General features: G+C 37.4%; 7 protein-coding genes across 7 annotated transcripts; 4 read left to right on the forward strand and 3 right to left on the reverse strand.

Annotated features, from left to right (window-relative positions):
• Nucleotides 1-11,596: 11,596 nt before the first annotated feature.
• Nucleotides 11,597-13,835, forward strand: LOC140807468 (putative SNAP25 homologous protein SNAP30). The gene is made up of 5 exons (XM_073164317.1): nucleotides 11,597-11,842; nucleotides 12,413-12,877; nucleotides 12,953-13,046; nucleotides 13,179-13,306; nucleotides 13,464-13,835. Exons 2-5 carry the CDS (start codon nucleotides 12,461-12,463, stop codon nucleotides 13,659-13,661), a joined length of 837 nt encoding a protein of 278 aa, XP_073020418.1. The 5' UTR covers nucleotides 11,597-11,842; nucleotides 12,413-12,460; the 3' UTR covers nucleotides 13,662-13,835.
• Nucleotides 13,836-14,912: 1,077 nt separating this feature from the next.
• LOC140808273 (probable inactive purple acid phosphatase 2) lies at nucleotides 14,913-17,188 on the forward strand. The gene is made up of 2 exons (XM_073165348.1): nucleotides 14,913-15,636; nucleotides 15,847-17,188. The coding sequence occupies exons 1-2, from the start codon at nucleotides 14,944-14,946 to the stop codon at nucleotides 17,122-17,124; spliced, it is 1,971 nt and encodes a 656-aa protein (XP_073021449.1). The 5' UTR covers nucleotides 14,913-14,943; the 3' UTR covers nucleotides 17,125-17,188.
• A 3,988-nt stretch (nucleotides 17,189-21,176) lies between these two features.
• On the forward strand, nucleotides 21,177-24,829 carry LOC140807307 (uncharacterized). Its single transcript, XM_073164105.1, has 11 exons — nucleotides 21,177-21,407; nucleotides 22,081-22,234; nucleotides 22,372-22,443; nucleotides 22,677-22,748; nucleotides 23,199-23,270; nucleotides 23,378-23,521; nucleotides 23,607-23,687; nucleotides 23,794-23,865; nucleotides 23,967-24,038; nucleotides 24,397-24,468; nucleotides 24,554-24,829. The coding sequence occupies exons 1-11, from the start codon at nucleotides 21,305-21,307 to the stop codon at nucleotides 24,642-24,644; spliced, it is 1,005 nt and encodes a 334-aa protein (XP_073020206.1). The 5' UTR covers nucleotides 21,177-21,304; the 3' UTR covers nucleotides 24,645-24,829.
• Nucleotides 24,830-24,890: 61 nt separating this feature from the next.
• On the reverse strand, nucleotides 24,891-26,928 carry LOC140807306 (pentatricopeptide repeat-containing protein At2g20540-like). The gene has a single exon (XM_073164104.1). It carries the CDS (start codon nucleotides 26,624-26,626, stop codon nucleotides 25,031-25,033), a length of 1,596 nt encoding a protein of 531 aa, XP_073020205.1. The 5' UTR covers nucleotides 26,627-26,928; the 3' UTR covers nucleotides 24,891-25,030.
• Nucleotides 26,929-27,483: 555 nt separating this feature from the next.
• On the forward strand, nucleotides 27,484-30,344 carry LOC140808132 (heparanase-like protein 2). Its single transcript, XM_073165160.1, has 9 exons — nucleotides 27,484-27,944; nucleotides 28,046-28,082; nucleotides 28,412-28,595; nucleotides 28,697-28,845; nucleotides 28,931-29,164; nucleotides 29,242-29,431; nucleotides 29,569-29,694; nucleotides 29,778-29,877; nucleotides 29,987-30,344. Exons 1-9 carry the CDS (start codon nucleotides 27,738-27,740, stop codon nucleotides 30,290-30,292), a joined length of 1,533 nt encoding a protein of 510 aa, XP_073021261.1. The 5' UTR covers nucleotides 27,484-27,737; the 3' UTR covers nucleotides 30,293-30,344.
• A 2,957-nt stretch (nucleotides 30,345-33,301) lies between these two features.
• LOC140806777 (uncharacterized) lies at nucleotides 33,302-45,359 on the reverse strand. Its single transcript, XM_073163312.1, has 14 exons — nucleotides 45,156-45,359; nucleotides 44,879-45,088; nucleotides 44,711-44,803; nucleotides 44,511-44,633; nucleotides 44,401-44,422; nucleotides 38,923-40,137; nucleotides 36,250-36,614; nucleotides 35,909-36,166; nucleotides 35,539-35,804; nucleotides 35,248-35,424; nucleotides 35,074-35,181; nucleotides 34,929-34,992; nucleotides 34,739-34,837; nucleotides 33,302-33,539 (listed from the first exon to the last, which is right to left on the reverse strand). The coding sequence occupies exons 1-14, from the start codon at nucleotides 45,357-45,359 to the stop codon at nucleotides 33,441-33,443; spliced, it is 3,303 nt and encodes a 1,100-aa protein (XP_073019413.1). The 3' UTR covers nucleotides 33,302-33,440.
• LOC140806778 (uncharacterized) lies at nucleotides 45,359-60,536 on the reverse strand. The gene is made up of 5 exons (XM_073163313.1): nucleotides 60,290-60,536; nucleotides 46,698-49,263; nucleotides 46,501-46,606; nucleotides 46,048-46,410; nucleotides 45,359-45,499 (listed from the first exon to the last, which is right to left on the reverse strand). The coding sequence occupies exons 1-5, from the start codon at nucleotides 60,534-60,536 to the stop codon at nucleotides 45,359-45,361; spliced, it is 3,423 nt and encodes a 1,140-aa protein (XP_073019414.1).
• Nucleotides 60,537-60,948: the final 412 nt, after the last annotated feature.

Here is a 60,948-nt window from a genome sequence, read left to right on the forward strand (position 1 = left end):
CTGGTGGTGTGATTGCAGGTATTTGCACGCTTTGCGATTATCCTGCACGTGTTTTATTTGATACAGGAGCATCTCATTCATTCATATCTCATGCATTTGTTGCATCTCACGATATTGAGTGTACCTCGTTGTATGATACTTTGTCGATAGCCACGCCAGCAGGGAAGATTATTTTGTCTGAGAAAATTTTGCATAATTGTGTATTGATATACGAGGATAATGTGGTATTTCTGAATTTGATTGTCCTCCCTATGTACGACTTTGATTGTATTGTTGGCATGGATATCTTGAGGACGAATCGAGCTACTGTTGATTGTTGTCATGGAGTGGTTCGATTTCGACCGATTGATGGACCCAAGTGGAATTTTTATGGCAAGGGTTCCCAAGCCAAAATTCCATTGGTATCTTTCTTGGAAATGTCCCGATTGTTGACTAGCGGAGACGAGGGTTATCTTATCTACGCTATTGATATTTCGAAGAAGGAATCTTCCTTATCTGAGATTCCTGTTGCAAAAGAATTCCCGGATGTATTTCCCGATGAGATTCCTGATTTTCCTCCTCATCGAGAAGTTGAGTTTAGTATTGATCTGGTGCCGGGGACTGCTCCCATATATAAAGCTCCCTATCGCATGGCACCATTGGAACTGAAAGAATTGAAAGAACAATTACAGGATCTTCTCGATAAGGGATATATTCGACCGAGTGTATCACCTTGGGGAGCTCCAGTTTTATTTGTTCGAAAGAAAGATGGTACTATGCGAATGTGTATCGATTATAGGCAGCTGAATCGGGCTACTGTGAAGAACAAGTACCCACTTCCTCGTATTGATGACTTATTTGATCAGCTTCAAGGTACTTCTGTATACTCGAAGATTGATCTTCGTTCTGGGTATCATCAAGTACGAGGTCGAGACGAAGATGTACCCAAAACTGCTTTTCGTACGAGGTATGGCCATTATGAATTCCTGGTTATGCCTTTTGGTCTTACGACTGCTCCTGCTATCTTTATGGATTTAATGAATCGTGTCTTCCGTGATTATCTAGACCGATTCGTTATTGTTTTCATTAATGATATTCTTGTGTATTCGAAATCGAGAAAGGAGCATGCTGAACATCTGAGACTGGTACTTCAAACTCTTCGTACTAGTCATTTGTATGCCAAGTTGTTCAAATGTGAATTCTGGATGGACAAAGTGGTATTTCTAGGCCACGTCATTTCGAGACATGGCATATCTGTTGATCCTTCGAAGTTCGAAGCTGTATTGAATTGGCCAAGACCTACGAATGTTCCTGAGATCCGTAGCTTCATGGGTTTAGCTGGATATTATCGCCGTTTTATTGAAGGATTTTCGAAAATAGCTAAACCTATTACTCAACTGACACAGAAGAATCAGAGATTCATTTGGTCAGATGAATGTGAAGCTAGTTTTCTTGAATTGAAGACGAGATTGACCACAACACCTGTGCTTACTATTCCCTCAGGTACCGGAGGATTTGTGGTATATACAGATGCATCTGGTAAAGGTTTGGGCTGTGTTCTGATGCAACATGGCAAGGTGGTTGCTTATGCGTCTCGTCAATTGAAATCTCATGAAACTCGTTATCCTGTTCATGATCTTGAATTGGCTGCCATTGTGTTTGCTTTGAAGATTTGGCGCCATTACTTGTATGGAGAAAAGTTTGTTATCTATTCGGACCATAAAAGTCTGAAATATCTCTTTTCTCAATCTGATTTGAATATGAGGCAACGCAGGTGGATGGATCTCCTGAAGGATTTTTATTGTGAGATTCAATATCACCCTGGATCGGTGAATGTTACTGCGGATGCCCTGAGCCGTAAAGTTCATGATTCTGTTCTAGCTTCTGTCAATGTCGCCAAGGTACATGAGGATATTTGTACTTCTGGTTGGAATTTTCACTCGAATTGGAATTCTGTCACTGTCTCAGCATTGCAAATTGAGCCAAATTTGATATCGAAAATACGAAAGGCCCAACAAAGCGATGCTCAGATTCAAAAGTCGAAAGAACTTGTATCTGCTGGACATCAGTCTGGATTCCAGATTTCTTCTGATGGTTCTTTACGACTTAATGGTCGGTTGGTAGTTCCTGCTGATTCTGATTTGAGATATGCCCTTCTTCGAGAAGCACATTGTAGCAAATACAGTATTCACCGTGGAGGTCGAAAGATGTATTTGACATTGAGACCTCAATTCTGGTGGAAACGTATGAAGAAGGACATTGCTGAATTTATTTCTAAATGTCTTGTCTGTCAGCAAGTGAAAGCCGAGAGAATGAAACCTGGAGGATTACTCCATAGTCTTGAAATCCCGAAATGGAATTGGGAACATATTGCTATGGATTTCGTGACTCATTTGCCTCGTTCGCCCAAGGGCTGTGACGCTATTTGGGTGATTATTGATCGGCTTTCGAAATCTGCTCATTTTATTCCGTATGAACGGACTTATCCTTATAAGAGAATGGCCCGTTTATACATTGAGAATGTTGTGAGACTACACGGTGTGCCAGTCTCAATTGTATCTGATCGTGATCCCAGATTTGCTTCTAAATTCTGGGGCAGTTTTCAAGAAGCGATGGGTACGCGTTTGGCTATGAGTACTGCTTATCATCCCCAAACTGATGGCCAGACTGAGCGTACGATTCAAACGTTAGAAGATATGTTGCGTGCTATGGTGATGGACTTCCGAATGGGATGGCAAGATGCCTTACCATTGGTTGAATTTTCTTATAATAATAGCTTTCAGATGAGTATCGGTATGACACCGTTTGAAGCTATATATGGGAGACGATGTAGATCACCGTTATTCTGGGATGAGATTGGTGAGAAACAATTGACTGGACCTGAAATGATACAGGAAATGAACGATAAGGTTCAGTTAATTCGACAGCGGATGAAAGCTGCTCAGGATCGTCAAACGAGTTATGCGAATAAACGAAGACGACCCTTAGAATTCCAGAAAGGTGACAAAGTGTTTTTGAAAATATCTCCCTTTAGAGGCACTGTTCGATTTGGCATGCAAGGGAAATTATCTCCTCGATATGTTGGTCCATACGAGATTTTGGATCGAGTTGGTGATCTTGCGTATCGATTGGCATTGCCACCAGCTCTATCTGCTATTCATGATGTGTTTCATGTTTCTATGTTGAGGAAATATGAACCAGATCCATCACATGTACTTGCACCTGATGAGATTGAACTTGATCCTTCTCTTTCCTATGTTGAACAACATGTTCGCATTATGGATCGAAAGGAGAAGATATTGAAAAATAAGTCGATTCCTCTGGTACGAGTGCAATGGACACGACATGGTGTTGAAGAATCAACGTGGGAATTGGAGAGCAAGATGCGAGATTCATATCCGCATTTGTTTGATTCTATGACATCTGTTCCATTGTATTCGATGTATTATGATCCTTTTTCTAATTTTAACTTTGATATGTACTATAACTGGTGACATGTATATGTTTGCCAATGTTATGTATATAGTGATGTTTGAGATTTCGAGGACGAAATCTTTTAAGAGGGGGAGAAATGTAAGGACCGTGTATCGTATTATCGTAAATCTTATGTTGATTATCGATAATTAATGAATTTGTCATGTGCTTAGGTATTTGATGTATATCGTGACAATGGAATTGATAATGAATATTGGATATGAATTGACGTTGTAAGAGCTCGATTGGAGGCCGGACGCCAAAAATAGTACAAAAATAAAACATTTGTACAGTACGAGTGGCGCCCGGGCGGTAGAAAATTACCGCCCGAGCGCCAGGGCTTATGAAGCGTGTTCTTGGGCAGAACATGCCGCGCCCGAGCGGTAGTTTTTGACCGCTCGAGCGCGGTGCAAATGTTTCTCGGGGGCAGAATGTCTCGCGCTCGGGCGCGAGAATTCTACCGCCCGAGCGCGAGAGCGGTGGAATGATAAGAACGAGCTTTCTCTCTCTTTCTTCTTTATTTCTTCGCCACTCTTCGAGGGACTTCGAGAGAATTCGATTTTTCTTTCTTCTGAATCAACTTCGAGACGCTGTCTAAACGTGAAACAAATTATATATTTGTGATCGTCGCGTCGAGGGCTTCTGACTGAGGTAATTTTCTTCGAGTTCCAGCAGCTTTAAATATCATAGTGCTGGAATAGCATGTATTTGAAGTTGAATTTCTGATATGTAGTAGAATAACCGACAAGAAACTTATATTCCAAGTCGGAATTGAATTATGATATGATTTTGATTTGATATGAATTTATGAAGTTTCAAATGATATTTGAAACTCATATTAATGATTTTAGAGTATGTTATTGATTGGAATGATTATGTTATTGATGTAGATAAAGTGTTATATCAATATCTTCAGGCTACATCAACTGGAAGCGAAGAAATTGAGGTATGTTGCGACCGGGTAACATACAACAGGTATCTGTATTATATGATATATGTCGGATTGATTGGATTGATTGGATTGAGATTATGTGTCTATATGCCCTATTTGTTGATTTATGTGGCATACATGACATTGAGATTGGAATATCGATGTATAAAATAAATGTTTTGTTAACACACATCATTTTATGCATACATCGATACATGACATGCACGTTGAGCTATGATCCTTGGATACCTTGATTTGATTGGATTGGATTCCGGGGTTTGTGAACACAATCGCTATGCCGGTATTATATGACCCGTAAAGCATAGACAATTGTGGCCCCATATGATTGGATATGAGATTTGGGATTTGATGGCGCTTAGCCGACGCTATCATACATGTATCCCATATTGGCCGGTGTGCCAGCTCGAGCATTTATTTGATAGCGATTCGATTGATTCTGACATGTGCTCAGTGGATGGGCATTTGACCCTATACCTCCACGAAATACATGCATTGCATACCATATATCATTGTTTAGATATCTGTGGTATATATGATTGGTTGTTCCATACGGAGCTTTGCTCACCCCCAAGGAGGGCTGTTGTTGTCTTTGTGTGTAGACAATGGCAGGTACTCCAGGACATCAGGAGACCAGAGAGGGTACTTCTGGAGGGAGCCACAGCTTGGGCTGAGGTTTTATGTATATGTCTTGTTCCCAGTATATATGTATATGTATCTATATACCGGGGCATGTCCCGAGGATATGAGTTGTTTGTATATGATTGGTTTTGATTTCGTGTGGGCATGTTTTATGATTTGAGATTAAATACTATTTTTAGTATTATAAATCTAGAAGAGATGTTTTGGGCTCGTCGTAAAACAAATTTTAAACCTGTTTTCCGCTGTGATTACTTAATCCTAATCAAATTGTGTTATAATAACGATTAGGAGTTAAGGGCCCCATACCAGGCTGCTGAGTCGTCTGGATCAGCGGCTCAGACAGGTAGACGATCTTCTGCCGTTCATTCCTTTCAGCCAGCACCGTCTACTCAGTCACAGCAGAGGCCAGGAGGGAGCCAGACAGCGAGCCAGCCTCCTCGACAGCAAGCCCGACTATTCGCTTTGACTGAGGAACAAGCACATGATGCACCTGATGATGTCGTGGCAGGTAACTGTTTTATTTCTGGTTATCCTGCATATGTGTTGATTGACACTGGTGCATCACATACTTTTATTTCTGAGAGGTTTGCATTGAATCATGCGTTACCTATTAAGTCATTGTCTGCGGTAGTGTCTGTCTCTTCTCCGTTAGGGACAGGGTTGATGTCAGTGAAAACTGTTAAATCTAGTATACTGCAGTACGATGGGCATAAGATTGAATTGGACTGTATTGTGCTTGGAATATCTGATTTTGATTGTATTATCGGTATCGATACGTTAACCAAGTACAGGGCTACAGTCGATTGTTTCCACAAGATTGTTCGATTCAGACCCGAAATGGCTGAGGAGTGGAAATTTTATGGTAAGGGTTCTCGTGCTAGAATCCCTTTGATATCTACAATGAATATGACTCGATTATTGCAGAAGGGAGCGGATGGATTCCTGGTATATTCAGTTGATTTACTGAAATCGAGCCCATCATTGGCGGATTTGTCAGTGGTGTATGAATTTGCTGATGTCTTTCCAGACGAGATTCCTGGATTACCTCCGATTCGAGAGATAGTTTTCAGCATTGAATTGAAGCCAGGAACAGTTCCGATTTCGAGGGCCCCATACCGGATGGCACCGATCGAGTTAAAAGAGTTGAAAGAACAGTTGGAGGATTTATTGGCCAAGGGATATATCAGACCGAGTGTATCTCCTTGGGGTGCTCCAGTACTGTTCGTGAGGAAGAAAGATGGGTCGATGAGACTTTGTATCGACTACCGGCAACTGAACAAGGCAACGGTAAAGAATAAATATCCATTTCCTCGTATTGATGATTTATTTGATCAGTTGCAGGGTTCATCAGTGTATTCCAAGATCGATTTGAGATCTGGATACCATCAACTGAGAGTCAGGGATTCTGATATCTCTAAGACTGCATTCAGAACCAGGTATGGACACTATGAATTTATTGTCATGCCATTTGGTTTGACGAATGCACCGGCGGTATTTATGGGATTGATGAACCGCGTCTTTTAGAAATATTTGGATGATTTTGTTATCATATTCATTGACGATATATTGATTTATTCAAAGAATGTGATTGAACATGCTAATCATCTGAGGACTGTGTTGAGAATTTTGAGGGCAGAGAAACTGTATGCTAAATTGTCGAAATGCGAGTTCTGGTTGAAACATGTGGTATTTCTGGGTCATATTATATCCGAATATGGTATATCCATTGATCCCAGTAAGGTTGAGGCAATGATTTCTTGGCCAAGACCAACATCTGTACCAGAGATACGCAGTTTTATGGGTTTGGCAGGATATTATCGCAGATTCATTAAAGATTTTTCGAGTATTGCCAAACCGATTACACAGTTGACTCAGAAGAATGTTCCATTTGTGTGGACAGAAGACTGTGAATCCAGTTTTCTTGAGTTGAAAAAGAGATTGACCAGTGCGCCTGTGTTGACGATTCCTTCAGGCACTGGTGGATTTGTCGTTTATTGTGATGCATCTCACCGAGGATTGGGTTGTGTATTGATGCAGCGGGGGCATGTGATTGCGTATGCCTCAAGACAGCTGAAACCCCATGAAACTCGTTACCCAATTCATGATCTTGAATTGGCAGCCATAGTCTTTGCACTGAAGATATGGCGACATTATTTGTACGGTGAGAAATTCGAGATTTATTCTGATCACAAAAGCTTGAAATATCTGTTTTCACAATCAGAGTTGAATATGAGACAGCGGAGGTGGTTGGATTTATTGAAAGACTTTGATTGTGAGATTAAATACTATCCAGGGAAGTCCAATGCAGCAGCTGATGCACTAAGTTGAAAGGTATGTTCTTTATCCTTATCGACTATGGGTGTTTCGAATTTAATAGAAGACTGCTGTTTGTCTGGATTAGTTTTTGAAACAGATTGTCAGGCTCTGAGATTATGTGCGATTCGAGCTGAATCGGCATTGATATTGAAAATCAAAGAGGCACAGAAGGTTGATCAGAATATACAGAATTCGATTGCAATGGTCAGAGCTGGTCATCAATCGGAGTATCGAGTTTGTGACGGTATTTTGTATGTGAATAATCGTCTGGTTGTGCCGAATGTCTCGGATTTAAGACAGAGAATACTGACAGAAGCGCACAACAGTCGTTTTAGCATTCATCCTGGTGGCAGGAAAATGTATAACGATCTGAAGACGCAATATTGGTGGAAAAATCAGATGTCACTGAATTTGTAGCCAAGTGTCTGAATTGCCAACAAGTGAAAGCTGAGAGGAAGAAACCAGGAGGTTTGTTGCAGAGTTTGTCCATTCCTGAATGGAAATGGGATCACATTTCCATGGATTTTGTGACACAGTTACCGCGATCCTCCCGAGGTTACGATGCCATTTGGGTCGTGATTGATCGATTGACCAAATCAGCATGCTTTACTCCATACAAAATGACGTACAGATATGACCAGATGGCGGATATTTACGTCAAGGAAGTGGTAAGACTGCACGGAGTGCCAAAGTCGATTGTTTCAGACTGTGATCCTCGGTTTACTTCGCACTTCTGGCAGAGTTTGTAGCAAGCTCTAGGTACAAAGCTACATCTAAGTACCGCATATCATCCACAGACTGACGGACAGTCAGAACGAACGATTCAGACATTGAAAGATATGTTGAGAGCTGTAGTGCTTGATTTCAGCACTAATTGGCAAGATGCATTGCCACTTTGCGAGTTTTCGTACAACAACAGCTATCAAACGAGTATTGAGATGACCCCATTTGAAGCGTTGTACGGAAAGAAATGTAGATCTCCTCTTACTGGGATGATATCTCTGAAGTCCCTGAGACTGGACCTGATATGATCAGAGATATGACCGAGAAAGTAAAATTAATTCAGAAGAAGATGAAGGCAGCTCAGGACCGACAAGCCAAATATGCCAGCCTTCGACGTAGACCGTTGGTATTCGAGGTAGGAGACCAAGTATTCCTGAAAATTTCGCCTTTCAGAGGAATTGTCAGATTTGGCAAGAAAGGGAAACTGTCTCCACGATACGTTGGTCCGTATGAGATTCTTGAAAAGATAGTAGATCGTGCTTATCGACTTGCCTTGCCGCCTTCATTATCAGGGATACATGATGTTTTTCATGTATCGATGCTGCGGAAATATCTCCCTGATGATTCACATGTTATTCAACCAGACGAGACTGAGTTGGACAAGACATTGAGTTATGTCGAGAGACCGATCCGGATTATTGATCGTAAAGAAAAGCAGCTCAGAACGAAGATGATTCCGTTGGTGAAAGTACAATGGACTCGTCATGGTGTTGAAGAAGCTACTTGGGAGACTGAATCTGACATGAGACAAGAATTCCCAGCATTGTTTCACTGATGTAAAAATTTTATTACATTTCTTATACAGTTTCTGTATATACTCCTTAGTGATATGATTAATTGCCTGTGATTTCGAGGACGAAATCGTATCTTAGGGGGGGAGAAATGTGATGCCCGAGAAATTAATTATCGTAATCTGAGATGATTATTGATTATGACTAGATATAATTATAACCGGGCTATTACGAGACCAGAGTGGCCAAATCATATGAAGGGTGCATTTTTGGACAGAACAATTGGCGCCCGAGCGGTAGAAAATGACCGCCCGAGCGCCAATGTTCAGCAAGGTAGGCATTTGGGCAGAAAGTATGGCGCCCGAGCGGTAATATTTAACCGCCCGAGCGCCAAAGTGCATTCGGAGAATTCTTGGACAGAGAGTGCCGCGCTCGAGCGGTATTTTCTTACCGCCCGAGCGCCGACCGAAAGTCAAGAAAAACAAGCCACATCGCTTTACATGCAAACTTGATATATATAATATATATATATATATATATATATATATATATATATATATATATATATATATATATATGTATACAAGCAACTTAATCCTTCAGAAACGAGAGAAAAGGGTCGAGGGAGGTTTAAGAAAAATCCTTACGCCTTTTGTGAGAAATCCGTCCATCTGATTTTGAATCCGACTTTGGTACCGAATTCCTATCGACGTAGGCTACAACTGGACGTAAGTTTTACTACGTTTTGACGTGCTTTGAAATTATGCTATTGTCAGAATTGAATGGAATTCATATATGATGTTCTTGACATGCTAGACATCATAGAATCGAAGTCAGATTAGGAAACGGACTGATTATGGAATTGTTATGAATTTTTAGGGTATATTGATTTATACCAGACAGATTTGAATTATGATTGAATTACGAACTGTATTGGATATTGGTTATGGATTGTAATTAATATCTGGTGATATGGTATTGACGGGAATACTGAGATTGTACCGTTATGCCGTTGATTTTGAATTAAATCAAGATTAATCAGATTGTTATTGATTTAAACGGTATAGTGACATGAGATTATTTATATTGTCATTGCCAGACAGATTGTGAATTCAGGACTTCGACTGAGCCAGAAACCGACGAAAGAAAGGTATAAGTCAATGTGGTATTGGGAGATCGACTTGAGTCAGTTAGACTTGAGTTTCCCTAAATCACATACTTTACTTTATTGCATTGATATTGCATTGATTTGATTGATATACTTGTTTTCTTGATTATAGATAGCAGGTATTAGACGAGTAGTCTAATGACAGAAGTGCCTGATAGTGATGGGATCACCACGGGCACATTGCACAATGTCATGAGATATTGTATTGGCGGAAGTGCCATAGTCTGCTACTGGATAATTGGCTATCGATGTGGATATAATTATAGCTCATTCTATTACTGGTGATCAGTATTGTATCGATGTGGATAGAATTATAACTTCTTCTATTACTGTTGATCGAGGTTATATCGATGTGGATAGAATCGGAGTTCTTCTATTACTGGTGATTGATACTATACTGATGTGGATAGAAACAGAGCTTCTTCTATTACTGGTGATCGATGCTATATCGACGTGGATAGAACTGGAGTCTTTTCTATTACTTTTGGTCGATATGGAATGCCAATGTCTGGAAACCGGGATCCCTAGACTAGGATTGAGTCTAGTCTGAGTCGTGGAGTCACGAGCATTGTCGACAATTTGATATTGATTATGTTTCAGATATTGATACATATCTTTGTTACCTGATTACATGCTTTATATTTGTTTATATGATTGCATGTTTCGTTGATTTATACTGGGATTATATTCTCACCGGAATTATCCGGCTGTTGTCTTGTCTGTATGTGTACATGACAACAGGTGGGACAGGTTCAGGGTTGAGGAGATGAAGAAAGGTCGTGATTAGAGTGGAGATTCCGGACTTTGATTTTGATGTATAATAGGGTTGGAACACTTGACATGAGTTGTTAAACCTTAGTTTAGTTTGAATGCAGCCAGTACAGGACTTGTATTGTATTTTATATACTGAGATGTATATATGTTGTACGTCACTACGTTCCGCATTTTAAGAAAAAAAAAATTTAGACCCTGTTTTATAATTGATTAATTAGTCCTAATGATGAGTAAGAACTTGATTAGCGTCCGGGTCCCCACACTTGTAAACCTAATTCTCTTTCTTCACAAGAAGCGTAGAGAGGAACCGTTGATGAATCGCGACTTCCAAATTCAAAGTGGCCAACCATAAATCCTCATTTTTTGGATAAACCTGAATAATTCTGAAGCTTATTGGGAGGTAAAACGTAAAAAATTACAGCTTGGGGAAAAATAAACAATAAATAGAAATGAAATATAATATCAATGATATTTTGGTCATAAATATGTTTATCACGATGTTATCTCTTTTATTCAATTCGCACCTCACGTAATATTATCTATCCATCAAATTACATATCTTATCATATTAAACATTTATCAATCAAATTATTAATCATTTAATTAACAGATGCTACGAACAAAAAGCGAACTCTAAAAAAAATATAATATTCATATGCTTCAAAACAAAAAAAAAAAAAATAATAATAATAATAATAATAATAATAATAATAATAATAATAAATATCACAATTTAAAAAGGGTAGTGAAGCTCAAACGGTCAAAAAATGACCCCGCCTCGTTATCCGCTGGGCCTCTGAAATTTTCTATGCCTTTTTCCACCAACAGATCCGAACCAATTTCACCATCTTTTTTCCTCGATTTTCTGGAAACCAGATTTTCCTACTTCGTTTTCTTTATTTCCCTCTCCTGCATTTCTAGATTTTTTTTTTCGTTTATGCAGTTGATAAAAAGCAAGATTCCTTCTTCCCAGAAAAATGTTATTTGAATTCATCAAGACCCTTTTGTTGTGAATTAATCAATCAGGTGATTTTCGGCAGATTTCTGCGTTATCTTGCTTAAATTTTTTGATTTGTTTCCCTGTTTTGTCTTGTCATTTCTGGGAGCAGAGACGCATTTCTTTTAATACAGTGACGATCAGGTTCTGTTAAGATTTTCTTGAAATTCGATTCTTACTCAGGGATTAATTGCTTGAGGATCTTTAGATCGTGTGCCATTAGTTGAGACATCATTTTTGTAAGGGGAGAATTTAACGCTACCAATATCTTTTGCAAAAGATTGGTTTTTTCATATCTCATACTTTTGTGTGTGTTTCCTTTCATTTTTTTCGAAATTCGTTTGCAGTTGTTAATCTTATCTCGATTTCATGTTTCATTTAGTTAATTATTAATGATTGAATCAACAAAAATCATGCCTTAAATTTGGAGCGTGGGCTCCGTGTTTATGATCAATTAAGTATGTTTAAAGGGGTCACAAATTGTTACTTTTTTCTTCGAGCAATGGTGACTACTGACTTTAGTATAATGGGCTATTTTTCTGTATGAATTTCAAGAAATTTCTGAAATAGCTTTGGTCTTGAAAATATTCTGTCCGCAGGAGCCAAGTTTTGAATTTGTCGGCGGGGTTGTTAAATAGTTCGCAAGAATGTTTGGCTTCAGAAAATCGCCGGCCAACAACAAACCCCCAACTCAGAAATCAGTAGATCCTACCAATCCTTTTGATTCGGATACCGAATCAGATAAGAAAAACACAATCACACCATCTAGAAGAACATCTTCCGAGCCCATAATTGTGACACCGGATGATGATGATGATTTTTTCGGGAGGCGGCCGCCTTCTGCAAGCAAGCAAAAGGACTTAGATAAAATGTCAGTTCAAGAATTAGAGGATTATGCTATGAACAAGGCTGGGGAGACCACTAACTCGGTGAACAATTGCTTAAAGATTGCAGAGGATATGAGACAAGATGCTACTAGGACACTGGACATGTTGAACCAGCAGGGCGAGCAAATTCACAGGACACACGTGATGGCTGTGGATATGGACCGAGATTTGAGCCGGGTATGGGTAACTTTGATCTTATCATATCTTTGTGTTAAGGTTTTGTTAAGCAAATGAAAATGTGTTTGTCTCCAGGGGGAGAAATTGTTGAATAATCTCGGTGGCATGTTTTCGAAGCCGTGGATGCCAAAGAAGACAAGGGCGATCAATGGTCCTTTAACTTCAAAAGGTTTCTTCCATCTCCCCTGATAGTTACTTATGGATCCATTAATTAATGTGATTGTTACCTGAGAAACATAAACGGTAGAGTAGCCACAATCAATTGTTTCAAAAAATGATGACGAGTTTGCGCTTTCGACAGATGATAATGATACAGGAAAAAGAAGTACTCCGGAGCAAAGAGAAAAGTTGGGCTTAGATCAGGCACCCAAAAAACGTGGCTCGCGCACACCTCCTCCGGAGCCAACTAATGCCCTGCAGAAAGTTGAGGTACATACTTGTGCACATCATCCATACCATATACGATCTGAAGTGACGGGCGATATCCAAGTCTTAAGATCACGCTCAGCGACTTGGTGTCAAGTTAGTTTCGGCAACCCACCTCTCCTTTTCTCCAAGTAAATAGTTTGTATTGTCTTGTTTTCAGTTGGAGAAAGGAAAGCAGGATGATGCACTTTCAGACCTTAGCAATATATTGGGTGAACTAAAAGGCATGGCTGTCGATATGGGAAGCGAACTGAACAGGCAAAACAAGGCCCTGGATCACCTTGGACAAGATGTTGATGAACTCAATTCTAGAGTGAAAGGTGCCAATCAACGTGCACGGCGTTTGATTGGCAAGTGATGAAATAAACTCACTTATACACTTACCTTTAGATTTTGGTACTTGGTCAATTATCTTTCGATGGGGGATATCTTTGAAGCTGTCCGTTTCATTGCTTTATTTCTTTTATTAATTGTAAAAATGTTTTCTAAGAGCTATATCATCAATAAATAATGGCATTATTCATATATATATATATATATATATATATATATGTGTGTGTGTGTGTGTGTGTGTGTGTGTGTGTGTAAATCTTGCATGCAGGCTAGTGTATGCCCAAGTATGTAGTCCCATGCTAAATTATATCCTTAGTATGTAGTCCCATGCCGGCAAAGACCTGTCACAAACATGACATACTGAGTTTATCTTAACTTTCAATGCAAAATGTATTATAAAATATATACATCAGAAAATTTTTTTACAAAAAAATAATATTTAAGAGAAGATTATAATTTATCGAGTATTAATTTTAAGACAAAAACTTGTGTGAAACGGTCTCGCGAGTCATATTTTGTGAGACAGATATCTTATTTGGATCATCAATGAAAAAATATTATTTTTTATGCTAAAAGTATTGCTTTTTAAGCAAAAATTTGTGTGAGACGGTCTCACGGGTCAATTTGTGAGACGGATATCTATTTGGATCATCCATGAAAAAGTATTACTTTCTATGCTTGGTTGAGTGGATTAAATAAGGATAGATTAATAGTCAAATATTTATTGTTACAATTTTAAGTTGTTTTAATAATCATTTTGACACGGTTTAATATCTAATTTTATTCATCAAATAGTTATCAATAAAATTGGATCTTAAACCGGGTCAAAATGATTATTAAAACAACTTAAAATTTTAACGATAAATATTTGACTATTAATCTATCATTATTTAATCCAATCAACCAAACACAATTGTGAATATCCGTAGAGTTGACTCGTCTCACGAATTAAGATCCGTTAGACGGTCTTACATGAGACCCACTTTGCTTTTTATTTTTAATATCGGTAAGATTGACCCGTCTTACAAATAAAGATTCGTGAGACCGTCTATCAAAAAACTTACTCTAATTTTCAATTTTTTTTACTATATAGGACGATACCATGTAAGCTTTACCCAATTCAGTTACTCCATATGTATGTATCACATCATATAATTAACAAATTTTTTAACCTTCATTTAGCAAATGACTTCAAAATTATAATTTATATTTTCGTATTTATCCAAAAGTGTTCGAAAACCTTATCTTAAATTCAGAGCTTTCCATATAAAAGCAAGTCCTATGTTACTACAACGGAAACCCAAGCCATGATCACTCCAACTCCCTTCCTCTACGTATATTTTTTCTGCCTTCTCTTTTACGTAAGCCACGGTTCGGTTTCAATCTCCGTCAGTCATAAGCTGTTGTCAAAGTCGGGTGATCCGATAACGATCCGTTGGTCCGGTGTCGACTCACCTTCCAAGCTTGATTGGCTCGGGATCTACTCCCCTTCAAATTCCTCCCATGAAAACTTCATTGGTTATATTTTTCTATCCACCTCCATAGGATGGAGATCCGGGTCAGGTTCGCTTACTTTTCCCGTTGTCAACCTCCGATCCAAGTACCAATTCCGGATCTTCCACTGGACCAAGTCGGAAGTCGACGTCACCCGATTGGACAACGATCACAACCCATTGCCAGGGACTAAGAAGCTGCTAGCAGAGTCGGAGGAGATCGAGTTCGAGCCGGGTTGTGGCCCTGAGCAGGTGCATTTGGCCTTGACGGGTAAGGATGGGGAAATGCGGGTGATGTTCGTGACCCATGATGGGGAAGAGAGTTTTGTGAGATATGGGTTGACCCGGAGAGAGATGGGCCGGGTGGTGGGTACCCGTGTTTCGAGGTATGAGAGGGAAGATATGTGTGATTCTCCAGCGAATGAAAGTGTTGGATGGAGGGATCCCGGATTTATTCATGATGGTGTCATGATCAATTTGGAGATAGGGAAAAGATACTATTATCAGGTTAATTACTACTTTATTATAATGTTTGCTGCATTTCTTTGCTGCCCAAAAAGTAACTGCTGATTCATCTTGTTGCGAATCTTTTATTTTATCATGATAATGGATGATATTGCTTGATTAAATTGTCAGATGAACTTCTGAGTATGCTTGTTGATTATACCTTACGAGTAAATTCTTGGTGGACATGTTCATTTGTGTTCTAAAACGCAGGTTGGAAGTGATCCCGGCGGATGGAGCGTCAAGTTCAGCTTCATTTCGCAGAATCTTGATTCGGATGAAACAGTAGCCTTCATGTTAGGCGATATGGGAACAGCGGCACCATACAAAACTTTTGATCGAACACAAGGAGAGAGCTTGTCCACGATCAGATGGATAAAACGTGACATTGAATCCTTTGGTAATAAGCCCATGATGATCTCGCACATTGGAGATATCAGCTATGCCAGAGGCTATTCCTGGTTATGGGACACTTTCTTCACTCAAATCGAGCCTATTGCCTCTAGAGTCCCGTACCACGTTTGCATTGGCAATCACGAATACAACTGGCCTCTGCAGCCGTGGAAACCAAAATGGGCTAGTTCGGTATACAAGAAAGACAGTGGAGGGGAATGTGGAGTGCCTTACAGTCTTCGCTTTAACATGCCTGGAAATGATTCAGAACTAACCGGAATGAAGGCCCCTGAGACCCGAAATCTGTATTATTCATTCGACATGGGAGTGGTCCATTTCGTGTATCTATCTACTGAGACAAACTTCTTACCAGGGAGTAAGCAGTATGAGTTCTTGAAGCGTGATTTGGGGACGACTGATAGGAGAAAAACTCCTTTTGTGGTGGTACAAGGGCATAGGCCAATGTACACAACAGCTAATAAAAACAGAGAAGCGGGTTTGAGGGCGAGGATGATCGAGCATTTGGAGCCACTTTTGGTGAAGAATAAGGTCAGTCTCGTGTTATGGGGTCATGTTCACAGATATGAAAGGTTCTGTCCTCTAAATAACTTTTCTTGTGGGGAGCTGGACAAAAATAGGGACGCTGAATGGCTTGCGTTTCCGGTGCATGTTGTGATTGGGATGGCAGGGCAGGACTCGCAGCCATTGTGGGAAACAAGGGTGGGACATCCCGATGACCCCATTTTTCCACAACCCGTACGATCTTTGTATCGAAGTGGTGAGTTTGGGTACACTAGGCTCGTGGCTACGAGGGAGAAACTCGGGCTTTATTATGTGGGGAATCACGATGGAGAGGTGCACGACGCGGTGGAGATAGCTGCACCACCAGGTGAAGTAGTTAGGAGTGGCGGCGGAGAGACGGTGATGGGGCGGTGGTCAGAGTTCATTAGTTTATCATGGCATGCTGATTTAAGTTCAAGGATTCTATTTTTGGTGCTAATTGGTTTAATTGGTTATGTGATCGGGAAAATGTCATATGGTGGAAGACATGGTTTTGTGGATAAAAATTGGAGTCCTTTGAAGAATGAAGTAGTATGAAAGAATGGCACTTTTTCTTTAAAAAAGCAAAAGAAAAATGAATGGATTTTTTATTACTTGATTTTATTGCATATATAACATGCATGGTTTGTCAATCAAAACAAGGAAACAAAACTCTTGGAATATAATGCCATTTGTGGGGATTTATAAATTTTTATCTGTAATTTTAACTTATCTTGGGTTTACTACACTTTAAAAATAAGAATTTTCCCAATATATATATATGCACAATTGGTTGAATATTCCTCGAAAAAACTTCATATCAGAGAAAGGCAAGGGTCAACCAAAAATAGCTTTCATCTGGAAATAAATCCAATAATTTGATTATAATTAAGGGATAGGAAAAAAGGAGCAAAATAAGATAAGTAATTTGGACAAATGGGCTAATTTTGTTTTGGATCTTTGTGATCTTACTTGTGCCTTTGATCATATTCTTGAATTTTTTAGTTTAGTCGGATAAGACAATCAGCCTCCCTGCATGTGTATATAAAACAAGTTTGTGTGTATGATATGTTTTTTTTTGTTTTTTTAATAATTTAATTAAAATAAGTATTTTAAGTAGAATAATATTTCGGTATTATTAAAATATATAATTTTTTATGTTTAAAATTAAAGAGCGAGAAATATTTATGATGCCTTGGCCCTATAATTAAGGTTGAGAACCGAGAGACTTATTGATTTCATATTTCAGTCTTAATGATTACGGGGTAGTTTTCTTAATTTATTGAGATAGATTTAGTTTTTTGTACTTTATTTGCACAAGATAAACAAGTCTCAACTCTCATTAACAATACATATAATTACAAAATTACATTATATATTTATAATATGAACAATATCATACTTATATTCTAAAAAAATAACAGCTAACACATGCACATGTAGTCATTCTCATATATCCACCTACTCGAACAATTACATTATATCTTTATAGTCTGAACAATACCATATACTCTTAAAAAATATAACAGCAAACACATATATATGTAGTCATTCTCATAGACCCTCTAACCATTGACAAGTGAAATACTGTTTAGCTTAAAATATTGCCTCTCTATCTTAATCACAAGTCAATTCTAAATCATAATAATCTCCACCCAACCACCCCTAGCCCACTATATATCCAAACAAATTTGAAATTTTCATTCTTATTTTTCAAAAAATACAATAATTTAGACTACATTTAGATCGAAATATTTGACTTGATTTGATTTCATTTTTGGCAAAAACTTGTGTGATACGTTCTCGCGAGTCGTATTTTGTGAGACAGATCTCTTATTTGGGTCATATATAAAAAAATATTACTTTTTATACTAAGAGTATTACTTTTTATTGTGAATATCGATAGAGTTGACCCATTTCACAGAAAAAAATTTATGAGACCATCTCATAAGATACATGTTCTAAATTTTTACTTATCAAAAGAATGATATCCCCTTTGAGTCTTCTATCCATGCGACCAAACTATAATAAAAAATTTGAAATATATATATATATATATATATATATATATATATATATATATATATATATATATATATATATATATATATATATATATATATATGAACACCAACATAAAATCCTCCCCCTCCTAAAAAATTCACCTTCACAATAATGAAGAGCGCTCTTGCTTGTAGTAGCTTCCCACGCGGCAGCAGAATTCTTGTATCATTCATCGTAGTTCTTTCCCTCCTTCTGATCGTCACATCAGCCACTCAATCCTCAAATCCCCAATCCCATAATCACAAAACACGTGAGCTGCAAGCACGGCGGCGTCACCATTCTTGCCACCCTGTTTCCACCGGCCATCAGGTTCCTACCGTCTGTTTTCAGCTTCAAAAACTATTGATCTGTCACTGCCCACCATTTCCGCCGCCGCCTCGGCTGCCCGGTGGTGGCCATGAGATTGATCCAAGATACGGTGTGGAGAAAAGATTAGTCCCTTCTGGACCAAACCCTCTTCATAACTGAATCTCAGCCCTCCGATGATCATAATTCCCCGGTTCTTTTCTTTAAACTTTTTCCCATACTTTTCAAGAATTTCAATCGACTCTTCCTTTTTTGGCATTATTTCTTGAACTTTTTTTTTTGGCATGCAACAGACGTACACCTAAAGCAGTTCTTTCTTTTTTTTTTTTTCTATTTTGTTTGTTGTTTCATTTATAACTTGCAGAAAGATGAGAAACTAAACAGAGATTTCCAAGCTCGTATCTTGCGTACACGAAGAAGTTGAAAGATATCTGATTCCTTTGCTGTGGAGAATTGGAGGGGCCTGCGGTGTGGAAGCAGAAAAAAGTAACAACCATGGAAATTGTAAAACGTTTTTCTGTTCTTCGCTGTGTGTAATTAATTCTTTGGAGAAAATGTACAGTTCTGCAAAGGTTCAAATTTAGAAACGAGAGGAAAGATTCAAGAAAATCCCATGAATCTCATGATTTTTGATGCTAAATTTAATGTGGGCATAAAGGTCTTTTCATGTGCTTTTTCAGTGTATTAATTAATGTGATCACACCTTTTGTCAATTTATTATTAATATACTTGAAATAATAATTACTGCTCTCATTCATTGATATTCATGTTCAAATTATTTTTTTAGGTTACGAATCGTATTATCTTGTTCGATTCAGCCTACTACACTATTATTTATGTGTAAAATTTATTCACAAAATTTAAATATATGTCAAACATCAAGAAGTATATCAATTTTTTTATATATATGTAAAACATATATTTCTGAAATATCCTACTCAAATTATCCATATATAGTCGATTAAATTAATCTTATTTCATCGTTGTTTGAGTTATTCTATCACAAGATGAAAAATATTTTTGTAACATAATATAATATTTTGAAACTATGATGTATCATGCACGCACGATATAGTTATGGTAAAAGTATTGTTGGATGGTATATACATATATAATCTATAATTGGAATGTCTTAGTTAACAAAGTTTCCGATTTATATATGGTTTTAAGTAATCTGCTGATAAAGTTCATGTACTAATTCAGTTCGACGACGTTTTGTGTTACTGTTGTTACATGTGCCTGTTGTATTTTGAAAAACAGTCGTTCATTTTGATCCTCAAAACACATATCGGAGAAGACAAATCTATTTTAACGAAACTGTACTTATTACATACATCAGTTTGATTTACTTTTTCTTCTTGTTTTTATATACATGATATTTATACCTCAAACATTATACTTCTTTTGTCTCGTGCTTTGTCTTTATATGCACGAAACTGCTGTCGTCGTTCACTATTATTTACCTGTGATGTATGGCTAACAAGTATAGATATTATATCTTATGTGCATGATAAATCATAGTTTTTATTTAAAATAAATTGACATCTATTGTGGTTGACAAAGGATTATCAACATTATTAATTTTCGCGGAGACCACAAATTAATTTTATACTTGTTTCTGTTAGATTGCTGCATTATTCAAAATATTTTAATTGTACTGTTATCATCAATTATAAAACGTACTATCGTATAAACTATTATTATGCTATATATTCACAAAATGAATTCATGACGAGATTTTATATTAAACGTGATTTTCAATTTAAATTATACAGTGATTTTTTTTTTGTTATATATAAATTTAGTACCCATAATTGCGTGAACTATCCGTATTTAATTTGGTGTATTTTTCACCAACTTATGAAATATGAGATGTAATACAAAATGAATTTTTGATAGCATGTTGTATTATAATTACAAAATTTCTGGAGTATAATTATATTTAAAACAGAAGTATACTGCATATGAAATCATAGTTTTTTAATTAAATTAATAGTTTACGTGTAAAATGTTATTTTAATTCAACAGATGTTAAATTAATTTAAGAACGAATCTTTATCTGTGAGACGGACCAACCATATCGATATTCACAATAAAAAGTAATATTTTCAGCATAAAAAATAATACTTTTTCATGGATGATCCAAATAAGAGATCCGTTTCACAATATAAGATTCGTCTCATACAAGTTTTTGTCTTAATTTAAATACTTATTTACCATATAAATATTTATTTGGAATGGATCCAAAAATATCGAACGCGTCTCCACACGTGAATCTGGGATGTCAACCCATTCTAATCGTCTGTCTCACACAGCTCTGTAATGTATTGTCGGTAACTTGGACCGCTGCAGCAAAAGCTTGCCAAAAATGGCGATTCATTTCCGTTTTCTCTGTACAGTGTGGCATCTAGTTATCGTGATAACTATGCTCCTGAACGGCATCGTTCACAGCAAAACCCTCAAACGAGATGGTAAAGCTCCAGATCCGGTGTTTTCTCACTTTCAATTCTGTTGAACCATGTTCACTTTATGCAAGAAATGGAGCTGATTGGTGATGAAATGAATGTTGATTGTGATTGGGTTTTTAGTTATTTTGATGGGATGGATCATTTGAAGTAGGTTTTAACTTGTTACTGTCTGAGTAATTACTAATATTAATTACTAATATTATTGATATTTGTGCTGTTAAAGATGTTATTTTGATCCAGGGAGTGTCTTGGGTTTGATTCGTTAATTGATTGGAATACATGAAAATTCGATTGATTGGGTTTGGAGCAGTTTCAGACTTTCGTTACATCCAATTCTAGAAGTGTAGGACCGTAGGTGTTGTGGTTGTTACGTGATGGCCTTTCCTGAGTTCAAATCTTGAAGCAGGGCTTACTGGATCGTTTTAGGACAATTCAATTCGATATTTTCTCTTCCCGTGTAAGGAGAACATATTTGAGGCCTCCTAGCAACTGTGTGTCATACTGTCGGTTAATTTTTCAGTTTCATCGTCTTCACGAATATTTAATTCTCTGCATAACGTGCTCTGTGTTTTCTCAATGAAATTGAAGAAGAACGAGTGGTTTGTGAGGTGTGATTGAATGTGTATTCTGATCAATGTGTGTCTAAATTTTCCGATCTAATGTTAATCAATTGCAGTGAAGGCGTTGAACGAAATAAAAGCATCACTTGGATGGAGGGTAGTTTACGCTTGGGTCGGTGATGACCCTTGTGGAGATGGCGATTTGCCTCCATGGTCTGGTGTCACATGTTCCGTTGTTAGTGGGAGTGACTATAGAGTTGTTACTGAATTGTGAGTTTATGGTCCTTGTACAGTTTGCTGAAGAACATGTTATTTCACAGTAGCTTTTTCAAATAGTAACATTATTTCGCTTATTGTTTAATTTTACTACCTCATGTGGAATTCTTTCAATTTCTGTTTGCTGGCAGAGAAGTTTATGCTGTTTCCCTGGTTGGTCCATTTCCAATTGCAGTTACGAATCTCGTGGATCTTACGAGGCTGTATGATACTCCATCTTCTTCCTCTAATTAATTGAAACTGAGATTTCGAGTTTAATTCTTCTTGGCTTTGAATGAATTGTATTTGAGTTAGGAAAACCATTCTCAATGACTTCATTGAAAACTGATCTACCTCATCATAAACTAACTAATAATGCACTTCTAAAGAATAATGACATTACAGGAAATATAGAGTTGCATATGCTAATTTTCACCCCTTAGCATTCTGATGGCAGGGATCTACATAATAACAAACTGAATGGGCCAATTCCATCACAAATCGGGCGTTTGAAGCATCTCAAGATTCTGTAAATTCTTTTACTTTCTAATTCAATAAGCTCTATGTTTTCAGTTGCTTACCCGTGTGGCATCATTTAATTGTTTGGTGTATATAGATTTAAAATATGCAACTGTGTATGCATGTGATATTTAAGTATATGTGCAAGAGAATCTCTGATTGAGATGTACATGTCAGGCAACTGTCTCTTTAAGTGATATAAGTCACGCTTGATTTTACTTGATGATATGGATTTTGGCTTTGCTCACTTTTTTAAACACCATTGCTTCTTTCCTTTCATAAAGGTTTATAAAAAATGCCTGTCTAAATTAGTTCTATGAAAGATGACCTAGTTAAGCACAAAGAGAGTCCAATTGGGTTTCTTCTCTTCATTTTCTTTTCTTTCTTTTTTTATGAGTAAAATATTTATCACTTTTCTGACTTGTTCTTTTTCTTTTGTGGTTTATCCTATTTTCATTAGGAATTTGAGGTGGAATAAATTTCAAGACGCTATTCCTTCTGAAATTGGTGAACTACAGCAGCTAACACATCTGTAAGTGATATTATATTTTGACAGATCAAATATGTGGGGACTACCTTTGCATAAAGCTTTTTTGTGCGTGTGCGTGTTTAAAAGATTAATGTATGAATTGTGTGCAGCTATTTGAGTTTTAATAATTTCAAAGGTGAAATACCGAAGGAACTTGCAAATCTTCCTGAGCTCCGTTATCTTCTACTACATGAGAATCGTTTGATTGGGAGAATTCCACCTGAATTGGGAACTTTGCCGAAACTACGCCACCTGTAATATTACCTACTATGACTTAGAGTGTGCATTTTTCACGTCTTCTCTGTTTACCTAATATCTTTATATGATTATTATTTCTAGGGATGTTGGTAACAACCATTTGATTGGGACTATAAGGGAACTTATTCGCATAGAAGGATGCTTCCCAGCACTTCGTAATCTGTATGCTTTGCTAACTTAGCACTATTTTGTTTGACTATTACATTTATTTTCTAATTTCAACTATCTAGGCTGTCTTTGATGGGACCAATATGTTTTGATGGTATAGTTATCTTAATAACAATTACCTTACTGGGGGCATTCCATCACAGCTTGCAAATTTGACGAACTTGGAGATTCTGTAAGTTTATTCATCTGTCGATGGAATTTTTATGAGTTTTTTAATTTATTTTTCATCTACCGCTGTCTCAATTTCTGAAGTTAACTCTCTTGTCGACACAGTTATCTATCACATAACAAAATGTCCGGTGTTATTCCATTTGGGCCAGCTCATATTCCTCGTTTGACTTACTTGTAAGTGTGCTTTGTCATCATCTTTGCATCAATTGATCTCTAGATACCATATTTGGCTTGAAAGGGGGCTCGTCTCTTGTTTGCTTTTAATCTGACTTTTTTTGATAAAAAAATCAGTTGTTCTTCAGAGATTATTACCCCCACTTGGATGGATGGTCTAGTTTGGTAATATGTTTATAACAGGACAGGCCGACCCGACTTTGTGCATTTTGTGCTTGTTATGTTGCTTCTAGTCACCTTCTCTCTCATGTATATTAGTGTTTTCCCTGCACTGAAACTAAGCCGAACTTGAAATGTATCATGACTAGCTGAAATTTTTTTGAATTTTTCCCTATCTGAAGCTGTTTCTTGGATTCAGGTACTTGGATCACAATCAATTTTCTGGGAGGATTCCTGATGCCTTCTACAAGCACCCATTTTTAAAGGAGATGTTAGTTCCGCACGTCAAAATATGCTTGATAAAGAAGCTTATTTGCAGATTTATATCTCGATCATGATGTTTGATTTATGTTCAGGTATATTGAAGGAAATTCATTCCGACCTGGTGTGAAACCTATTGGCGACCACAAAGTCTTGGAACTTTCTGATTCAGAGTTCCTATTCTAGGCAAATGAATCAATTGTTGCTGTCTTCCAGTTTTCTTTTCATTGATTATTTGTCATTTTAGATTTATGTAAAATGTAGCTTATAGTGAAAAAAAAGATCGAAGTTTTTTGGGTTCTGCTATGTTGCTGAAAGTGTACATATAGCATTTGATTCAGTTAATTTTCAGTTTTCTGAAGTTTTTTCTTCAGACTTCTGAGGTTTTGTCCCTCTTGGAAATTTAAACATAACAAACCCCAAATTGTTTTATCTTGAATCGATAACTTTTAAATGAATAAATACGGATTTCCCGCTAGAGCTGACTCACTATTAGAATCATGTACATGTTTGAAAGAAAAACCCTAAAAAAATTGAGTTCCTTCCAAGAATGAAACACCAATTTGCTGAAATCATGTGAAGTCATACTGTACATGAAATGTACCTGGATTGCACTGCAAGAAATCAAACTCCCCTTTAATCACCTCTAGAATACTGTGTACCCCATCCATTTTTGAATGCGTCCACTCTCCCGCGACAAATTCGTGAACGATACCGTTAATCTCAACTGAGCTGCAACCTGGCGTCTTCTCCACCCCTTGCCTTGTCATCATTGTCCTAATCCTCCGTGCTTCGTCGTGTCTCCCTGCAGCTGAGTACACATTTGACAGTAACACGTAGGCTCCGCTGTGACGTTCTAATTTCACAAGTCTCTCAGCGGCAGCCTCTGCCAACTCGATCTGCCTGTGATTACGGCAAGCACTGAGTAATGCCCTCCAAGCTATAGCTTCTTCAGTTGCAGAACCTGAAATGGGCACCCTTTGAACTATTTTATAAGCTTCTTCTATATGCTCCAAACGACATAAAAAATCAACTAAACATCCGTAGTGCTCACTCTTGGGCTCAATATTGTACACATTACACATGATATTCAACAAATTTAGACCTTCTTCTGCCATTTCTGAGTAGCTACACGCAGTGAACAAAGAAATGAATGTGACTTCATCTGGCCTAACGCCCAATTTCCGCATTTCATCGAACAACTCAAGTGCACTTTCTCCATCACCATTCATTGCATACCCTGAAATCATAGTGTTCCAGCAAATAAGATCTCTTTTAGGCATTTTATCAAACATAATCCCCGCCAAAACCAAGCTCCCGCATTTTGCATACATATCAATGATTGCAGTACCTAATTTCACACTAAATAACAATTTTGTGTGTTTTTCTACATATCTGTGGATCCATAATCCAATTTCTAGACAGCCCAAATGAGCACAAGCACAAAGAATGCTAACCAAAACTGCCTCATCTGGATCAATGCCATGAATCTGCATCAACCTAAACAATTTCAAACCTTCTTTCAAACAATTGTTTTGTACATACCCTGATATCATAGCACCCCAAATTCCAATATCCCTCACACGGGCTTCATCAAACATCAATCTTGCTGAATAAACATCCCCATTTTTACAATACCCAGAAATCAAAACGGTCCAAGACACAACACATTGGCAAGAAATCTCATCAAACACGCATTTTGCAGCTTCCATATCATCAAAAGCAGAATACATAACAATCATACTGTTGCCCACAAAATTATTGAACAATAGACCCAGCTTAATAACATGCCCATGCATCGACCCTCCAAGATTACAATTTTTCGTGTTTGCACAAGCTTTCAATAAATAAGGAAATGTGTAATTATCAGGGAACATCCCATATCTCAAAATGACTCTGTATATCTCCAAAGCCTCGACGTTTTGATCTTTGAGCAGAAAAGCTTTAATAATTGTGTTACATATGCAGATTGTGGGGTTTTCAATTCGCTCAAAGATTTTTCGGCCATAAAATAAGCTGCCATGAAAAGGGTCCGAGCAAAATGCCAAGATCCTGCTCAGAGCAAAGGAATTGCTGCCAAGCCCGCATGTGATTACAAGTGCATAAGCTTGCGTTAATTGTTTTATGCTCCGACATTTTTCCAACAGATTAAGGCATCTGTTTGTCATCTGCTTCTATTACCAAGTTCTCCCACGTTTACACATCAGAAGAAGAGATTCGAAACGGCCGAAAATGTAAGTCAGAAAACAATAAACATGCTGTGGGACAGAAGCGCATGTGTTGAGGTTATGGCGTTACAGCCTGTGTGTAATTGCGTTCATTTGGTTATATAATTATTGTATGATATAAAAATTATTAAATATATCTAGATCTAGAAAGCTCAAATCTTTGAAAGTTAGCTAAAAATCTACTGAAAAGAATAAATATATACAAAAAATTACATGTGAATTTTCAAAAATATTGCTCTAAATCTCTACAGTCAAAAATATTATTGCTAGTAGCTGGGTTCTATCGGGATTTGGATCATCTGCTGTGGCTGAACCTGTATTGTGCTTTTTTTTTTTACACGAAATGAGACAATTTTTCAAATTTATCTGCACTATAAGAGATCCATCAGATGATCAATTGATCATCTCCTGTAAAAAGTGGTGCTGTGTTTTTAGCCACAACAGAAGATCTAAATCCGCTCTAGCGTTCCTTAATTATTTTTTGACACTTTTATTGACCCCTACGACTCACCATGCGAATCAAGCAATCACAACCGATGTTTGCCCATATTTTCTTTCTCATGGATGCTAATTAACGAACATGAAGAAATAAACAATCATATTTAATGTGAAAAAGAGATGTATTCAAGTCATCTTAATTGAGTAAAAGATTACAATATCATAAATGGACATGAAAAATAAATATACAGAGATATCATTGAATAATAATAGAGGGTTTTAAATCATATGAAGAAAAGTCTTGTGGTCTTGTGGATTTGGGACCATTGGGGCATATAGAGAGTGGATACACTACTTTATTTATTTCATATCCAACCATTATCTTTTTCAATCTTCAATTTTTTTTATACTAACTGCCAAGTTGTATTTGACAATTGTGTTTGTTTTATTCTTTTTTCAAAAGGGTTCTCTGCTTTATTCTAGTTACTTTAGGAAACAATACCAATGTTAAGTATTGAACACAGAATAAGAGGGATGGACTAAAAGATTTGGATCACTTGAATACATCAATGTTATCTTCACGGATTGGCCCAGAGATTGAAACTTTCTGAAAATGGAATTAAAGGGTGTTATTGTTTGCTGTCTTTTTTCATTATTGTTGTGTGTTTCATGTGAGGAAAAAGTGGAGTTAACAGTGAAGGGAGTAAACTCCATAGCCGAGACAGATGATAACTTCATATGTGCCACACTGGATTGGTGGCCGGAAACTAAATGTAACTATAACCAATGCCCATGGGGAAACGTGGGCATTCTCAGTTTGGTACTGTTTTCTTGAAAGTTTTAGATTTCCATTTATTGTGAAATACAGAAAAAATTTGTGGTCATGTTTTTGTTCTTTTGTCTTCCTTTTTTTTCTTTCAGGATTTGAATAACAAGATTCTGGCAAATGCCATCAAAGGTCAGTGTTTGGAACGTGGTATACTGTTAATTTGTTGTTCAAATCATCATTGAGATACACTCTGTTGCATATATCTATATATATTTATAGATATATATCATTTATAATACGAGAGTCTCAGTTACTTTCAAATGTGGTGTGAAATGTAAATTATGACGAACAAACGCATGAATTTTGAACTTGTTCTAGCCTGCTGATCCATCCCTGTTACTTTTGGTCATCAGTAACTGGGTATTTTTGAACTTTTATGGATTGTTTTCATTCGGAGGACCAAGTATATTTCATGAGTTTACATAACTGAAATTCGATTTGCTATTCCTGGGAATCAGCATTCAACCCTCTTCGGATCAGAATTGGAGGTTCACTGCAAGATCAGGTTCTGTACAAAATCGGAACTTTCGCCCAAAAATGCCCGCATTTCAGAAGAAGTGACTATGGATTGTTTGGATTTTCAATAGGTTGTCTTCAATTGGATAGATGGGATCTCATGAACAAATTATTCGGCGAGACCAGGTATATTTCCATACATTGAAATGTCAATATCATGGTTTTACTCCTCTCATTTTCTAAGAATGAATCACCGTACTTGAGAGGAAACAATGGTATTCTTGCAGGGCTAAGATTACATTTGGCTTGAATGCCCTCATTGGAAGGAAGAAGACCAATGGTTCTCTGTACAGCGGTGGCTGGAACTGGAGAAACGCCTACTCTTTCATGAAGTACTCTGCCTATAAAGGATACGAGATTGATTCATATGAACTTGGTAAAACTATTGAAAAGTTCATAAGTTTCTTGCAAATAGAGGCATCCCCTCATAGATTTTTTCTACTATATCTATATATATGTAGGAAATGAGCTAAGTGGAAGTGGGATAGGCGGACGAATAGAAGCAGAACAATATGGCAAAGATATGAATGCACTAAAAAAACTAATCAAGAATTTGTACCCGAATCCAACTAAAGAACCTAAAGTTTTAGGCCCTGGTGGATTTTACGAGAAGCAATGGTTTGAAACATTCCTGAAGGCTTCGGGACCGAATATAGTTGATGGTTTAACACACCATATCTACAATCTCGGGGCAGGTCTGTGCATATATAAACAAGGTTCATCACACTAATTTCTTGCGTTTGTGCATTTAGATTTATTTGATCTTCTCCAGGTAATGATCCAAGTCTTATCGACAAGATTCGAGATCCCAATTTTCTTGATGGAATCTCTCAAATGTATAGCGATATTTCAACCAGCATCAGTTCATTTGGACCGTGGGCAAGTGCATGGGTTGGAGAAGCTGGTGGGGCTTATAACAGTGGTGGCAAGGATGTTTCACATACATTTGTTAATGGATTTTGGTATAATACATCTCTTTCTTGCTATTTATTGGAAATATGTGCAAGCAGTTAAAAATTTATGATATAAAAAAATGTTAATGACCCAGTATTCTGATTGTTTTGATGATCCTAAGAACAAGATTTTATTGAAAAAACAGGTATTTGGATCAAATGGGAAAGGCATCAAGATTCAACCACAAGGTTTTCTGCAGACAAACCTTAATTGGAGGAAACTATGGCCTACTGAACACGACTTCATTCATCCCTAATCCGGATTATTATGGGTCAGTTTCAATCCGACAATTCTCCAAAATCTTCTTTTTAAGTAACTTTTATCATCTACATGCAAGTTTGTTGTCGTTTATAGTGCGCTTTTATGGAGTCGTTTGATGGGAAAGAAAGTGCTCGCTGCTTCTCACAATGGCTCCCCATTCTTGCGTGCCTACTCTCATTGCTCCAAGAAAACAGTGAGTTCATGCACAAACAAGAAATGTGAAAAAATAATCCAAACTATTCATTTTTATACAACCTACAAGAAGTTCTGTAAAGTCTGAGAAAATATGATGCCTTTTTCAGACAGGAATATCTGTGCTTTTGATCAACATGTCGAATTCAACGACGTTCGATGTTTCGATAACCAATGACGTGAATTTGTATGCTGGACAATACAATCAAAGGGAAGAGTACCATTTGGCTCCAAAAGATGGAAATATTCTAAGTGATGTGCTGTTGCTAAATGGAACTCCACTGAAGCTCACAGAATCATTTGATATTCCTGTATTGAATCCAAAGATTGCCGACGCTAAATTTCCTGTTATATTAGCACCCAATTCGATAGTTTTTGTCACTGTTAAAGGATTCAAAGCACCAGCTTGTGCTTGAAAGCTTGTTCTTATTCTCTGTTTTTTAAAAGGAATTTTTATAAGGAAAATATGTGAGGTTCATTTACTTTAATGACAATTAATGATCAAACAATAATGGTTTGATTTAGATTTGCAGCGAAAATGGTTTAAAATACTTTAAAACGGTCCTCAGGGCCTAGAAAAATTTCAGCATGACCTCCCCGTAAATAAGACATCCCGAAAAACTCAAGCATACAAAAATAGTAAAATGACTGAAGACTGATGCTGCGATAATTGTAAACAATCACATGCATGTACCGCCAAGCACACAACAACAATCAACATACATCAAATCCAAATAACAATACAGATACACATGGCATCTCCCCGGTAAATAAATTACAACACGAGACTGAAACAAACTTCAAGACATACATATAGACTAACTGAGAGACTCCACTGATCAGAACCAAGCAATCCACCCTCAATCCCGAGCTCCACTGGCGGAACCTCGTCCTGATGCTGCAAAACGACTCGGGAGATCTACCATGGTGCCCAAAAGCAACCCAAGCAGCCCCTCAGTAAACAAATGATGTTAGGATTCTGGTATGAAACAGTTCAACAATAACAACAATAAACATAAATAATGAATAATCATATAATAAAATGTAATATGCGATACATGAAAGACTCAACGAATAATCGGGATAACAGGAGCCAATAAATGGTACGATAACAACTGGAATAATGCTCGAGCAACAACACAGAAGAGCTACATCATCTGGCAGCTAAACAGACCTACCACCAAGCTGTGCTGAACAACACCTCTGACTTGGCCTCCATACAGCTGATACGATATAATAGGATGACACAACAGAATGAACTAGATGACACAATCCCAGCGCTCACCTCAAAAGGCTACACTAACCACGGGATTGTTCAATCACATCTACGGTCTCATGTGTATAGGCCTATCAGCCACACTCTGATCCCGAGATAAACAACAATGCCAGATAACAACAGATATCAACAACGGCTAACAAGAACGATAGGGCTCAACATGAATGTCATAACATTATTCCCTATGCTAAATGCCAATAATATGTCACAATAATAAACATATATCACAACGAATGCATTTGAAAATTTACAAAAGTCAACAAATCATAGACATGATCAGTGTACACAGAATGACAATTAAAACATAATTTATGTTTTACCGCCGTATGTTACCGAGCTGTAACATACCTATATCAGCTTGACAATCAATATCGACTTTAATTTAAGACTCTCAGCCTAAACAAAACAACAATAAGCCGATCATAAAAACTACATTCCATACCAATGTCCGATTTGGCACACAAAAGCATAAAATTTGTATCTCGCTCAATATTAACTCAAATCAATATCCGTCAGTTGGAATAAAAGATAACTCCAATATATATACATTTTCCGGTTGAGCCATATTCAAATTCCCAATCGTTTGAACCCAACATTACATTGAACCAAAGATATCAAATCTGCTCTCGGGTAAAATTCCAGCCACTTAGAAGTTCCAGAAAAACAAACATAACTTGCACAATTTTTACTGGAATTTAACGATTCAAGTCTCATTTCGAAGACAAGACATTGCTCTACAACTTTTATTTTAACCAAAAATACAGAATCCAAATGCACGAAGGTCATAATCCCGAATTACAGTAGGTATTGTACACAACTCAATTCCAAAATTCGGTTTTGACACATTTTGGTAGAAAAATCATATCAAATCCATTTCTTATTGAAATTATATTATTCTAGCGGCTCTAGAAAGCTAACAAAAAAAATCTACGAGTTCTATTTGAACCACAAGTCAAGATTTATTAGCGCACAATACACAAAACCTCGAAATTCAGAAGCACAAAAACTGAAACTCACCAAAACTACTGCACAGAAACAGAGCTCACGAAATGGAGCTTTGATCTGCTTGATTCCTTGCTCAAAATTCACGTTTTATTGCTTGAATCAAAGCCTAGGATGTTAGGAAGACAACCCTTCAAGAATTTTTGAGTTTCGACTTAAGACGGAGGAGATATCGCGACTTTGCCGCAGCTGCTCCAAGGTGACAGAAAATGGGGTTGAGAGAAATGGGTTTTCTTCCTCTCTCTTCCTTATCTCGTTTCTTCTTTATGACCGAGGTCTGTGTGTATATATTTGTATATAACGTAATACCCATGCCCTTTTTTATCTCGGTTTTGGATTATTTTGATCTCGTATGTTATTTAAACTCTATATGTATTTTATATCGTCAAATTCTCTGATATTCACTATGTGAAAAAAGGCTTTTTACTTCGGATATTATCTGAAGTAATATGGTAGTTAAGTGCCGAAGTATATGGACGTGAAGTAATAGATGTACCTTTTACTTCGCATAATACCCGAAGTTGTAGTATTGAAAATACCGAAGTCTTTTGGCCGGTTTTGGGAGGAAAATCGGTCCGGAATTGGACCGGTGCCGAAGTAATAAATGTGTTTTACTTCAGCGATTATAGTGAATAATGAAGTAGTATATTATATATAACTTCATCTTAATTATTATTTAGCGACGTAATTTATAATATTTTACTTCATTATTTTCAATAATAAAAGAAGTAATTCAGCTGAAATACTTCGTAATTATGTATTTTAATGAAGTAATACATTCAAACAACCTCACAATTTATCCTATTTGTTGAAGTAAATTTATTCTATAACTCCAGCATTTATCCTATTTGTTGAAGTATTTTATATTATGTTACTTCACAAGTAACATTTAGTGACGAAGTAATAAATGTGTTTTACTTCATTGATTATAGTGAATAATGAAGTAATATATTATATATAACTTCATCTTATATGATGGTATTTCACAATTATCATTTAGTGACGAAGTAATTAGTTCTAAATACTTCAGTAATTAATATTTTGGTGAAGTAATTGCGCAAAACAACTTCGTTTGTACAGAATCCATAATTGCAATATATGACTTAATACACTATTATAATTAAATTCATAAATTATCCATCTAAAAATAATTAATAACCACGAATCCGTAATTACATATTCATCAATCCACAATTGTAACCCAAAAAATGCATCCAGAAAACCAAAAGTATATCCAAAAATCCACAATGACAAACAAAATATTTATCCCAACATACACCTTCCATCTAAGCACCTACATTGGAGTAAACAAATTCACTCCATTCACTTCTGACCTCGTCATATTGACATTGGGTGTAATATTGATTCTTGATGCATCCTGCAAACTGAAATTTGAAAAAGAAAATACATTAGATTCTTCTATTTCAAATAAAAACCACCCAAATAGAAAAATGATGTAGCATATCGAACACCAAGCAAATTTATTTATCCATGGACCATTAACGCACAACAGGGAAACAAATTCAATCAACTCGATTTCAGTTTTGAGGAATATAAAACAAGGTGGCAAATGGAAGCATTGATCTATGAAAGAACAGAGTGATCCATCCAATCAAAGAAAAAAACACTAAACTTTTGCACTTGCCCACAAATTGTTTCCACCAAAACAAGCAATCAATCACAAATCATACGCTGAATTCAAACTTTTATCATATGTTTGATCCCTTCAACTGCACCCCAATCCCCATGCATTCAGAGAAGAAAAATAAGGAAAAACAGAAGGAAAAAAAAAACAGAAACGATATGAACAAGTCTTACCAGAAAAGACAGAGAAGAAGAAAAATAAACAAAGAAAATATGGAAAGTAGATGCTGGACTGGATATTAATACATACATATACAGGAAAGGAAGACCAATAGACAGTGATTATTTGGCTATGCCTTCAATAGTGCTTTTTGTTTAAGCAAATTACTAGAACAAAATAAAGGACACGTGGATGTCAATGACAGGTTTGCTTCATTGGAACTTGGAAAAAAAATGAATGTAAGCACTTGAGTAGATTTAAGATGAACATTTTATCATTTCCACGAAGAAAATGCTAGAATTAGGCCACTACCTTATCGCCCATATGCACAGTGGACAAATCATGCAAGTAAAACCAGTTCTTATAAAGCATTGACTATAATTATGTAGCAGCAATGGAAACGATTCGCATCACATAAAGGATACAATGAATATTATAATATTCTATCAACTACAATGATAGCATTTTCCCAATGTCCCAGAGACGTGATCCCAAACCAACCCCCAATGTATCAAATATATTAAGATATATTAACTTTTTTAACACTAATATAAAATATATCACAATGACAACAACTCATCTCAAGCAATTATCTCAACAATAAAATATATCCCAATGACAACACATTATCTCAACAATAAAGCATATTCCAATGGCAACACATTATCTCAACAATAAAATATTGACCAATGGCAACACATTATCTCAACAATAAAATATATCTTAATGACAACAATTCATCTCAATCAATCAACAAATTTATCCGAAGAAGAAACTCACCATCTTCTCCAAGTGTGGATCATCGCAATCGACAATCTCTTTCATGTATCTCATGACACAATATCCACACTCAACCAAACCACTTTGTTTCATATTACCCTATAATGGAATTGAAAAGTTAATGCAACAATCACAATCTAATTAATAACCACTACCAATTCATGTATTCACAAATAAGTACGATACATACCGTCAATATTTTATAACTTGGCCCTTTAGAAATACCCTGAGAGGCATTGTACATCTTCACCCCACTACATTTTAAAAAGTAAGAAGTTATTTTTTTGCATATTTTTAAGTTAATGTATTCGAAATCAACATAAGCTACTACCTACTTTGTCACAATTGTTTTCCATGTATCATCTCGGATCCTGTTAGACGTAGAATCCAATAAATATACCATATTCTTATCTTCGTTAACGATTGTCAAGATCCAATGATACCTGGAAAAATGAAATTACATCATTGAGTACCATGAAGTAGACATCTATAAATAACTAAATTCTTACCCAGTGTTGTAGGGGATGAAGCATATGCTATCTCTACACACTGCTTCCAATTGGTCAGCAATATGTTGTGACAAGTCACGGCCATCTGTGCCAATCGGGCATGTAGGAATATTACCGGGATCCACAAACGAAAAAAAATCAGCCTTGTCTTTTTTCTTCAAATCTTTGTAGAGGTGACTGCATGATATAGATGCACAAATATATCGTTTAGAAAATTTTCAAAATATGAACAACTACCACAAAAAATATTATATAAATGCACAAATATTGTAAGTTAGACATTATATATACCCCATGTAAACTAAAATTTGTCTGGCACCGATCTCCCTCATATCCATAAAGCGTACGATATCTTCTCTTAGCAACCTTATGCTTTTAGGACGTCCAAACATAGCGTCCTCAAAATTAATGCATATGGTATCCGATTCATTCAGCAATCGAACAACATGAGAGTAGATATACTTGCACGACATGGGTAATGTTTTCTCAATTTCTTTGAAATTGTCGCGCTGACCAGGAACATTCGCAAGCACATCTGATTGAGGTTTCCCCTTCCTCTACAATTTAAAATATTATTCATAAAAGTGCTTTAAAATAAAACATTATTCGAGCAACATATATGACAGTTACAAACACAAAGTCAAATGAAAACCGAAAGTACCTTTGTCGTTGGAAAAATAACAAACTCTTTAGGCCAACCAACAATGACTCCAACAGCATCATTGATGATTGTTGGTCCAAACTTAATTGGGATCGGAAGCTGTGCTTTTGCATCTAAGACAACATCAACAGATACCTTGAAGTTCTCTTCCCCAAGTGGAACATGGTGAATCATAACATTTGGACCTCCTTCTGATATTATTGTGCCATAAGCCACCACGTTTTCGCGTTCCTTTACAGCCAGGTGACATTTTTTCCCCTGTCAAGAAAAAAAAGACATGATATATTTTGATATGGAGGTGAATAGAATTTAATTGACATCAAAATTCAGAAACATACAACCTTCATATTTGAAGTGCCGCAATCATAAACTTCTTGCACATCATCTGACAATTTTGAGTCTTTCACTCTTGAGAACTTGTTTGATGCTACATTTTCAGAAGATCGATCATTGATTAATGGAAGCACAGCAGCAAGTTGAGACCTCAGCATCTCCAATTCAGCTTTCAAACTTTTAGTCTCCTCCGATTGTGCTTTTACATTTTCAATCACAGCTTTTGATATTGTCTCTCTCTTCTTCCTTGGAGTTTTAAAGTATACTTGTGGTTTTACGAAACCTCCCACACCTCGAACCCTTCCATAGTGTTCTTGGCTTCCTAAGGCAGCGGTTAACACGTCATTCATTCCAGAAGATTTGATGTGACACCCTGACCTCTTTTAAAATAAATACGCAGCAGAAATAAAATTTTTCTTTTCAAAATATACGGAAGGAGTTTCAAAATACATTTCATCAAATATCTTTACAAAATAAATACATGATCATTTAAATGACATAACAAAAACCAAAATATCATTCCTATGATCATGCCAAAATCCTCCTTCCAACGGTGTATGCATATGACCCCCGATCTACAGTCAACGTCCCGAGGCACCACTCTGATCTGCATCACATGAAAATAACTGAAATGAGAATAAATCTCAGCAAGTGGAACTCTTATATAACAATAAACAATAATCTCTGTAAAACATCTCTTTGAAATCATAAATACCATCAACTCTGAACTGTAAACTCTGAATATCAATAACATAGCAATAGCATATAAATATGATGGTATTTCTCTTTTGCTCTGGGGATTGATATCAATAGTATCTCTGCTCTGGGGTTGCTCGTATCCCAAATCGATATAAATACCGATAACTCTGAGGGATATAAGCCTCTGGGCGATGATCATCTAATATTGCATGCAATCTCTGACTATGTATTTATCAATCCGAAAACATTTAAACTCTTCTCTGGTTTTAACAATCACTTTGAACTCTATATATCTCTTTGTATTCCCTTTAATCAATAATGAGACATCAATGCCTCCAATACATATAACAATACATACTATGGATCAAATGAAAGGGAATAACACAATAAACTCTTTGAAACACATACATATAAAATCATGTGAGCAAAAGGAATGAATTTCCACTTACAAACCACAACAAACACCTCAACTTAGCTCTTGATCACCACCTACAACAAATAATCCACAAATAACACCAATATCAACTAAATATCCAAGATTACAAGCTAAATAATCCATAAATCCACTTAAACAACCAATCTAAACAACTCTTAATTTACAACCTTAACAGAATCGCACCAAAAACTTACCCAAGCTTCCTAGCACCAAGGAGAACGTCGAACTCAAGTCGAAATTCCAAACAAACGCTTGAATCGAAGATAGGAAGTGAAAGAAATGACCAAAAACCCTAAAAATGGAGAGAAATGTCGAGAATGAAGGAGAGAAGAAAGGAAAAGCATGGCCAACCACTCCAAAAAGTAGCTTAAAAACTCGACCATACCTTCACCGCGGGTGCGCCAACACAAGGACCGCGGGTGCGCTATGGTTACGGCAATCTCAAAAATTCTGGAACACGAACAGCGCGGGTGCGGCGACGCAAGCAGCGCGGGTGCGGTCTCTACCGCAGGGGCGGTCTCTACAACGCCGCGGGTGCGGTGTGCTCACGGCACTCAAACTCCAAAAATAGCACAGTGCACCGCGGGGGCACTCCTCTAAGAGCGCGGGTGCACTCTACTCACGGCAAAACACTATTCCAAAGCAACTAAAATCGAACCGAAACGCTGAAACGAACAACCAACAACAACTAATACCTCAAATAAATAATAACCAATAATACTAAAGCCCAAAACACAACTATAATCATCTAATCAAATATCCCAAATAACAAACAAAACTTAAATCGTACCGTACACCGGGCTCGGCTATTACAATCTTCCCCCCTTAAGGGAATTTCGTCCGCGAAATTGACGTCACGGCACGAACAACTCAGGATACTTCTCTCTCATCTCATCCTCTGGTTCCCACGTAGCCTCCTCTATCAAATGGTTCCTCCAAAGAACTTTGACAATGCCGATCTCTTTGTTCCTCAGAACTCTAACTGTGCGATCCAAAATCTGAATCGGAATCTCTTGATACGTCAAATTCGGCGTCAAGTCCAATGGCTCGTGGCGAAGAACATGGGAAGGATCTGCAACATACTTCCTGAGCATCGATACGTGAAACACATTATGAACTCTGTCAAGATCTGGAGGTAGGGCTAATCTGTAGGCTCTGTCACCAACTCTGTCCAAAATCTCGAATGGACCAATAAATCTAGGACTCAACTTGCCCTTCTTACCAAATCTCATCACACCCTTGAGAGGTGCTATCTTCAGAAATACATGGTCGCCAACCTCGAACTGCAAAGGTCTACGACGAACATCTGCATAGCTCTTCTGTCTGGACTGGGCAGTCTTCATCCTTTCTCTGATAACAGCAACAACATCAGCAGTCTGCTGGACCAACTCTGGTCCCAACATCTTCCTCTCACCAACCTCGTCCCAATACAAGGGAGATCTGCACTTCCTGCCATAAAGTGCCTCATACGGTGCCATGCCAATCGTCGCCTGGTAGCTATTGTTATAAGTGAACTCAACCAAAGGCAACAAAGAATCCCAGCTACCTGGAAAGTCAATAGTACAAGCTCTGAGCATATCCTCAAGAATCTGAATGACTCTCTCTGACTGACCATCACTCTGAGGATGATAGGCTGTACTGAATGTTAACCGCGAACCCATAGCTCTGTGCAAACTCTTCCAAAACTCTGAAGTAAATCTAGGGTCACGATCAGACACGATCGACACAGGGACACCATGAAGTCTGACAATCTCTGCAATGTAGTCCTTGGCATACTGATTCATCGAATACGTCGTCTTGACTGGAAGAAAATGCGCTGACTTAGTCAATCGATCAACGATAACCCAAATAGAATTGAAACCTCTCTGCACTCTGGGAAGACCAGTCACGAAATCCATCGTAATATGCTCCCACTTCCACTGAGGAATCGGCAACGACAACAATGTCCCAGCAGGTCTCTGGTGCTCAATCTTCACCTGCTGACAAGTAAGACACTGAGAAATGAACACGGCAACATCCTTCTTCATACCTGGCCACCAGTAGAGTCGACGAAGATCCTGATACATCTTCGTACTGCCTGGATGAATCGAATAAGGTGCGGTATGAGCCTCTGTCAGAATATCTCTACGAATATCGTCGCCAGAAGGAACACAAATACGACCTCTGAAAGTCACCAAACCATCACCATTCAAGGCGAACTCTGAATTACCTCTAATCTCTGCTCTATCTCTCAACTCTGTCAACTGAACATCAGTCGACTGCTCTCTACGAATCCTGTCCGTCAATGAAGATCGAATAACTAACGCTGAAAGACGAGCAATGGTGCCTGGAATCACCAGATCAATCTCCTCTCTCTGCAAATCCATCAGCAACGGTCTCTGAACCAAAGAACTCAATGAAGCACTCGACTTACGACTCAAAGCATCAGCCACAACATTCGCCTTCCCTGGGTGATAACTGATAGTTACATCGTAATCTTTGACCAGCTCTAACCACCTCCTCTGCCGCATATTGAGCTCTTTCTGCGAAAACAGATACTTCAAACTCTTGTGGTCTGTGAAAATCTCACACTTTTCGCCATACAAGTAGTGTCTCCAAATCTTCAGGGCGAAAACCACAGCTGCCAACTCTAAATCATGCGTCGGATAATTCTTCTCATAATCCTTCAACTGGCGAGAAGCATAGGCAATGACCTTACCTCTCTGCATCAACACTGCACCGAGACCCTTCTTCGACGCATCAGTATAGACAACAAAGTCCTCTGAACCACAAGGCAAAGAAAGAACAGGAGCCGTCGTCAATCTATCCTTCAACTCCTGAAATGCACTCTGGCAATCTAAAGACCACTCGAACTTCACAGTCTTCCTTGTCAGATTGGACAATGGCAGGGCAATCTTGGAAAAATCCAAAATGAAACGACGATAAAAACCCGCCAAACCAAGGAAACTGCGCACCTCTGAAACAGTCGTAGGAATAGGCCACTTCTGAATCGCCTCTATCTTCATCGGATCAACAGCAATGCCATCCCTCGAAACGACATGGCCTAGGAAAGAAATCTGATCCAGCCAAAACTCACACTTCTTCAACTTGGCAAACAACCTCCGCTCTCTCAGCAACTGGAGCACAACTCTGAGATGCTCTGAATGAAGCTCTCTGGTCTTGGAATAGATCAAGATATCGTCGATAAAGACAATGACGAAGCTATCCAAATACGGCTTGAACACACGGTTCATCAGGTCCATGAAAACAGAAGGGGCATTGGTCAAACCAAAAGACATCACGAGAAACTCAAAGTGACCATACCTGGTCCTGAAAGCCGTCTTAGGGATATCGGACTCCCTAACCTTCAATTGATAGTAGCCAGACCGAAGATCAATCTTCGAGAAAACAGTGGCACCCTGAAGTTGGTCAAACAAATCATCTATCCGAGGCAACGGATACTTGTTCTTGATCGTCACTTTGTTAAGCTCCCTGTAGTCGATACACAGACGCAAAGAACCATCCTTCTTCTTAACAAATAGAACCGGAGCTCCCCAAGGCGAAGAACTCGGACGAATGAAACCCTTATCTAGAAGATCCTGCAACTGCGTCTTCAACTCTTTCATCTCGGTAGGAGCCATCCTATACGGAGCCTTAGAAATAGGAACCGTACCTGGAGCAAGATCAATGACAAACTCTACATCTCTATCCGGCGGCAAACCCGGAACATCATCCTCAAACACATCCGCAAACTCCCTCACCACATCAATATCATCAATATTCAACTTAATCAGTCTATCCATATCCACAACAGATGCTAGAAAAACATCACAACCTCTACACAAAAGCCTCTCAGCATCAAGACACGAAATAAAAGGAAGGACCAGCGAAGTACCTGAGCTGGCGAGAACTCCTCCCTGGTCATCATCTGCAAAAGTCACCGTCTTAGCAACGCAATCAATAACAGCACGATAGGTCGACAGCCAATCCATGCCAAGAATAACATCAAAGGCAACCATCGGGATCACAATCAAATCAGCAAAGACCTCTCGATCAACAAAACGAACGGGGCACGCATACACTATGGAAGTCGGGCACAAAACATCTCCCGAAGGCAAAACAACACTAAGCTGAAGGGGAATAACAGAAGGAACTATACCCAAAGATCTCAAAAACAATTCAGACATAAAAGAATGAGTAGCACCAGTATCAATCAAAGTAGTAGCTACTCTGCCTGAAATTAAAATGGAACTAGAGATTACAGAAGAATTACGATTAATACCTTCCTTAGTCATCGAAAAGATACGACCCTGCACCTTCTCCTGGCTAGCTCCCTTAGGACAATCTCTGGAAATATGGCCTGGCATGCCACAACGATAGCAAGAACGAGAGCCAAATCTACACTCTCCACGATGGGGTCTGCTACACTTGGGACACAAAGATCTCTCAGAATCAGACGGAGCAACTGGCGCTGACGGTGGCCTAGGACTCTGATCCACCTTGCCCTTCCCCTTGAATCGATCTCTGCCACGCTGACCTGAACTCTGGCCTCTCTGCATACTAGCCTGGTGCCTCGCCTGCCTCTCCCTGGCGATATCCTTCTCGTCCTGCTCTGCTAGCAACGCCTTGGACACAATCTCCTTGAAAGTAACAGCCTTGGACATATTGATGTCACGCCTGATCTCCGCTCTAAGGCCTCGAATGAAGTGAGCGCCTTTATCTTTATCACTGGTAGCAATGTACGGAGCAAATAGGCAACCCTCCTCGAACTTGAGAATATACTCATCCACGTTCAAGCTCCCCTGACGAAGCTCCAAGAACTCTGTGACCTTCCTCGCTCGCAGTGCATCAGGAAAGTACTTGTCGTAGAAAAGCTCAGTAAACTCAGACCACTTCAAAGTAGAAACATCAATGCCAACCTTGGTCGCATTCCACCACAAACGTGCAGCTTTAACCAGCATAAAAACAGCACAACTGATACGATCTCTGTCCTCATAGTGGAGATGATCAAAAATCGCCTCCAAAGCCTTGACCCACTCTACTGCAGCTAAAGGATCGGAGCTGCCTGGAAACTCGGGTGGATCCATCCTCTTAAACGCAGAAAAGATAGCATCAGAACCAACTGCTACTGGAGCAACCTGCCCCCTACCTTGGTCTCTGCCCTGGCCTGCTCCTTGCAGTCTAAGCAACTGCTGGATCTGCTCACTGTGAACCTTAGCCTGCTCCTTCAGTAACTTGCCGAACTCGTCGACAACTCTCGAGGACGAACTATCCTCTCCCTCTGACGCCTTACGCTTAGGAGGCATCCTCTACTCTACAATGCTCACAAGACACCAATCAATACATAACAATAGATAGATGCAAAGAAAACATACCCGGACAGTTGAAAGTAGACGAAGTCATATGCATTGGTCCGAAGAACACCGCTCTGATACCACTAAAATGTGACACCCTGACCTCTTTTAAAATAAATACGCAGCAGAAATAAAATTTTTCTTTTCAAAATATACGGAAGGAGTTTCAAAATACATTTCATCAAATATCTTTACAAAATAAATACATGATCATTTAAATGACATAACAAAAACCAAAATATCATTCCTATGATCATGCCAAAATCCTCCTTCCAACGGTGTATGCATATGACCCCCGATCTACAGTCAACGTCCCGAGGCACCACTCTGATCTGCATCACATGAAAATAACTGAAATGAGAATAAATCTCAGCAAGTGGAACTCTTATATAACAATAAACAATAATCTCTGTAAAACATCTCTTTGAAATCATAAATACCATCAACTCTGAACTGTAAACTCTGAATATCAATAACATAGCAATAGCATATAAATATGATGGTATTTCTCTTTTGCTCTGGGGATTGATATCAATAGTATCTCTGCTCTGGGGTTGCTCGTATCCCAAATCGATATAAATACCGATAACTCTGAGGGATATAAGCCTCTGGGCGATGATCATCTAATATTGCATGCAATCTCTGACTATGTATTTATCAATCCGAAAACATTTAAACTCTTCTCTGGTTTTAACAATCACTTTGAACTCTATATATCTCTTTGTATTCCCTTTAATCAATAATGAGACATCAATGCCTCCAATACATATAACAATACATACTATGGATCAAATGAAAGGGAATAACACAATAAACTCTTTGAAACACATACATATAAAATCATGTGAGCAAAAGGAATGAATTTCCACTTACAAACCACAACAAACACCTCAACTTAGCTCTTGATCACCACCTACAACAAATAATCCACAAATAACACCAATATCAACTAAATATCCAAGATTACAAGCTAAATAATCCATAAATCCACTTAAACAACCAATCTAAACAATTCTTAATTTACAACCTTAACAGAATCGCACCAAAAACTTACCCAAGCTTCCTAGCACCAAGGAGAACGTCGAACTCAAGTCGAAATTCCAAACAAACGCTTGAATCGAAGATAGGAAGTGAAAGAAATGACCAAAAACCCTAAAAATGGAGAGAAATGTCGAGAATGAAGGAGAGAAGAAAGGAAAAGCATGGCCAACCACTCCAAAAAGTAGCTTAAAAACTCGACCATACCTTCACCGCGGGTGCGCCAACACAAGGACCGCGGGTGCGCTATGGTTACGGCAATCTCAAAAATTCTGGAACACGAACAGCGCGGGTGCGGCGACGCAAGCAGCGCGGGTGCGGTCTCTACCGCAGGGGCGGTCTCTACAACGCCGCGGGTGCGGTGTGCTCACGGCACTCAAACTCCAAAAATAGCACAGTGCACCGCGGGGGCACTCCTCTAAGAGCGCGGGTGCACTCTACTCACGGCAAAACACTATTCCAAAGCAACTAAAATCGAACCGAAACGCTGAAACGAACAACCAACAACAACTAATACCTCAAATAAATAATAACCAATAATACTAAAGCCCAAAACACAACTATAATCATCTAATCAAATATCCCAAATAACAAACAAAACTTAAATCGTACCGTACACCGGGCTCGGCTATTACATTTGAACTCTCCTTTGCCTTTCTTTTCCAACAATTCATCCTACAATTGGAGACATGACAAATCAATTCACAATCTACAGTGTTATTTATCTAGGCAATATGGCGATTGAATAAAACTAAACATTTACAATTTTTTCAGCTACTTCGGATGTCTCCGAACATGTTATGTTGCCGGATTTGTCTTCTCGAGCTTTACGCCAAAGCACAGATCTATCAACTTCCTCATCTTCACCAACCAATTTTTTGTTCCGCTACAATTTTAAAACTCATATGTTTAATAACATGAAGAACATGCTAAAAATTACAAACATATTGCTCTGTTTCTTACCAGTTCAGCCTCCAATCCGATGTAACCCTTGCGAGACATTCTGTGGTGATATTTACAATGCATGGTCCGTTGTTTTTGTTTTTCATGAGTAACCTGCATCATTATGTTGGCTCAGTTAAGTATTGAATTTAATACATTCGTGAGGAAACATATCAATTATTAAAGTACCTCCCACGATGGAACCAGTCTCGCATCCACAAATTCTTTCCAATCCGCTAGTGGAAGTTGATACTGACTTGGTGGAGAAATCAACTTTTCAGGATTATCTTTGTTCGGCCAAACAAATCTACTAGTCAATTTGTTTTTGAAATCTCTCCACTTCTGAGATGCTGAATTCATCACAGCATACTGACTTTCAGGCGCTAGTTCAAAGACATTCTGCAACAAAAAAGATTATTTTGAGGTGCAAGTATGATTGTAAATTCAAATTGAAGCTTGTACTTACCGAAATCTCTTCCCACAGTTTTTGTTTTATGGTTTCTGGAACTTCAGGCCATGACTTTATACTGATTTGCACCATGGCTCTAGCAATAGAACCAATGTATGATTGTAAAGCCCTTCCATTTGCATTGTATGCTGGCCGCCCCATGTCATCATAATCAATCTTCGCTTTTTTCCCCCATCTGGCAGTAGCAATTAGTTTACCCATCAAGTAGGGCCTCGCTTGTTCCTCTGCACATCTACAGGATGTTCTTCTTCATCAGTAAGTATAGGGTGCTCTGCATTAGTAACTTCCTTTAGCTTATCATCATGTACTCCTTGTATCATCTCAACTGTAGCATTTGTGCCCTTTTTTTACGACCCATTGAGCCTTTTTCTACATATTTACATTAATGACACAAATTTTAAAACCTACACAATAACATTAACCATTAAAATAACATAAACAATAATTCTAATAAGACATGTATAAACATGAAATAAATAATAACACAAACAATAATAACATAAATAATAAACATGACTTGTAGAAACCTGACATAAATAATAAACATGACATAAATAATAGCAATAAGGTTATGTTTATGGCATAACAAAAAACATGACATGAAAGTGAAACACATCATTTTTTCTTGTTCGTTTCCCAGCCACCCTCAGTTTCTGATCTAAAGTAACTTTCATGAGCCGGAATACAATGAGTATCAACATCATCAATTGGTCGAGAATCAGGAATACTAGTCCAACCATCATCATCTCTCTCGTAACATCGATTTGGCACAGGGAGTACAATTGACCACCCTTTTTGTAATGGGTCATCAATATAAAAGACTTGATTGACTTGACTTGCAAGGACAAATGAGTCATTAATTCTTGTGCCCTATTTTGTTCATATTGACCAAGGTGAATCCACATTCATCATTGTTGATAACTCCTTTGTCATTTGCAACCCACGCACACTTGAAAAGAGGAACTTGAAATTGATGATAGTCCAACTCCCATATTTCTTCAATCACTCCATAGAAAGTCACATCAGTCATCAAGGGATTCTTATCTTTGGCACTACAGACAAGCATGGTGGTAGCAACTAGAGAAACCCCACTGTTTTGGCAAACTCTCTCATCATCCCGTGCCTTTGTTTGGTATAAATTGCCATTTATCACGTAACTGCAATACTTAATGACTTGCCCACGTGGACCATGAGCCAGCCATTTCAATATTGATGTCGTTCCACCATTGCAGCTATCTATTTCAGCATCCACCTGACATTTATACAATTAGAATAGGGTGATTAAAATACTTGCTCCAAACTGTTCACCGCAAAATGCATAAAGCAGATTTATCCACCTAACCTTTGCACGAAACCAATCAATAAACTTCTTATTGTGAGCATCTTGTATCCACCTTTCATCTTTCTCTTTTTTCGGAAACATTGACTTCAGGAAATATTTATGTTCACTGTGGAAATATTTATATAGCAATTTGTGTTGGATATTAAATATTGACAATCACATGGGTGCAGAATTATAGAATAATGCAATACACTTACATAACGTATGGAGATACTTCTTCTGTATTTTCCAGCACAGTCAAATGTGCTTGTTGAAGGTCAACTTGTGGCACTACAATTGGTGTTTTGCAGGCTACAATGTTTGATTTGGGATCAAGATTTGATTGAGGCAACCCAATAGGATCAAGGTCATTTAGGTATTCCGAACAAAACTCAATTGCTTCTTTGGCTGAATATCTCTGCACAATGCAACCTTCAGGATGTTTACGACTGCCTACATAACTCTTAAGCACCTTCATGGATCTTTCGAACGGGTACATCCACCGAAAGTACACTGGTCCACATAATCGAACTTCTCGAACAAGATGAACTGTTAAGTGAAGCATGACATCGAAGAAAGAAGGGGGGAAATACTGCTCCAATAAGCAGAGTGTAACAACCAAGTCAGATTGCAGCTTATCTAACTTGGCTACATCTATCACCTTGCAACAAATATCTTTGAAGAAGAAGCATAGTCTTATAATGGCATATCTAACATGTTTTGGTAACGCATCACGTATGAGTATTGGCAGGAAATGCTGCATTAGAACATGACAATCATGAGATTTCAAGCCAATCAATTTCAACTCAGACAAGGACACAAGATTTTTCAGGTTCGATGAGAAACCTTCTGGGACTTTTATATCCATTATCGACTGACAAACTTGTAACTTTTCTTTTTTTGTGAATGAGCATGCAGCAGGAGGAAGATATGTTCTTTTTTCACCAAATTTAGGTGCCAATTCAGGCCTAACTCCCATTTGAACCATGTCCAACCTAGCTGCCACATTGTCCTTGGTTTTTCCTTTAACATTCATCAAAGTATTAATGAGAGATTCGAAGACATTTTTCTCTATGTGCATCACATCGAGACAATGCCTAACATGCAGGTGTTTCCAATAAGGAAGATTGAAAAAAATTGATTTCTTCTTCCAACATTTTCTGAAATCTGTTGATCCAAAATCTTTTTCTTCTTTACTATCTTCCAAATTATTGTCCTTTGCATTCTTTCTCTTTTTACCTTTCACAATAATCTTCTTTCCGAAAACACACCTTATATCAGAAAGCTTGTCAAACAAAGCAACCCCAGATAATGGTGTAGATGATTCTCCATGTTCTTCCATACCATCGAACTCTTTCATTTGCCTCCGATATGGATGAAACCGTGGTAGGAATCGTCTATGACCAACAAATGACATTTTCTTCCCATTTTCCAAATGCCTTGCACAAGTATCTTCTTTGCATACTGGGCATGCATAATAACCATGTGTAGTACATCCACTAAGGTTACCATAGGCTGGAAAGTCATTGATGGTCCATAGTAAGACTGCTTTAAGAGTGAAAAATTGTCTACGATAAGCATCATAGACACCATCAACTCCATCCCACAATCGTTGCAAATCTTCAACTAACACATCAAGATAGACATCTATATCGTTTCCTGGCTGTTTAGGCCCTGAAATGAGCATAGTTAGCATGATGAATTTTCTCTTCATACACATGTTTGGAGGCAGATTATAGGTGACCAACATAATTGGCCAGCAACTGTACCGACTACTAAGGTTGCTATAAGGATTAATGCCATCAGCTGCAAGTGCAAGGCGAAGATTTCTTGGTTCACTTTCAAAGTCGGGCCACATATGATCCACCAACTTCCAAGATGGTGAATCAGCTGGATGACGTAACTGACCGGGAACTCCTGTGGTTTCTGCATGCCATGTTAAATTTTTCGAGGTATGTAGAGATTTAAACATGCGCTTAAATCTTGGTATGGGAGGGAAATACCACAACACCTTTGCAGGAACACCTTTCTTCTCAACGTTCTTCTTGTTTAGCTTCCACCGTGACAAGCCACATTTAGGGCAGTTTACGCAGTCTTTATATTGCTTCCTATAAAGAATGCAATCATTGGAACAAGCATGAATCTTTTCATGACTCAACGCCAAACAACTCAATGTCTTTTTTACATCATACATTTTGGTTGGCAGGTTGTGATTATCTGGTAGCATATCCCCAAAATCCATTAGTAGATCGGAAAATAGAGCGTCACTCATCCCATGCTTTGCTTTGGTGTTGTATAGTTTCACAATTGCACTCAACTTTGTGTAACGCTTACAACCACTATACAAAGGTTTCTCTGCTTCCTCCAAAAATTCCATAAACACTTCTGGATTTTCTGTATAGTTATCATATGCTGCCTCACACATATTAGTGGTTTCAAAGTGTCCGTGATAGTTACCAATTGGCTCCTTGTTCGTGCTCCAATTTACTTTGTTACTTTCAGCAGACTCACCGTGCCAAATCCAATTCACATAATTTTGACTAAAACCATGGAAATAAAGATGCTCTCGAATGGACTTAGCTGGTCTTTTTTTAAGATTTTTACATTTGCAACAAGGACAATGAATTAAATTGGGGTCAATATGGGGATTCTCTAAACAACTTCTGATAAACAGTTCCACACCCTCCTCGTACTGTTTTGACCTTCTGTCCAAGTGAATCCAAGATTTATCCATTTCAATACAGAAAAATACCAGAAATATATAACAATGAATTTGATCTAAACCTGAAAATATTACATTTAATAATGTCATTTTCAATTTAATTTGTTGAGCGCAAAAAAAAAAAAACGAAAGGAGACTACCTATTGACTAACAAACAAAAGAAGACTACACAGATGCATATAAGTTAGAAAAACAAAAAAAATCGACGGAGACAATGACTGACAAGAAATAAAATGATAATTTAGTGCTTAGTGGAAAAGTAAGAATGAGAAAAGATGTGGTAATAGCTAAAGTTTGAATTCTGCTCGGTTCCTTTTAAAAGTCTACTTGTTCATTCTTAAAGCTTCAAAATCCAAACAACCAGAATATTAAAACTTGCAATCAATTTTTCACCAAAAGCAGAAGTTCCAAAAATCTGGTCAGAGTAAAAATACGCATTTGCTAATTAGGTAGCATTTGCTAATCTACATAACAGTGCAGAATAGCTCAAAGTAATTAAATTACAAAGAACAATGCGCACATGCTTCTACAATATAATTCAAATAAATCAGTCCAAAACAAAAGTCAAGAGCAAAATGTTTATAGAAATGCTTTTGTAAATCACATGGTTTATTCAACTCAAATTAGCAAATTTTGAGAGCAAACAAGAAACCAAGTGGAAAAAACCACTGTATTACAAAAGTAGATGATTTTTTTTACATCAGGGACGGAATAACTAGACTTACGGTGGTGGTGGTGTTTTGCTTCTCTCTCGGTGAGTTGAACGGCGGTGGTGTCGGCGGTTCGAAGAGAGAATGGCGGTGAGTGGAAAATGTGGCGCGTTAATGAGCTCGTGTATGAAGGATATATGATATAATCGATATAAAACAGCGACGGTTTTTAAAACTTCCGTCGGTAAATGCGACGGCTAATAGCGACGTGATTATTTAAAACCGTCGCTGACTAGATCGGCGACGGTTAAAAAACCGTCGCAAAATGTCAGCCCTCACCAAATGTTCAGCGCGGTTCATCTTATTACTTCGGCATTAACTTATTTTTCTTCTTTTTTACTTCATCAACATTGAAATACCGAAGTAAAATATAATAATAAAAAATAGTGAAGCCCGTGTTTTTAAACATCCGAAGTAAAATATATTATTTTACTTCGCTTGTGTTATTACTGAAGTTATTGGTAATGTATTACTTCGTAAATTATTATTGCCGAAGTATAGCCTGCCGAAGTAAAATCCGATTTTTCTACTAGTGATTATAACATACATATTTATAACACATTTCTTGAATTTATTTGACATAAATAATTATTTTAATTTACAACTCAATAATTGTTCTAATTATAACAAATTACCGGATAATTAATTACAGGACCTTACAAAATATATAAAAAATCTAGGAAGGGAAGAAGAAGTATGCTTCTCATTTTGGAGTTTTCCTTCTCAATTTTTCATGTAATAATCTTTTTGGAGAGTAATGTGTGTCTATGTATACTAACATTACCAAATACGCGAAGCGTGTGCATAATATAATATATTTAGTATTATGCAATATATATAAAATGTATTTTTAAAATTTTCAAATAATTAGTTTAGTCATGATTTGTATATATATAAAGAACTCTCAAATATTTGATTTAATTATAATTTTTTTACATCTAAAATAATATATTTTTTTACATCTAAAATAATATATAAATAAATTAAAAAGTTATTTAACCTATCATATATTTAGAAAAAGAGTGAGTCTAATGTGAGACCGTCTCACGGATCTTAATCTGTGAGACGGGTCAACCCTACCCATATTCATAATAAAAGTAATACTCTTAACATAAAAAATAATATTTTTTTATGGATGACTCAAATAAGAGATCCGTCTCATAAATACGACCCGTGAGACCATCTCACACAAGTTTTTGTCTTAGAAAAATACGAAATATTTGATAACATATTACACACACACACACACACACACATATATATATATATATATATATATATATATATAATTAAATTTACATGTCTATGCATTATAATGACAATTTTAGAAAAAAAGTTTTGGTATGCCGTTCAAATATTTTATATAATATAAATGTAAAGATCTTTTGTTGCAGTCTGAAGGGTGTATGTGGCGCCCCAAACATCGCCATGTAATTATACAATATATTATGTCATATGCATAAAAATTTTATTTTCAACAACGTGATAATATAACGCATATACGACAAAATAATGCAATTATCACATTATTTACATCAGTATAGCAGAAATAATATAATAAATACACACACAACTCAAATAAGAAAATGAACTATACTGTCTCTATCTACTATCAACTACAAGAGTGTTTGACTAGATACATCTAGTCCTTCACCTCTATCATGTCTCACGACATAGTTCTATAACCTGTCCAACAGAAACAACTCTCAAAGAGTGAGTATATACAACAAGCATCATCTTAAATACAAAACAATTATATTAATAATAACATAAAATATAACTGAAATCATAATAGAAATACCTCATTTGTTGTTTCTGGACAATCAAACCATCAACGACATCACTCCTATACTACTGCAATAACAATATCAATGATACGTCGCACCCCAACTCTGGCAACATCAATATCGTCGATCGAACAACATCAATGATACGTCGCACCTCTAATTCGGTGACACCAATATCGTCAATCAAGCAACATCAACGATACGTCGCACATCTACTTTGGCGACAACAATATCGTCAATCGAACAATATCCACGATACGTCACACCTCTAATCCGACGGCATCAATATTGTCGATCGAACAACATCAACAATGTCTCCCAATAAACGGCGACCAACAACATTAACAATAATAATCAACAGCAAATATAAAATCAAACCACCTATTTCCAGTGATTTATCATCGTTCAACACAATAGTATTTTATCAATACTAAAAAAACAACATATGCTCGTACATCAACATGTACCTGATAATCGAGTATATATATAAAATCTGGCTACTTCTTTGATCCTGAGGCTTGTGATGTATCTAAATAATTTAACAACAATTATCAGATCATTTTTACCGTATCAACACAATTATATCAGCCTCAATATATAACATCAAATATCCGAACAACAATTAATTCAACAAAATATAAAACTCGATTATAAATTCTTATCTTTCATCAATTTAATATACCGGTATATTTAATTCACAATAGTACCATCAAATACTCCCTAATCAATTAACTTCAAATAATATACTATTATACAACATCTGTTAAACTACGAAAATTTTATATCAACATGTAGTCTATATTTCGTAGACTCCAAATATATAATCAGAATTAGTAACAACTGAAAAACAACTCTTCAATTTCAATTCAACGATTAAAATCTCTAGTTATAATAAATTACGAATAATTCAAAACAACATCACTAAAATTTTCTTTACTTTGTTAAAATCATACACTACTCAATAATTTTCAATTTCTGTATTATTTAACAATTTATCGAATTTATTCCAGAAATCGACGAATTTCTAACACTACCAAAAATATAAATTTATACCTCAAATCGAAAAAATCGTATCAACGATTCTAAAACTGAAATCAATCGATTGGATAAACCGATAAGTCGCAAGATCAAAAAGAAAAATCGAAAACTCTATTTTTTTTTATTTTCTCTCACCTCTTTCGTTATTTTCTGTCAATTGAATTCATGTATGTCGCTTTCAAATTTTTCTTTTTTTTCTTTATATATAATATATAATAATATAATATAATGTATAATACCATTTTTAACATCAATATATCTCTTTAGACCAGTTAAACGATTAAATTTTCCAAAACTCAAAACATGAAACTACTATATCTTTGAGTTTTCTACATCATCTCCAAACTTCAAATCATTAGGACTTCATATATCCAAGATATGTCATATTTAATTTTTTAAAAATCGTTAAATATTTAGTAAATCTCACATCACTAAATCAACATTGTGATATTCACTTCAGACATCACAGTGTTGTTGATAAAAAAACGGACATGAAATAAATTATGATGTGTGTATCAGAAGTTAGTGTTATACTCTGTGTTGCAACACCAATAGACAACATGCAGCGAAAATTAATTATTTAACACACACGTAAACTTTTATTTAGTAAATACAAGATTTAAATTATGCACAAGTACGAATATTTATGCAATATCTCATGACAAAAATTCACTAGAAAATATGTAAATCGTTTACACAAAACAATACTAGTGAAATTAACAAAACTAAATTCCTTGACACTCAGAGGAATTAAATTACATTAAAAAATAAAAAAAAATACTAGATGAATAAACCAAAAATTGTATTGTTTAAAACCAAACGAAACCACTTTTCACCCAACACTTCACGTAATGTTGTTCTTCGAGTGCCGTCAACACCAATCACTAACACAGTAATTATGTGAATCAATCACACAAACTCTTCATATGAAAATCTTCAATCCTGAACTCTTATGCTCAGAGAAAACTCCAACAGTTGCACACAGTTCTTCTCTGAATATTTTGTATATATCTTTTAACAATATCTTGACCTAATTATCTTCCTATAAAATCAATTCTACAAACATGGAATCAAGAGTTTATTCGGAACAAAACTCTTTTTAAATCAAAGATAACTTATCTAAGATAAATACCAAAGATACATTATCTAAAGATAATTACCAAGAATAAATTATCTAGGAATAAAACTGATTATTAGATCAAGTCAAATTAGTTCAGAATTGCAAAACCTTTAAATATAATATTTCCGTATTATATAAAAGACAAAATTAATAAGGAATACAATATTCCTTTCAATATCTCTTTTTTTGCATTTCTGGATACAACATCCCAAAAACGACTCAAATGGTCTTCTACGCATTCAGTCTAGCTCCCCCTGAGCAAAAGAATATCTCCCCCCTGAATAATTGATTCATTTTAAGTTCTCCTCCTTAATTAAACAAGTTAGCATGGTTTGTGAGATATGTGTTATTGACAGTGTTGTCAACACGAGTACAGAACACAGTGCAAAAAAAAAGAATCAAAAGAAAGTTTTATAACACCTGGGACCCAACCTGCATATTAACACACTCACGCTCTAAACAACCAGAAAAAGAGATAAAAGACAAAACCAAAAATGACAAAAAAAAAAAAAAAAAAAACCAATTAGCCATCAGAATCCTCTGCTGCAGCTTCTGCATCATTAGATCTATCTTTATCAGCATCAATTATTTTTGTTACTCTTTTTTTGTGTACAGAATGGACTGCCACATCCAGGAGCAACCTGTACTCAACAATCTAGTCTTCATAGTATGCGATCAATTCCTTAGCATTCTGGATCTGTTTCAACCCAAAATCTATTTGAGCCTGCAAAATAGAAGAAGACACTAGAAGATAACCCTGCGGTGTTGTGGTGGAGGAAGTGATGTTTTCAACATCAGTGGCAACACCGGCTACAGACTAAGGAAGATCCAGTTTGCGATTTCCTTAGAAATAAGCTTGGGCAATTTTCAGCGACTCCCCTATGTCTATCAAGTGTTCATCATCTTCCTTGAAAAAGCCTTGCGACTCTAGAAAAATTCCATAGATGAAAGATGGGAATGAAAGTTGAGTGGACTTCAATCCACCTTCGGCAAACTGCAAAATAGTCTGGAACACGAGATTGCCAAAATTAAATCTACCACTTGTTCCAATAGCATACAGGATCAACGCCAGTGGACGTGTTATGTAACACCTTTTGCTCTGATCTCTTAAAATAACAGCGGAATTTAAAAATTTTACTCTTATAGGAAGGAATGATTTAAATCTTCTCTTGACATAAACAAATTTTCAATATTTACAACAAAAAGTATATATACATGATCAATCAAATGATGCAACAAAAGACAAAACATCATTTTAATGATCATTCCAAAGTACTAGCAAAATATCTTTCTTCCTTCTATCTCTTATGCATATGACCCCGACTCCAATCAACGTCCCGGTTCGTCGCTCTTATCTGCATCACATGAATAACTGAAATGAGTATAAAACTCTGCAAGTGGAACTCTTAAATAGCAATGTACATATCATACTCTGTAAAACATGGCTTTGAAATCATAAATACCATCAACTCTGAAACATGAACTCTGAAACATGAATAGCATAATAATAACGATGGTATTTCTCTTTTCTCTGGTGGATTGATATCTAAATAGTATCTCTGTCTCTCACTTATATCCCATCGATATAAATCGATTACTCTGTCGGGATATAAGCCTATGGTCGTTGATCAACTCATTGCATGCAATTTCTGACTATGTATCTATCAATCCATAAAGCATTTTAAACTCTCTTTGGGGCATTTAATCAAACACTTTGTAAACTCTTTTCTCTTGTATTCTCTTTTTCACAATTGAGACATTCAATTGTCTTAAATATACAATCAAGTAATTTAATACATAATATGGATCAAATGGAAGAGAATAACACGTTAAAACCATTGAAACACAATACATATACTATCAATTCCACTTACAACCAACAAGAACACCTTCAATCTAAACCCTTGGTTGAATTCCTACAACAATAAACCATATATAATACCAGCAATATCTAAATAATCAAAAACCCATATCAATTAATCCATAAACCAACACCATCAACAAACCCATATCATCTCCAACACCAAAAACTAAGAATAAACTAGACCAAAAGCTTACCTTAGCTTCCTTGAACCCAAAACTATCTTGATCTCACTTCAATAATCCAACAAAATGCTTGAATCAAAGGAAGGAAATGAAAGGAAAAGGAACCATAGCTTCCTTGCTCTGAAGAAACCGATAAGAATGAGGAAAAATGAGAGAAAAATGAAGTCTCCACCTATTTTATACCTTAAAACACCAAAAACACGACTTTACTGTTCACAGACCGCGGGTGCGCTACAACATACACCGCGGGTGCGCTCTTGCTACGGGAAAACAACCAAAATTGTGAAGCCTGAGACCGCGGGTGCGCTCTCCACTCTGCGCACAGCTTCTCGAAAGATCGCCTCCGAAACGCCTCTTCCCATCATAATTTGGAAAAATGGTAAACTACAAAGTTGTAGATCTATGTCTTTTCTTGAACCCCTCAAAATTTCAGATCATTTGGAGGTCTGAGGAAAACGTTATGCTAAATCTCCCAACATGTGTCACTGGAGGAACGTCGAAACACACGACACACTTCGTGGCACTTTTTGGCTTACCTTCCACAATGATTTGAACAAAACTCAAACTAAGAAAGTTATACCTCTATGTCTTATCTAACCACTCCAATTGGCCTCATACCAATTGGCTCAACATACGAATTATCATGAATTTAATCGTAACGACGCTACAATCATACTACACAACACATCTATCATCAACAATACTATAAATCATAAATCGTCATCCTTAACATTAAAACTATACTTAAACTTACCCAAATAGTCAATAAACATAAAAAATCCTAAACCATACCGATCACCAAGCTTGGATATTACAATCTCCCCTCCTTAGAGGAATTTCGTCCCCGAAATTGGCGTCACTGCGCAAACAACTCAGGATACTTCTCTTTCATCTCATCCTTTGGTTCCCACGTGGCTTCTTCAATCAAATGATTTCTCCAAAGGATTTTAACAATGCCGATCTCTTTGTTTCTCAACACTTTTACTTTGCGATCAAGAATTTGAACTGGAATCTCTTGGTACGTTAAATTCGGTGTCAAATCCAATGGCTCGTGGTGAAGAACATGGGAAGGATTCGCAATATACTTCCTGAGCATGGAGACATGAAAAACATTATGAACTCTATCAAGATCTGGCGGCAAGGCTAACCTGTAAGCTCGATCACCAACTCTGTCAATATCTCAAATGGACCAATAAATCTAGGACTCAACTTTCCCTTTTTGCCAAACCGCATCACACCTTTAAGAGGTGCTATCTTCAAGAACACATGATCGCCAACCTCAAACTGCAACGGCCTTCGTCTCACATCAGCATAACTCTTCTGTCTCGACTGTGATGTCTTCATCCTTTCTCAAATAACAACAACAACATCAGCTGTCTGTTGGACCAACTCTGGACCCAACATCTTTCTCTCACCAATCTCGTCCCAATATAAGGGCGATCTACACTTCCTGACATAAAGTGCTTCATACGATGCCATGCCAATCGTCGCTTGGTAGCTATTATTGTACGTGAACTCAACAAGAGGCAATTTGGAATCCCAGCTACCAGGATAATCGATAGTACAAGCTCTGAGCATATCCTCTAAAATCTGAATAACTCTCTCTGATTGTCCGTCGCTCTGGGGGTAATATGCTGTACTAAATGCTAATCGTGTACCCATAGCTCTGTGTAAACTCTTCCAAAACTCTGAAGTAAATCTAGGGTCACGATCAGACAAAATCGACTCAGGCACACCATGAAGTCTAAAAATCTCTGCTATGTACTCTTCGGCATACTGGTTCATGGAATACGTTGTCTTAACTGGAAGAAAATGCGATGACTTGGTCAACCGATTAACAATAACCCAAATAGAGTTAAAACATTTCTGCGTCCTGGGAAGACCAATCACGAAATCCATTGTAATGTGCTCCCATTTCCATTGAGGAATCGGCAATGACTGCAATGTCCCAGCAGGTCTTTGATGCTCGATTTTCACCTGGTGACAGGTCAGACACTGAGAAATAAACATGGCAACATCCTTCTTCATACCTGACCACCAATAGAGTCTACGAAGATCCTGATACATCTTGGTACTACCTGGATGTATCGAGTATGGAGCGGTATGTGCCTCTGTTAAGACGTCTCTCCGAATATCATCACCAGTGGGAATGCATATACGACCTCTGAATGTCATCAAACCATCTCTATTCATTCCAAACTCTGAATTACCTCTCTCCTCTGCTCTAGCTCTCATCTCTGATAACTGTACATCAATGGCTTGCTCTCTACGGATCCTGTCTGTCAATGTAGCACAAATAACCAACGCTGAAAAGCGAGCAATGGTTCTCGGTACTACTAAAGCTATCTCTTCTCGTTGCAAGTCCAACAACAATGGCTTCTGAATCATAGAACTCAAAGAAAACTTGACTTACGGCTCAAAGTCCCCCGCTACAACATTCGTCTTCCCTGGGTGGTAACTAATCGTCACATCATAATCTTTGACAAGTTCTAACCACCGTCTCTGTCGCATATTGAGTTCTTTATGAGAAAACAAATACTTTAAACTCTTGTGGTCCGTGAAAATTTCACACTTTTCGCCATACAAGTAATGTCTCCAGATTTTCAGAGCAAAAACCACAGCTGCCAGTTCCAAATCATGCGTAGGATAATTCTTCTCATAGTCTTTCAATTGACGAGAAGCATAAGCTATAACCTTTCCATGTTACATCAGCACTGCACCAAGACCCTTCTTTGACGCATCTGTATAAACAACAAAGTCCTCTGTACCACTAGGCAATGCAAGTACCGGAGCTGTCGTCAACTTATCTTTCAACTCTTGGAATCCACTCTTTCATTCATTGGACCACTCAAACTTCATAGTTTTCCTCGTCAGATTGATTAACGGCAGGGCAATCTTGGAAAAGTCTGAAATAAAGCGACGATAATAACCCGCCAAACCAAGAAAACTGCGTACCTCTGATACAGTGGTAGGAATAGGCCACTTCTGTATCGCCTCAATCTGGATCAACAGCGAAACCATCCTTCGAGACAATATGGCCTAAGAAAGCAATTTGCTCCAACCAGAACTCACATTTCTTCAACTTAGCATACAACCTCTTTTCTCTCAACAAATGAAGAACAACTCTGAGGTGTTCTGAATGAAGCTCTCTGGTCTTGAAATAAATCAATATGTCATCAATAAAAACAATGACAAAGCTATCCAAATACGGCTTGAACACCCGGTTCATAAGATCCATGAAGACTGAAGTAGCATTAGTCAGACCAAATGACATAACCAGAAATTCGTAATGACCATACCTGGTCCGAAACGCCGTCTTAGGGATATCAGACTCCCTAACTTTCAACTGATAATAACCGGATCGTAGATCAATCTTTGAAAACACCGTAGCCCCCTGCAATTGATCAAAAAGATCATCTATCCGTGGCAGCGGATACTTATTCTCGATAGTCACTTTGTTGATTTCTCTATAGCCAATGCACAGTCGCAAAGACCCATCTTTTTTTTTTGACAAAAAGAACCGGAGCTCCCCCAGGCGAAGAACTCGGCCGAATAAAACCTTTATCCAAAAGATCCTGCAACTGCGACTTCAACTCTTTCATCTCTGTAGGGGCCATTCTATACGGAGCCTTAGAAATAGGAACCGTACCCGGAGCTAGATCAATCACAAACTCTACATCTCTGTCCGACGGTAAACCCGGCACATCATCCTCAAATACATCATGGAATTCTCTCACCACATCAATATCATCAATATTCAACTTCACAATTCCATCTATATCAACAATCGAAGCCAAAAACCCATCACAACCTCTAAACAACAACTTCTTAACCTCAAGACACGAAATAAAAGGTAGGACCAGCGAAGTACCTGTACTGGCAAGCATACCTTCCTTATTTGCATCATCTGCAAATTTTACCGTCTTGGCAACGCAATCAATCACTGCACGGTAAGTTGATAGCCAATCCATGCCAAGTAAAATATCGAACGCAACCATCGGAATAACAATCAAATTGGCATAAACCACTCGTTCATCAATTTGAACAGAACATGAATACACAATAGACGTCGGGCACAACACATCTCCCGAAGGCAATACAACATTAAACTGGAGGGGAATAACAGAAGGAACTATACCCAAAGATCTCAAAAATAGTTCAGACATAAAAGAATGAGTAGCACCTGTATCAATCAATGTCGTAGCTACTCTGCCTAAAATTAAGTTAGTACTAGAGATCACAGAAGAATCAGGATTTATACCTTCCTTCGTCATGGTGAAGATGCGACCCTGCACATTCTCTTTACCCGATCCTCTAGGACAATCTTTGGCAATATGGCTTGCAGTGCCACATCGGTAGCAAGTGTAAGAACCAAACCTGCACTCACCTCTATGAGGCCTATTACACTTGGGACACATTATCTTCTCTGGATCAAATGGAACTGCTGGTGCTTTAAAACTCGGTTCCATCTTGCCTTTCTCTTTGAATCTGTCTTTACCTCTTTGGTTCGAACCTTGACCTCTCTGAGCCATAAACTGCTGCCTCGCCTGTCTCTCTCTTGCAATGTCTTTCTCATCTTGTTCAGCCAACAGAGCCTTAGCCACAATCTCCTTGAATGTCACAGCTTTTGACATGTTAATGTCCCTTCTGATTTCTGCTCTAAGGCCTCTAATGAAATGAACACCCTTATCTTTGTCATTGGAGGCAATATACGGGACAAACAGACAGCCCTCCTCGAACTTCAGAATATACTCGTCAACATTCATACCTCCTTGACGAAGTTCTAGAAACTCAGTCACCTTCTTGGCTCGAAGTGCATCAGGGAAGTACTTATCATAGAAAAGATCAGTGAACTCTTGCCATTTCAATGCCGGAACATCCACACTAACTTTGGTAGCATTCCACCAAATGCGTGCAGCTTTGACTAACATGAACACTGCACATCCAACTCTGTCTTTATCTTCGTAGTTGAGATAATCGAAGATCGCCTCATGAGCTTTGACCCACTCTACAAAAACTAATGGATCAGTGCCTCCTGCAAACTCA

Source organism: Primulina eburnea, chromosome 12 (genome assembly GCF_022965805.1).
Source record: "Primulina eburnea isolate SZY01 chromosome 12, ASM2296580v1, whole genome shotgun sequence".
NCBI lineage: Eukaryota > Viridiplantae > Streptophyta > Magnoliopsida > Lamiales > Gesneriaceae > Primulina > Primulina eburnea.

Excerpts from the sequence above, each read along its gene's own strand:
- LOC140808273 (XM_073165348.1), top strand. The coding sequence starts at position 14,944 with ATGATCACTCCAACTCCCTTCCTCTACGTATATTTTTTCTGCCTTCTC. Across the intron at positions 15,637-15,846 it reads GGAAAAGATACTATTATCAG|GTTGGAAGTGATCCCGGCGG; the intron begins GTTAATTACTAC and ends TCTAAAACGCAG.
- LOC140806778 (XM_073163313.1), bottom strand. The coding sequence starts at position 60,536 with ATGTCAAAAGCTGTGACATTCAAGGAGATTGTGGCTAAGGCTCTGTTG. Across the intron at positions 49,264-60,289 it reads GTGTAATAGGCCTCATAGAG|GTTTAGATCAAATTCATTGT; the intron begins GTGAGTGCAGGT and ends TAATATTTTCAG. Across the intron at positions 45,500-46,047 it reads ATGAATGTGGATTCACCTTG|GGCACAAATGCTACAGTTGA; the intron begins GTCAATATGAAC and ends TCGTAAAAAAAG.
- LOC140806777 (XM_073163312.1), bottom strand. The coding sequence starts at position 45,359 with ATGGGTAAACTAATTGCTACTGCCAGATGGGGGAAAAAAGCGAAGATT. Across the intron at positions 36,167-36,249 it reads GCGGCACTTCAAATATGAAG|GGGAAAAAATGTCACCTGGC; the intron begins GTTGTATGTTTC and ends TTTTCTTGACAG. Across the intron at positions 35,805-35,908 it reads TTATTTTTCCAACGACAAAG|AGGAAGGGGAAACCTCAATC; the intron begins GTACTTTCGGTT and ends TTTAAATTGTAG.
- LOC140808132 (XM_073165160.1), top strand. The coding sequence starts at position 27,738 with ATGGAATTAAAGGGTGTTATTGTTTGCTGTCTTTTTTCATTATTGTTG. Across the intron at positions 28,596-28,696 it reads AAATTATTCGGCGAGACCAG|GGCTAAGATTACATTTGGCT; the intron begins GTATATTTCCAT and ends GTATTCTTGCAG. Across the intron at positions 29,695-29,777 it reads CCTAATCCGGATTATTATGG|TGCGCTTTTATGGAGTCGTT; the intron begins GTCAGTTTCAAT and ends TGTCGTTTATAG.
- LOC140807307 (XM_073164105.1), top strand. The coding sequence starts at position 21,305 with ATGGCGATTCATTTCCGTTTTCTCTGTACAGTGTGGCATCTAGTTATC. Across the intron at positions 23,271-23,377 it reads CTACAGCAGCTAACACATCT|CTATTTGAGTTTTAATAATT; the intron begins GTAAGTGATATT and ends AATTGTGTGCAG. Across the intron at positions 23,522-23,606 it reads TTGCCGAAACTACGCCACCT|GGATGTTGGTAACAACCATT; the intron begins GTAATATTACCT and ends TATTATTTCTAG.
- LOC140807468 (XM_073164317.1), top strand. The coding sequence starts at position 12,461 with ATGTTTGGCTTCAGAAAATCGCCGGCCAACAACAAACCCCCAACTCAG. Across the intron at positions 12,878-12,952 it reads TGGACCGAGATTTGAGCCGG|GGGGAGAAATTGTTGAATAA; the intron begins GTATGGGTAACT and ends GTTTGTCTCCAG. Across the intron at positions 13,307-13,463 it reads ATGCCCTGCAGAAAGTTGAG|TTGGAGAAAGGAAAGCAGGA; the intron begins GTACATACTTGT and ends TCTTGTTTTCAG.
- LOC140807306 (XM_073164104.1), bottom strand. The coding sequence starts at position 26,626 with ATGACAAACAGATGCCTTAATCTGTTGGAAAAATGTCGGAGCATAAAA.